This window comes from Nicotiana tabacum, chromosome 7, assembly GCF_000715075.1.
Source record: "Nicotiana tabacum cultivar K326 chromosome 7, ASM71507v2, whole genome shotgun sequence".
Lineage (NCBI taxonomy): Eukaryota > Viridiplantae > Streptophyta > Magnoliopsida > Solanales > Solanaceae > Nicotiana > Nicotiana tabacum.
Genome location: NC_134086.1, coordinates 16,484,891 through 16,556,979, shown reverse-complemented (window position 1 = coordinate 16,556,979; position 72,089 = coordinate 16,484,891). Strand labels below are relative to the sequence as shown.

The following is a 72,089-nucleotide window of genomic DNA, read 5'->3' as shown; positions in this document are numbered from 1 at the left end:
AAATATAAATAATTATCCAAAAATGTCACAAAATACTCAAAATGGCACACCAAGGAAAATCATTTTATTTTGAATTTTTCTGGGAGTAATTATCATATAGGGCAAAAATCACGTGCTTACGACACAACAATAACAACATATATACATTATTTTCCAGCCTTATATTACACCATTAAATACTACAAAACAGCCTAACACACTCCAATCTTTTTATACACAAAATGACCACCGTACTAGTGTCAAACGACTCGAAAATATTACGACGAACGACCAGCACAACACCCTACATCTATATGGTGTTTCTCCACACACTTCCTCCTCATAAACTCCACAAAACAGTAGTAAAATACGCAGCCCAACAGCAACACAAAAACAGTTCGCTACAAGTGAATAACTCGAATTTGTGGCTTCTGATCACCGTCCACTGAGTTCTTACAAGTATAGAAAGACTTACCATGTATTTACAGCAGAAAAAATGGATTAAAGAGAGCAGTAAACTTACCTTATTTGCTGGATAACTTAGCCCTTATCTTGGTTATTCAAACTCTAGGTTTTACTCCCAATTAGAACTTGAAAGGGAGAGAAAATCAATTAGGGTTTGTGGGTAATTTTTGGGAGAACGTTTGCAGGGGTTTAGGTCTGGTTATTTGTGATATATAATGAGGTTTATATTGCAGGAGATAATCCCTTAAATGGGCTCTTTGGCTGACCCGAAATTGCCTCTTTTTGGGCTCTCATTTAACCAAGTAGGTGACATACCTACTTGTCACCTAGCAGTCTGCGCAGTCTAGCAAAACTACATATATCTCTCTACTCAATGTCGTATTGATAAACGGTTTAATGTGTTGAAAACTAGACTCATATAGCTTCAATTTTATGGGTGGAACACCCCATAACTCTAAGTATATTGCGAGAAAATCACAGTTACATTTGAACTAAGTTTCAACACATTTGTGAATGTAACAACTTTTGTTCGACAACTCACTTGACTTCAAATCATAACACACGTCTATCATACGACTAAAATAAATCATAAAATAATCTCTTTATAATTATAAACAGCTATTCTCGCCCCAAAAGTACATGTTACAACATTCCCAACTTGTCGACTTTCGACGAAACTTATTTTCTTCAATTCATTTAGCTTCTAAGCCTTCAAACCCTCTTGGTACTTGGTATTCATGATATTAAATTTTTGTAACCTCCATTATAACATGATTAACTTACTTTATGTACTTTTAAAGTTGATCTCATTTTTGAGCTTACATCAATTGACTTACGAATACTCTCATGTACGAAAATATGGGGTATAACATCATTGCCCCATTTGGAACAATGCACCTGTTAGTCTCATACCCATAGGTCTTATGAATATTTTAATATTGTCCTTGCCATTTAGGCAACTGTTTTGTGTATGAATTCGAAAGCTAGGGCATTCCCCCCTTTAGGTCTCTTTTTCACACCACAACGACAAGGAATTCTTCAAATCTCATAGTTGTTGTGACCTTCTATCATGCAACTTGTATGTGTGCCTATGCGACTGAGCTACTAGCTTAAGTTACTGACTTAGCCTTTGCTCAGCACTGATTTTGAATCTCCGTATACTATGATGGATTGAGTTGACTTGTTTGAAGAGTTGCTTGGAAGGGATTAAGGACTCAATGGGTTTAAGGTATGTTTGTATTATGCATTTCATATCAGTAGCCCCCAGAGGCACTCAGATGTTACAGGTTGTATCTCCTTTGTCTCTTTTTACATTACTATTCTTATTTATGCTTTTCTGCCTGACATACTCGGTACTTTATTCGTACTAACGTCCCTTTTGCCTGGGACACTGCGTTTCATGCTCGCAGGTATCGATAGACAGGTTGACATTCCTCTTAGTAGGTTATCAGCTCAGCAGAAGGTGTTGGTGCACTCCACTTGCTCCGGAGTTGCCTATTTGGTTAGTATGATTTGGACATGTATTGATTGGTATGGCGGGGCCCTGTCCCGGCCTTTATGATGTGTACATACTCTTAGAGGCTTGTAGACAGATGTCATGTATATGAAAGATTGTTTGGCCTTGTCGGTCTATGTTAAGTGTACAAGTGTTCATTTTGGTCTTATAGGACTGTATGTTACATGTATAAGTTTGTATTACATGTTGGGTCATCCTATGTCAAGTATTCCCTTATGTTTTATTCTGGTTATATCATGACGTCCCTTCCGGTCCATTTACCCATGATGGTATGATAAGAAAGATATGTTACGTTGGTACTCGGGTGGGTAAGGCATCATGTACCCTTTGCGGCCCTCCGATTTGGGTCGTGACACGTTCGATATCCTAATAAAGTACAACATGAAGCTCAACCTCAAGAAATGCACTTTTGGAGTCGGCTCGGGCAAGTTCTTAGGCTTCATGGTGTCGAACAGGGGTATTGAGATAAACCCCAATAAAATCAAATCCATTGAGGAAATCACCGTAGTGAACAATGTGAAAGTTGTACAACGGCTGACCGGACGGATAGCTGCCCTAGGCCGATTTATCTCGAGGTCATCAGATTGGAGCCATCATTTCTTTTCCCTACTCAAGAAGAAGAACAACTTTGCATGGACTCAGGAGTGCCAACAAGCCTTGGAAGAATTAAAACGGTATCTCTCGAGCCCACCCCTGCTCCATACTCTGAAGGAGGATGAAACACTCTACTTGTATTTAGCCGTGTCCGAGGTAGCGGTAAGTGGTGTGTTGGTTTGAGAAGATCAAGGTACGCAATTTCCTGTCTATTATATGAGTCAGACCCTAGGAGATGCTGAAACCAGGTACCCACATTTGGAAAAGTTAGCTCTTGCATTAATAAGCGCATCTAGGAAATTAAAACCATATTTTCAATGCCATCCTATATGTGTATTGACTACGTACCCACTTCGAAGTGTCTTGCATAAACCCGAATCGGGCAGATTGGCCAAATGGGCCATCGAACTTGGAGGGTATGATATCGAATATTAGCCTCGAACGGCTATCAAGTCTCAAATTTTGGCAGACTTCGTGGCCGATTTCACGCCTGCCCTCGTACCCGAAGTAGAAAAGGAACTCTTGCTAAAAATGGGTATGTCATCAGGGGTATGGACCCTTTTCACAGATGGTGCCTCGAATGTGAAAGGATTTGGGCTCGGTATCATTTTAAAACCGCCCACGGGCAGTGTCATTAGGCAATCTATCAAAACTTCTAAATTGACTAACAATGAGGCCGAGATGAGGCCATAATTGCAGGTCTCGAACTAGCCAAAGGCCTTGAAGCAGAGGTCATCGAGGCAAAGTGTGATTCCATTTTGGTAGTAAATCAAGTAAATGGGAGCTTGGAGGTTCGAGATGATCGAAATGCAGAGGTACTTAGACAAACTTCAAGTGACATTGCACCACTTCAAGGAATGGACACTGGACCATATACCTCGAGAACAGAATAGCGAGGCCAATGCACTTGCAAATTTGGTGTCATCGATTGAAGAAGATGATATCGTCCCGGGGACTATCGTCCAACTATTGAGGTCGGTGTTCGAAGAAGGCCATGCAAAAATTAATTCAACAAGTTTAACGTGGGATTGGAGGAATAAGTACATCAACTACTTGAAGCATGGGAAGCCCCCCACGGACCCAAAAGAGTCGAGAAAACTTCGAGCCAAAGCAGCTCGATTCTCACTCGATTAAAATGGAATGTTATATAGAAGAACCTTCGATGGACCACTGGCAGTGTGCTTGGGTCCAGGGGACACCGATTATGTATTACGAGAAATCCACGAGGGAACTTGTGGGAACCATTCTGGTGCCGACTCTTTGGTTCGCAAGGTGATCAGAGCGTGGTATTATTGGGATAGCATGAAAAAGGATACCAAAGAGTTCGTTTGAAGGTGTGATAAATGCCAAATATTTGCACCGATGATCCATCAACCCAGTGAACAACTCCATTCAGTCCTATCCTCATGGTAATTTATGAAATGGGGGATGGACATCGTCGGCCCCCTACCAACGGCGCCAAGTAAAGCTAAATTTATTTTGTTTATGCCTGACTACTTCTCAAAATGGGTAGAAGCGCAAGCCTTCGAGAAGATAAGAGAAAAAGAAGTCATCGACTTCATATGGGACCACATCATATATTGGTTCGGGATACCTACCTAAATAGCATGTGACAATGGGAAACAATTCATCGGCAACAAAGTAACAAAATTCCTCGAGGACCATAAAATCAAAAGGATTCTATTAGCGCCTTACCACCTAAGTGCAAATGGTTAGGCCGAGTCCACAAACAAAACCATCATTCGAAATTAAAAAAAAGGTTAGATGATGCAAAGGGGAAATGGAGAGAATTATTGTCCGAGGTGCTATGGGCATATCGAACGACGTCAAAGTCGAGCATGGGGGAGACCCCGTTTTCTTTGGTATACGGGTACGAAGCATTGATCCCAGTCGAAGTTGGGGAACCAGCGTCAGGTTTCAGCATGCCATTGAGGACTCAAATCACGAAGCTATGAACACTTCTCTCGAACTACTAGATGAAAAACGTGAGGCCGTATTAATTCGAATGGCCGCGCAAAAACAAAGGATCGAAAGGTATTACAACAGAAGGATGAATCTTCCATATTTTGGAGTCGGGGACTTAGTCCTAAGGAAAGTCACTCTCAACACTCGAGACCCAAACGAAGGGAAACTAGGCCCCAATTGGGAAGGACCATACCATGTCCTCGAAGTCATAGGGAAAGGATCCTACAAACTTAACATAATGGAAGGCGAGCAACTACCAAACAATTGAAATGTGTCATTGCTCAAACGCTATTACTGCTAAGGTATGACCTTCTCCCCTTTTCTATTTGTATTTAAAACTTACTCCTTGCAGATGTTCGATTGGAAACATCGAGGCACCTTTCAGCTCGAAGACCTTGGGTTTTAAAGCATGCGTTGCACTCTTTTTCCCTTAGATCGGGTTTTATCCTAAATGGGTTTTACCGGCAAGGTTTCTAACGAGGCAACACCTATATGCTACCTAAGTAATATTCAACAAGTATTCAAGGCTTCTTTTCAATCAACCTCGAACACTGGGGGCATCACCCTCGGAGGACGCATTCTCGAAGAAAGCAATTCATGTCAAGGAGGGCCTCGATAGGGGAATGTTGTAATTGGTCAAACATTCAAATGAACTGTGTCCATGTAGAATAGTCGAGTCCCCACCGGCAAAATATGTACGCATGTATCAATTATTTGAAGAAGCATTCTTATTATATCAAAACACTTTGTGCCTCAAAGAAGTCTACTATTTCACATTTAACGGCTCAAGGGCCAAAACCTCGAATACACCCGAATACTCGGGAACTGTCATCGACAATCGACACATCGAGTCATCGAACACTCGAACTTATAAGACCTCAAAGAGACACACTCGAACTTATAAGATCTCAAAGAGGCACACTCGAGTTCTCAAGACCTCCAAGAGGCATCCCCTCGATATTAAGGCCAAGGACATCACACTCAGGGACTAAAGGCTATGCCATATAAAAGACTACGGTCAAAATAATGCGGCTCGGAGGCGTCTGACTTCCACCATAAAACTAAAAGGCCTTCAAATACTTCAAAAATCGGTTAAATCAGGCTACCCTCGGCAAAAGTAAATTATAAGGGGCTTCAATAAAATCAGCCCTCGAATAATGTGAAGACTTCGACAGTATCAGCCTTCAAAAAAAACTCAAGAGGCGATTAACGTTTCATATCAAATTACAAACGAGGTTCCAATCAATCGTACCTTCGAAAAAATCGAACGAATATGAATACAAAAAATACATGCTAAGGCATACCAAAATTTTCACTATGTCTTTAGCTAGAAAGAGGGAAAACATTATAGCCCTTTTAGATGCCGAATTGGCCCTACCTAAAGAGCCTAAGGGATAACCTAAAAGAGCCTAGGGGCCAACCTAAAAGAGCCTAAGGGCCAACCTACAGAGCCTAAGGGCCAATATTTAAAGAGCTTAAAGGCCGAAGCACACCATGCTCGAGACCTTACCCAGCTCGGACTCAAAAGTCCCGAGCTAAAACTTAACTCGAAGATCGAACCTTAAGTGGTAACCTATTGTCGATCGTTGATCAAAACAAAAAACCTGAGGGTCTACTCTACCCCGAATTTGAATCAACGCTCAGAGATTATAGCATCAAAAGTCAAGCAAACTCTGAAGAAAAATTGAAGGCAAGCGATCAAGGAAACTCCTTTCCTTTTTATATATACAAAAAGATATTACACATGAGTCCTACAAAGCGAAAAATTACAAAAAGATAGAAAAATTTCTACCTACACCACTGTCACTTCCCCAGGACCAGCCTCTTCCCCGGGGGTAGCTTCTTCGGCAACCTCCTCCTCTTCATCATCTTCGACATCATCATCATCGTCGGAGGAAAGTACAAATTTGGCATCAGCCTCATCTGCCTTATCTTGCTTTGTCTTCTCGGAAAATCGAAGCCCTTAGCATGGACCTCTTTGAGGGTCTCCCTCCGAGATCGGTGTCGGGCATAGTCATTGCTTCTTTTCTCTCGGTTGGAAGCCCCCCTCAACTCCATCTGAGCATCGGTAGCATCCTTCAAATAGATGGCCACCGTCCTGTCGGCCTTGGCTTGTATTTCTCTGGCTTCGGCCTTAACTTCCACAACTTCGGCCTTAGCCTTCGCAAGACCAGCCTCGAGCTTGGCTATTCTGCCATCCTGAACCAAGTTTCTCCCTTGAGCATTCCGAAGTTAAATGTCGAGGGCCGATACCTTCTCTAGTGCATCATTTGTAGCCACAACAAGGGTGTCCATCTCCGCCTTCCATTTATTGCACTTGGCTCGAACTTGATCTACCTCGCCCCGGAGCTGCCCAATTATATCTAGCTTTTGTTGCAGCTGAGACATTGAAGTATTAGCCTCCAAAAACGGGAGAGGTATCCCGTATTTTTTCATAACAGAGGTTACTTGCTTTTCTAACTCACTCTCGTATTCACGAGCTTTGGTCAACTCTGATTGCAGATGCTTCAGTTCTTCCTCCTTTTTGTCAAGGAGAAGCCTAAAGGTTTTCTCCTCATTCGAAGCTCTACGTAACTCGGCTTCACAATGATGTAATTCGGTCTTCAATTTGTCGAAGTCCTACACAAAGGAAAGGAATGATCGATTAGACAAAAAAAGAAAAGTATGGCATTGGAGAAATTGCAGTTCCACTAAAAACTTACAATTGAGCAAAGACGTTGAGCCTCCTCGAAGATTGAGCTCGCGTCCGCTGGGTCGGCCTCATCAACCCCAGCAAAGTAACCCTGGAAGGGATCATTTTCACTTGGGACTCTACCTAGCTCGGACATCTTCAAGTTCTGAGCATCCCTAATGGCATTCTCGGAGAAGGTCAGAAATGACGAGGAATAACCTACTGTCATGGCCTCGGGGAGATCACTCGAGGTGCTCTATTCAGGAAAAAGAGCTTCGAAGCCTGCTCCCTTTGGAGTATTTCCAGAAGTTTGAGAAGCAGTTACCACGTCAGGTGATGCAGGGCCTTCGTCCCCTTTTTCTTTTAAAGTTCCTTCCTCGAGGCTAGGGGCCCCGATATTAGAAGGCTTGATAGCCTCGGAAGATTTTCTAGTTTAAGTCACCAACATCAAACCCTCCATCTCATCACCATCATTGTCCATGGACTGGTGGACCGAGTCAATATCGACCTTGATAACGACGTTTTTCTTGCGCCTCCGAGCGGGCTCTGCTTGGCTTTGAGTGTGCTCGCTCTTCGAGGACCTTTTTCTCTTGTTATCCTCATTTGGCTTTGGAGCCGAAGATCCTACTTCCTCCCCGAGAGGGGGCGGCCTCATCTCGAAGAACTCACTAATACATGCGATAAAGGAATCAGGTCATATGAATAAAGACATTCTTAATAAGGAAAGAAACATTATGACGTGTACCATGGTGTTTTGCTTCCCACTTGCCCTTCGACAAGTCCCGCCACTTGAGTTTATTGTATGTTGAAGTAGCAGCTAGTTTGCGAACCTAGTCCTCGAGGTCGAGGATCGCATTAGGCATCCATGGAATCGCTGCAGAAAAGGGAAAGGAATAATTATGCGAAGTTTAGCAAAATTTATGGAAAAAAACTGAAGCAAAGAATTCCACTCACGTTTGAAGTTCCATTTCTTGGGGAACGGCAGGAACTCCTTAGGAACAACATCGACGGTCCTCACCCGGATGAACCGACTCATCCAACCTCGAGCTTTGCCTTCGTTGCTACTGGCGAAGAAGGACTTGGTTGATTGGCGTTGGAGTTTGATTAAACCTCGAAAATGTTAAGGTCGATATAATCGGATGCGGTGGCTGAGGGTGAACTCGAGCCCGACCTTTTCGATGAAGAACCTCATCATTATTACGATCCGCCAAAAAGACGGATGAATCTGGCCCAGGGTGACTTTATATCTTTGGCAGAATTCAAGCACGAGCAGGTCGAGGGGACCCAACATAAAGGGGTATGTATACACACTCAGGAACCCCTCTACGTAAGTTGTGATGTCCTCCTCACGAGAAGGTATTAGCAGAACGACCTTCTCTTCCCATTTACATGCTCTCCTCACAGCATCGAGGTGTTTTTTCTCAATTGACCTTATGTATCTCGATGCATGTTCTCGATGACTGGGAACGTCGGGAGGGTTCTCGACTATGAAGTCCTTTTTCAAGGAAAAATTGCTCGGTACGATCTCGTGAAGCGCCGACAGTTTACCACCGGCCAGACGGGAAGTAGAAGTGGAGTTTCCTTCTTTCTAAGGAACGAACTTGGAAGTTTTTGCCATCGGTTCTTTAGAAAAAGAAGGAAGAAATGAATAAACCGGCGAGGTTTTGAGCTAATATGATGGAGGAACTGGTGGTGAAAAGGAAACGTATAAAGAAAAATAGGTGTTGCAAGGTGGAAAAGTTCTTAATGAGAAGAGAAAACAAGTATATATAGAGGAAGGCGGCGATGGTTCATTAATATTAGTGGCCAACCGGCTCTGACGTGCATTTAATGCTTTTGGGAAAGAGAACCGATGGGACGCTTCGGTCATTTCAACGCTTATGTCATAAGAGTGATGCCATCATAAAGGACTTCGGAAATTCAAATTGCTTCATAGCATTTCATTCTAAGAAACGCGGGGACTATATGTATATGATCTAAATCGAAGAGCGCGATTTCGAAGACTTGATCATACCCCGAGATCGAGTTCGGAAGCTCGAAATAAGAAACGAGTCTAGCCGAGATGTGCGCGCCTCGAGAAGAAAATCAAAGACCCGTCATAATCTGCCTCGAGGACAGTACAATTTCGATGACACTCAAGAAAGAGCGGGAATTTCTCAAAGACACGTGGATCAAGGCATAAATTAAGGGATAAGATTTGTACGAAATAGTACGAGTCCGTACTAGGTTGTTATACAGTTGTACCAATCGAATTCTTTGTCATAATTGGCAATGTACCATATTAGGGTTTTCCCCTCCTATATAAAGGGGACCCCAATTATTTGTAATCGCATCTCATTCACTGCAATAAAACATTCTACTCTGCTTTTCTCGTTTATTGTGCTCCACAATTATTTTTCAGCTTTATTGTTTTTATTTTATTGTTCATACTTCATTTGCTCTTAACTCACCTCGAGGCCCCCGAGATAATCGAGCTCGAGGTCCCGTTGCTTAAACAACTCTGGTTTGGTTCATCAATTCTTCTTACTTAAATCTAATATTACTTGTATATTCACTAGTATTGGAATAAATCACATATCTTTAAAACTACAAATCACCTTTAATTGTTACTCATATTTTTCGAGGTAAACAAGGTTAAAGCTTTTCAGATAAAAATATGTGAAGTTCTTATTCTTATTAACCAGCTAGATATTTTAACCCAAAAGGAAGTTGGATAGTTAAATATATCCATGTCGTACTTGATCTTAATTTTAATCTTAACTTGAGTCATTATTTCTTGAATTCAGCACTTAATCCAAATTAGCTATCACTTTATCCAGTAAAAGTTTAAATTACAAGCATTTCAACCTTTAGATGTACAAAAATCCTATCTTACATTCGCAGTGGCGTAAGCAGAATTTATTATAAGCGGTGTCACATCTATATATATATAAAAGAGGGACAAAGAATGCTGACATAGCACCTTTTATAGACTAGGAAATGTATTTATCTAATTTCTTAGTTTTTTAGGTTTTTCTTCTACTTATGTGTTATATTAAAAAACCCAACAGACATGACTCCTCATTAAATATTATCCTTTTGTATCAGTTACAAACTTATCATTTCATATCAGTTACAAACCTTTATGTGCTATATTTAAAAAATTAAAAAACTGAAAACACATGACCCTTAGTTAAACATCATAATTCCATTTCAATTACAAACCTTTTCACCTATAATTGCTCCTATTCCAATCCTATAAATTCAACTTTGTTTCTAACTATTTTTGTTCGTAGCGGAAGTTCAACTATGACAAGGTGGAGTAATGCTTCTGTTTAATTAAGCTTCTATTTTCTTGTAACTATTTTAATTGGTGCTGGTTGTTCAACGTAGTTCTTTTTTCGTTTACATACTTCATTTGTATTAAAATTGGTCTGTTGTTACATTGTAATATCTAACAATCTTTATGAAAGAAATTATGTGTGTTATTATTTATGTTTCTCTAATTTCAGGATGATTCGAATTTTGAGAGTTACGCTAGCATCATTTGTGCCAACTTTGTAAGTGAATCCTCCCATTTCTATAATTTAAAGTCTCATTTAGTAATGATTCAGAAGTATATTAGATATAATTAACTTTTTTTCTTGATAATCTAAACAGTTGAACATGATGCAAAAACCTTTAATTCCATTAGATTGACGTGTAGTTACATTGTATGTAGTGTCTATCAATCTTTATGGAAGAAACAGGTTGTTATTTTCTTCTTTTTTTTAGGGTTATTTGTATTTTTTTGGTTTCATGATGTTTCAAATCTTGAGAATTGCATTAGCACCATTAGTATTATTTTTGTAAGTTAAAAATATGTACCTACTTAAATTAAAGAATATTATGTATATAAATATGTTTTCACACTTACACTATACACGGAAATAATGTAAAGAATTAATTATATGAAAAAGAAAAAAAATAATATTTTTATGAGATGTAGACAGTTTTCAAATAGAAAATTATGTAAAATTGTTATATCAAAGGAAACAATATTTTAGTAATTTTTTCCTCAAAATAAAATAAAGTGTTGAACGTATATTTGCAACTAAAGGTCTCAATTTTTTTTATTTATATACTTAAGTGATAGGAAAAGATGATTCTTTCATACTTTAACCAAGTGACTCATACATGATTATGTGATAATAAAATATTTTCTACAATTTGTTTAACCACATACACTTTTGATATTATGAATGTATAGGAAGTTTCAATTTTGATAATTCAGCTAAAGTTTTCAGTTCTCAAATATCTTTTACAATCGTGCGAAGCGCGATCAGTTTACTAGTTATAAAGAAGTAAACAAATGACCTTTTTACCGATGCGATACAATTTCTATCTAAAGTAGTAAAACTTTAAAAAAATTTAATTAAAAAGTAAAAGAGAGAAGGACCAAAAAGTAGGTTTGATCCATACATGATCTTCAAAATAAGAATGAGGATATAATAAAAATAAAATTCAAGGCAGGTTCGATCCCTCAACCTAGCCTAAAGAGTTGGGGCGCCTGACCAACTGACCAAAGAAAGGTTAATTTAAATGGTATCACTTATTACTATTTTTATTGTATCTTGTTTTCCAGATTATTTTATACATATAAATAGCAAAAAAATTTGACGAAGTGGTGTCACGTGACACGCTTGGACCTTAGGGCATCTGCCCTAACATTCGATAATTTCATTAGTTTGTTGCTCTATCGAAAATATTGATTGAATTACACAATCTGCTATGTATTTAGCTACATTTTGTATAGACAAATAGACCAGAACAAAATTTATATATAACTCTACTTAATTGTTGTTATTCCTTTATTCAGATCGTAGATGCTAAGAATCGGATTACAGACTTTATTTCACGATTTTCAGGTGGCGAAATCTTTTAGTTATTTTTGCCTAAATATTGTCTCTCAATCTTCATTTTCTCATTCTAAAGTTAATCTCCCTTCCTTAAGTTAAACCAAATAAAAGATTTTACGGAACATTTAAATCAAAATTAAAACTAGAATATAGCGCTATCTATCGTTAAAATGTAGTAAGACAAGAGGACGTAAGTATTAGATTTTCATGCAAACGTGACACAACATGACCCACAATTGTAGCAAAAAGTTTACAAGAGGACGTAAGTGTTAATGATGAAAGTATTTATGTCAAGGGATTAAGGAAAAGTCAATTATTACAGCTAACAAGTATGACGGGATGAGTAAGATCTCTTAACTATTAATCAAAGGTCTCATACTCGATCCATCGGAATGGAAAATTTTTTGATAGGAAGTTTTCTCCTTTAGTAAACTTTACGCGACACGAATTTGAATTAGTTGAATCAGTTGGTACCAATACCAAATGTATAAAGGCCATAAAAAATTAAAGATATTAACCTTTTTTTGGTAGTCAGTATCTTCAAGTCTCTCATGCAACTATGCCATCATCAAGTGAAATAGTAAAAGGAAAAGTTCTACTAATAAAAAACTTCATATTCCTTGCAACTCTCAACAAGTAAAGGTGTAATTAAAAGCTAAGACTCGTCTTCCCAACTGTATAAAAAGGTGAAAACCTAACCCAACTTTATATTTCTAGTCCAAACCTTTTTCTTTTGCCCAATCAAGTCATATTTCCACACTACACATAATCCATGTTTTTCAATGAATTTGGTGAAAAACATAGAAAGATATATAAAGGGGGACTAAATTAGTTATATTCCTTAACAAACATCAAGACAAACTGCATATTCTTTGATCCATTTTTAGATCACGTCAGCGGTGACGAAGTCAAAAACTTTATCTAGAGTATTCAAACTTGAAAGAAGTAAAAAGAAAATTCGATAAAAGATATTCAATATATGTTATATAGCATTAAAATCTAATATTTTACCTATATATACCGTGTAATTTTTCGATGAAGCGTGGTCACTTGACCACCCTTTAGAGCGTTACTTTTATCTATTGTACTAATTAACCTATTTTATTTCAACATTCAAATCTTACATTGTAAGAGAGTTACCTGTAAATATTTTCTGAATGACAAGATAATGTAAATAATTTGTTTTGCGACAATGTATATAACTTAATCTATAGCTGCCCCTAATAAACTCAGAGGAGCCAAAATTAAAGTAACGGATACCCAGAAATCAACAGAAAGGCTAAAATCAAAATTTATCTTTATGGCTAAAATCAACAGCAAATGCATCTTTATTTATTTCCATTTAATAAACTTAGGTAAAAATAATTATGGCACAACCACTATAAGTATCAACATCAACAGAAAGGATACCCAGAAAGCTAAAGTTAATCTCAAAGGGAAAAAAAAAAAAAAAAAAGAATGGCAGTGAATGCTGCTTCATCTTCAATCCGGAGATCTCAAGTTTGAGCCTTGAGTATGTAATCACATTTGTTAGAGAGCACATTACCCTTGCACGTCCAGCGCGAATTCAAATTCAATTGATCCCCAATGCAAATACCGGACACCAGCTGTAAAACTAAAAAAATGACATAATGTTAATTGAAGTATATATTTCACAACAGCAAAAAAAATGAACCTGCAATGATCCTTATAAGCTTTTGATGAGTAGTATATTGGTGAAAACTCTTGAGTTGAGGGGAATGAAGCCTGGTCCGAAATCACTCATGATCAAATGATCATCAACTCTGATCTACGATAGAAAATTCAGAATTTAGACGTTGTGAGTTCTGAAATGTATATCAAACTTTATTTATATTCTTTTTCGTACACATATATAAGATTCGACCCTGAAATATTGGCTTGGATCACTTTACAGAATGGTTTCGAACCAGACAGCATTCCCCTCAACAAAATCTAATTGGTTTTCCATTTTGCTTTGGTTTCTTGAGGAGAGGGAATAGGAATATTGGAATTGAGACAGAGAAAGAGAGTTTAATTTCTTTATTTTGGTTAGGGTAAGGGTCATGCATGATATATATATAGGGCCCTTAATATATACGTTGTCTTTTCATAAGTCATGACTTACTAATTTGACCTTTTACTTTTCTAGCAACTACACGTTTTATAATCATGGTTTTGACTGAAAATTGTGAAGGGAGCTTTATTAAAACAACAGCTAATTTGAACAAATTTTATCGGTAGGATTAAGTTTAGTTTTGGTTAGCGGAAGTTATGACCATTTTCCTCTTATAATTATAGGTTTTTTAAGTTTAGGCAAGAGGAATTAAAGATCATTTGCCTTCAGAATAAATTGGGATGAATCTCATAAATACAATCATCAAAAATAAAAATTTGGCAATTGTATATTATGTCTATCGTCGCAGATGTTGAAGTTGTTGTTACGAAAGATTATGTGTATTGGTGCATAAGTATTCTATATTCACGTAAAGTCCAAAGAAGAATCGTATCCCAAAGGTGTGATGTACATAATTTATTCTAATGTAAGCATTAATGACTATTCACCTCTTAATTACAATTAATAGAGTCCAAAACGGTATTTCTGAAGAAGTCAATAGAAGAGTTACTTGTGAAGCAATAAGCCGAGAGAAAATCAAGGCTTAGCCCTACCTAGTACCTACTCTGCCCACCCTACAAACCCCATGTTTTTAAACAGCCATAATAATTGAAATTGTGCCATAACTATAGTCTCTCTTCAATAATAACCGTCCAATCAAGAATCCTGTTCAAAATAAGTAAATTTTTTGGTGATTTTTACGCAAATTAAGAAATTCATCTTTTAATATTAATTAGCAATGAAATTGACCATATTAACAGTCTTAACACATACTCCAACATTAATTACTCCAAGGACAATGTAGGAAAAAAATAATTAATTCATTCTTGAAATCTGGAAAAATCACTTATTTTGGACCACAAAAAAAAACCAAAAAATCACTTATTTTGGACCGGAGGGAGTAATAAATACGGTGTCGGGTCAGCTTGCGAACATTTTGATTATTTCCGCGATTCACCTAATACATCTCACCCGCACAAGTACCGAGTAAATTTTTATGCCTACTACTTCTTTTCCCCCAACGAGTATAGGAGGCTAAGATAACAGAAATATTATACTAATTGATGCAAAAGCTTTAATTAATTAACTTTTTTTAATTGGTGTGCACAAATCTTAAAAGACAGATAATATGAACGCGAGAACAAGTGCAATCTTTTTTGTTTTTTTGTCCCCAGATAGAATGATTCCAAACTTAAATGAAAAGGCAAAAACAGGTTGGCTAATTAAAGCTTTTGCAGATCTAAGCCCAACAAAGAGTAAAGGAAAATATGAAGTGGGCATAAGAAGGTGAAAAAGTTGAGATGGCGAAAAGAAAAAAAAAAGAGGGTTTATCAATTGATGTTTTACTGTGTTCTCATGGTATTTACTGTTCTCAAAGGTAAGTTCACTTTAAAATCTTGAATATGACATTGTGCTTATTGGTATTCAATACTTAACTTCCTCTTACTCAGATAGTCCACGGGAGAGCTAAACTTTGGCCGGACCACAAAGGTCTATCATATGAAGTCTTACTCTACATTTCTGCAAGAGACTGTTTTCATGGCTCGAATCGTGATCTCCTAATCACGTGACAACAATTTTACCAATTACGCTAATGCCTTCCTCATTTAAGTTATTGTCTGAATTATTAACCTGTACATATCAATAATTTTTTTAAGATAAATGCAAGATTTGAACCAAAATTATGAGTTCGGCCGAACCTGTAAGCTAAACTCTATTTCCACTCCTCAGGCACTTATCCCACCCCTACCCCTACCTTGATCCCATTGATACGTCACCCAAACAAGGTTCATGAAATAAAGGGTAAAAAATGTGGTCCATAATAGAATGTATAGGGACAGTAATATTGACTATAAGATTGACATTAAACAGTAATTTTCTAATCATTTTCCAAGTCATGCTTTTCTTTTAGAAACTTATTGAACGATCACTTCACAAAAAATAATCACATGACTTGAGTGCTAAGCTCCAAACTTGGCTGCTAATTAAGAGAAATCAATCATAGCTAGTAAATAGACAATTTGACAGCTTTGATTGGAGCTACACCTAGCATGAAGCAATAATTCTTTTTTCCGTGGTTGGTAATTGTTTAGGCCGCACGATTTAGGGAATGAACATTTATCTCCTTGTATGATTTTGTGTAATTTTTATCTCATTAAATAAATTTTGAATTTAAGTGAGATCTAATATCTATTTTATTAATATGATATCAATAGTATTCATGAGCTAACTTTTTCGCATTTTGAATTAAATTTAAAGTCTGTTTTCAAGACATGATAAGTTTATCCGATGTTGGATCCTCGTATTATATTGCTCATGCAACAGATGTCTAATTGTGGGTGTGCATGTTAGACATCCCACATTGTGTCTTTTTTTGGTCTCCCATTTATGTTCGATACTCGTATTAGGGCCCGATTAAATTCGAATTTGTGACATAAAATCCCACATTGGGAGAAAAAACGTTTTCCAACAAAGGCGACTCGATACGAGACTCGAACCCAAAACCCTAATTAAAGATGAAGTACTTATCATCTACCACAATCCTGCTTGTTCATTACGGTGAATCATCCTATACATGGTATGACAAACAAGCGAGGGGCAAAAACTCTAGCAAAGAATGGTAACAACATACATCTCTACCTATCACAATGATTAATTAACTGGGAAAAAATGCACAACTAGATAATTAAAAAAAATAGAAATACTCTAGTTTAATTGTTAAGCATTGACCTTAATACTGAGTTTAAGACTTTTAGCACCATATCCTAAACCAGGAGGCTCTCGAGCATATGAAAACTCAGGAGTTGACACTCTAAAGTTAGAGCAGGTGTACCAATTTGACAAACCAATAATGAATGATTAGAAATTTTCATAGATTACACCCTGTTAGAATGGATTCTACATTCAACTCAAAGACATTAAGTAACATAGTTTAGAGCCAATTGAAGAACACAAATCCATATATTTATGTTTAGAGTCAACTTGTGAACAAATCCAATAGACTATGATTAAGAGTGTCAATAAATTCAAGATGTCAAAAGCAAACATAACTAAAAGTTTGGTCTTTTTGACTTGTGCTTTTGCTTCCACATACATATATTTCTAATTGAAAAGTCATCTTTGTGCAGATTATCAAAAGGAACACTTCAACAGAATGTGCTTTATGCTATATTTGCATCTTTCATTTTTCTTTACAAATTTTTCATAATTACTCTTTACCTGATTGATAAAAACAACAGATATGTACCACTAAAGAACATCTTAAAGCTTGCCTCTTACTTTGTACACCCATTCCATCCCCGTCGAACAAGCCTAGCTAGACTTTATATTTTGATTTATAACAGTATTTTCTCGCTAACTTCTGCTTGCTTTGACTATTCCACCGTATACCTACTATATCTCACCAGCACATGTACTGAGTAACTCTGTACATCAAAACTTAAACAGAAGAGAAGAGAACACTGATCATCTATCATTATTTGTCTCTTTTGGAACTTAAACCTTGATCTCTCATAGTTTTCATCCCACTTCATTGACCACTAGTCCACACTGAAGAGATATATAGATTGTACTAGGATCGCTAAGGCAGAACATTACATGCTACTATTCAAATTGCAATTTACAAGGACAAAGTGGTCATGATAGCCAGTTTCTTCAAAGATAAATTACACGAAAATGAGTCACTTTACACAAGTATGGAAATAACTTACAGAAATTTACACTTCATAAATAAACGCCACACAGATCACTGCAAAAAAGCTTTTGCAGTTTAAATAGCAGTCAAATGCACAACCCTTAACAGCAGTAACAAGAAGCAAAAGAAAAGTTCCTCCTCTTATTAAATTAGAAGACTCACAAAATGCTCAAGAATGAACAGTAATGTCCACATTCATTTCGTCATGTATCTTTCTCATATATGATTCATTTATCTCCTCTGCATGATTGGCCTCGTGGTTAAATTTGTACACGGCAGTACTGTTCTGAATATTTATACGATCTTTCCTATTTCTGGAATCAAAGGCAGCATTTTCGTTGTAAACTTCAAGACTATGGCGAGTTCCTCGATCATAAGCTCCTATCCCTTTGTCTAAACAAACTGAGTCACTGCAGCTCTTCCTTCTGCCCAACTTTGGTGATTTCGCACGTGTTGGCGGTGCCTGCAGTACAGAGCACTAAGAAATTAGAATTATAAGGTGGTTATTTTCCATAGACAACTAAGAATATCAACATTTGAGCGAGCAACCTTGTCTGCACTGTCACACACTCGTAAGGCCACTTACAACAACAGAAACGTTACACCGTAGATCAAACTTTTGGTGAACACTACAGCTAAAAACTACATATAATGTAAGCCATGATACCAGTGACGTTACTGCATTACCTTCTTCAATTCAGTCTTTGGTGGAGGTCCCTCATGGTAGAAGCTTGGCATTGGGCTTGCCTTAAACATCAAACTTTTCCTCAGTTGCTTTATAGCTGCTTCTCTCTCTTCCTAATTATTGAAGGTAAGAGGAAACAAAAGAAAAGAAATGTCATATTTGAAGTTGATTGTTAAGATATTCATTTACTCGGTTTTTGGTAGGATAATGCTCTTTTGTTTGTATTCCACATAACAAGTGATAGTGGTAGCAGCGATAAGATGCACCTTCGTCCTTGCCTCCCATTGAATTTTTTGGGCCTCCATAGCTTGATGTTTCTCCTCTAATTTTGAGTAGAACTGCAAAGAGAAAATCAATATAAGAACTAACCAAGATTTAAACATTTTACTTTTAAGAAAAAAATGAAAATTCCTTTCTCATTGTAGTTCTTGTTGTCATTTAAAAGGGGCTAAGTGAGAGGAACAACATTGTAGAAAGTAGAAATCTGAAACACGATAAAACATAGAACTAAATGAGCAGTTTTTGCAATTCAGTAAATCAACAGCTACCTCTTTCCTTTTCTCTGCACGTTCAGATAATCGGAATATAGGGGCTGACGCGGCAGTGGCCCTGGATTTTCTTGATGGTAGCATAGCACTTCTCATTGTGGATAAGTTATCAAATAGCAAAGCAGCATCATAAGACAAGGGAACATATTAGAAATAGCGCAAACCTTATTAACTTAAATCAGGTGGAGAAAGTGGATACCAAGAAGTAAGTGAGCATGAGTCTTCTTCATCAGAATGCTTCTTGTTATCAGGTTGTAGCGGCTTCCTAGTTGCAACTGGTGAGGACACCTGGACGGAAATACAATAGCCACGAAATCAGTTACTAACAGGCAGTTAGATCCATAGACTAATAGTGTAATCGTTAAGCATTAACATTTCTGAAACAGTAACAAATTTAGGAGGAAGCTCTCTCATCATAGGAAGCTAACCTGGTTTTGTTTCGTACTTGGGACTCGCGAATTATTGGCTTCAGGTGACTTATGCACAAAACTAACATTGTCTAGATCATTCCCAACAAGACGAGTTCCTTGGGACGCACGCTTCTCAGTTGCCAAAGCAAATGGCTGAGGAACTGTACACTTTGTTTTGCAGTTTCCAGCAGTAGATTTGACTGCCGATTTCACTGAGGCTTTTGACCTCTTATTATCATCTTTTAATTTTGGGACTTCAGATTTGTGCTCCTTTGTAGGCAATTCAATCTCACATTTTGAGCTACGTGTATATTGCTCCTTGGTACTTTCAACTTCACAAAGTTTGGATATCTCAACTGATACTTCAGCTGTGCATTCTTTCACTTCATACTCCTTTGTTTCAACACTCTCATTCAGGGTATCAGTTTCATGTTCCCCTATAATAAGCTTCGGCGACTGAACATCTTGATTACCGTCAATTATGTAACTTGAATCTGGAGACGCACCATCACAGTAACTTACACTACCATTTTGCTCCTTGTCCATACAGATATCAGTAACTTCCAGCTCCATCAATCTCTGAGATTAAGCAAAATAAATAAGAAAGCATTGAATAAACTGCGGGCTTCAAACATGGAAATATATCTATTTGATCCACCACATATTATTGATCATGTAATTTAGTTATTTGTCTACCAAGAAAATCTGCTTCCTCCTATACGTTTATGCTAAAAAAAAAATCTTGATCTATCTAATGTTTAAATCAATTTATGCACACTGATTACTGAATAAGCAAGTGCATGCACTAAACTGAAATTGGTCCTTTAGAAAATAACAATAGGAAACAGAGATCTAGCAAAGCACACTTTGAACTTTGCAGTTGGAGGCTTGAAGCTACATTTATCTTAGTTTGAACTTTGAAGCCACTAAATTGTGCACATAATGAATTTAAGATACCCATCTAACAAACACATAAGGCTTGCCGTCATAATTACCGATGGACGAAATCAAAAAGAAAAACCTCTGATGTACTTTATGTAATATTTGAACATTAATGTCCTTCCATCTGTATATTTTATAGTCAGGATAAAGACATTTCATCAAAATAAACCGAATTTCTCTAAGGACTATGTTATCCGTTGTTAAACTTGCTCAAGTCTTTAAATGAGGGAACACCCCAACCCCAAAATTACAGAATCTGAGCATTGAGCTGCTTTGGAGTATGAGAATCACCTCACGATAGCCAAATTAACCAGTCACAATCTCACAAAAGATTAGTCAACATCTTGTCTCTGTCATTGTGTGTTTGACACCAAATGATTTAATGTAGAGTTTTTTAACGAACATAGGGTGGTAATAATAGAGCCTTTGCAACAGCAAAATAAAGATGGAGACTACATGTAGTTTTAGGCAATATGAAAAGGTAATCCCGCAATCATGAAAAGGAAAAGAGGCAAAATCTTTTTGTTCCTCAACAATTAAATAAGCAAAAGGAACATAAAGATACCAGTACTAGTACTATAGCTCAAGAAAGGAAGGTCGATACCTCAAATGATAACACTAGAACCTTTTCCTCACACTAAGTTATCAAATCCATTTACATGTATGAATATCTACCTCAACTTATACGCAGAAAGCATCCATATATACCTATATATGCAAATAAGTACCCACAGACTCCTATACAGTAAGCAGGAAATCCAAGAATTCCAACGAGTCAACAGTTTGTGTCTGAACTTTATGGGATCGAGTTCGAAAATCTAGCACAGCTCATTTGATTTACTGAATTTGAAATCCTTCATAACTTATTTAGTGCATACACATATACAGGGTCTGAACTAAAGCTACTAGGTTTGGATGAACCTAATATTTCTACACTACATCTGCCCCTGTTTGTTAAGGAGGTTCTAGATAATAGTGATTGGAGGAAAGATGGAATCTTTTACATGTATTTCAATTGAAACAAGTACCTATTTCGAAGGTTGGAAAAACCTAGAAGCCCTTACAACAAGGGATATACATAAGGGATACAAGAACAAGAGCAACCATAATTTTCTTTTGAACATCAAGATTAAATAAATGATGCTAGCGGAGCTAACTTTTATCTTATAAATGCTAACTAATTACTCCCAGTGTCCCAAGATATTTCTCATATTTCACTTCCCAGAAGTCACACTTAGTAAGTTCACTAATATTTTCAAATGTGCTTTTTGTCACTTTGATACTAGATTATAGCTTCATTTTAGCTCAAAATTTTGATTAAGTTTATCTTCACTAAGCAAAAAAAATAGTAGAAGAAAAATGCCAAACTTGGGACCAAGGGAGTACCAACTAGAGCAGCCTAGTGCACTAAGATCCCGCTATGCGCGGGGAAGGGCGGACCACAAGGATCTATTATATGCAGCCTTACCCTGTTTCCACGGTTCGAACTCGTGACCTCCTGGTCACATGGTAGCAACTTTACCAGTTACACCAAAACTCTCATTCGAGGAGTACCAGCTAAAACATAGAAAAAACAAAATTACATGTATTGGTGTCATGTAAAACAAAACATTGTAAATTATCAGGAACCCCGTATCAGAATTTCACCTCTAAGTCAACCTCTAAACTCTGAATAATCCTATCTAATCAATGGAAAAAGTTATTCCAAGACTCCAGAACTTCATTTGATTCTCCAACTGAAATCTGGAGTCAGCTGAAAAATCACAATTATACCACATAACCCATTTCAAGACTCCACATTCCTTAGCTCCTTCCAAATACTTACACCTACCAAAACTATAGCTAAATCCTCAGTAAAGGCAGCCCGGTGCACTAAACTCCCAAACCCCCGCTATGTGCAGGGTCCGGAAAGGCCGAACCATAAAGGTCCATTATACGCGGCCTTAACTTACACAGTTCTACAATTGGCAGTTTCAAACCCCCTCCTGTTCACATAGAGAGGCAACTTTACTAGTAACGACAAAGCTACCCTCAATAAAACCTCAGTATTTATACTCAGAAGGACACATCCTTTAAAACCACATTTGCTTAAAGAAACACTGTTGAGACCCTATGTGGATCTCATCCCAGAATTTACATTGCATTAAAACCAAAATTCCCAATGCAAGTACCAATAACAACGAACTAAATGAACTCACAATAAATTTAAATTTTGGAGGAAGAAAGATTTACCAAAAATGTATCAAAAAGAACAAGAACATTAAACCCAGAAGAGAGATGTGAAATGTTTGAATTTTCTTGTAACTGACCTTTAGAAAAGATGTAGTACTTAATTTGTTTTTTTTTGGGTTTGGGTTTAGTTTGTTTGTGTGAGTTTGCGCCTTTATCCAGCGGTTCAGGGAGCGGTGTGTCACTATATGTAGATCGTCCCTGTTACTCATGTATTTATATGTCTCTGCTTCTCAACTTTCAACTCCAAATAATTTAATGGAAAAGAGAAAAAAAGGAAAAAGGAAACAAGAATAGATAAAATAATACCACTAGTAATAATAATGATAATAAGACCAAAAAAAAAAAGAGGATTTCAAGTATCAATAAGAAAAAAGAAAAATGAGGGAAATCTTTTTATTTGTTCCACTTTGTTCATAGGGACGGAGCCAAAAATTTCAATCTAATGGATTCTGAATTTTAAAATAACAACGTTAGTGTCTAAATTTAATACTTGTATATATTTAATAAATTTTTTAATATAAATACACTATTTGAGTAAAAACACTATTTGTTAGTAGTAAAATTCAGGATACTATCTAGTCCTTTAGGCAGAGAAAATGAAAAAAAAAAATATTCTCTTCTATGTGAGGGTTGAAAATGGTCCCTTAAATATATTCGTCAAATAATTAACACACTCTTATTATTAGATTCAACAGGATATTATGGGGAAAAAAATTAATCAGAAACACCAAGAAAATCAGTCAAATCCCAAAAATCACTACACCTCAATTTGAACCAAACACCAGAAATAGAAAAAATGTACAAACTACATATTTAATAGTTGCACTAAACTCCAGAAATAAACAAAAAATAGTTGAAACTGCAAAGCTACATCACCAAACGTGAGCTCATGTTAAATTCCTTTTATTTTCAAAACTTTCGTTGAATTTAATCAAAGGCTTGTTTAATATTTGATGAAGATCAAAAGTGCTATTTTTCACTAACTTATTAAATTAAAACTGCTTTAAAATATATTTAAGGGATAATTTTTGTCATTTTTCACTTAGGTGCATGCATTCATAGGTTGACTATGTGAAAAGTGGAAAAAGAAAAGAAAGAAATATGAAGACCATAATAAGGTAATAATGGCTAAGAGGCCAATGAAAATTGTCTTAACTCAGAGAGAGCTCAGGATTTCAAGTTTTTGGGTACACAATTTTAGTATTTAAATTACTTAATTCAAAATTTATAGTTTATACATATTTAATAAATTTTATAAAATAAATAGAGGATTTGGACAAATTCGATCAAACTTGTAAGCGAAGAGCTAGCTCCGCCCCTGCTTTTAGCTATAACAATAGCTAAATTTTAAAGTAGCTTGATAATTTGCATGCAACTTAATTATTAGGTATATGTTATCTTCTACCAGTAAATATATCCGATAATATTACCCGCTAAGACTTAATCAAATGCAAAAAATACCTAACAATTTTTTTTGTATATTTGCACCATGGTGGCTTATGGGTTTCTTTTCATTCTTTTTTAATTAAACAAAAAGATTATCTTGATAAACTCAAGTAGATTAGAGAAAAAATGCCTAAACTTGATGCTTTAACCATAAAGAGTTAAACAGTCAAGATGACGTTTATGTCTCAACTAAAACATGATTAGAGACAAAGAATTGTGCAATCAATTATTGCTTTGGTCCCATCTTTGATTACTATTTGCCAACCCTTTTGATAAAGCACTAAAACCTTTTTTAATATTTCAATTCCAACCACACTTTTTTTTTTAGTTTATTCTTATAATCTCTCTAGTTTGACCATAAAATTATTCTCCAAAATATAAAATTGATTTAGAATTTTTGGACCCATTATTGAACCTATTTCAAGCAACTAGACTGTCACTATGTTGTTGCATGTTTTTTTAAGAATAATAATCATTACCTAACTTATTATTTCCATGCATCTTCTTAAGAACACTTCCCTCTTTTTCTTTCACTTTGTTTTTCCCCTTTTTGTGGGTGGGGAATCAATGTTAGAATGAATTTATGTGCATAAACTTTGTCTCAATCCAATGTGTGTAACCAATCAATAATTGCATTTATGAAAATATGTTTATTTTATCTTTTTTCTTAATTTTGTGAGAACTCATGCATGTATCATGATATCTTTCAATAGGAAGAGAGACAAGATTGTGCATTCATGAATAAATAATTAATTTAAATAGGCGTCTATTAAGTCACTTAAATTAAAAATAGCCAGTTATAATATATGTATAATTCATGTACAATATGTGTATAATTATATATAACTAATATATTATGAATATCAGCTATGAAAAATAAATAGTAGAACTGACCCGCTATTTGTATAAAGATTTATATGTGTAATAATGTATAATTGTGTATAATCAATATTATACATATATATCTACCAACTATGAAAAATAAACAACGAATCCAGTCGATTATTTATGTAAAAATGCCTATGAAAATCTACCATACGCTCGAGAGAAAAAAAGATTCACCTTTTTCTTTTATCCCCCTCCAAAAAAAATTGTGGTGACAGATTAATTATACAGGAAGCTAACCGAATACTGAATGATAAACCAAAAAAAAAAAAAAGATTCACCGACAAGAATAATGTGTTAAGTGATTTGTTCTATTTACATATCCCAATCCTAAGTAAAACTATAAAACAAAAATAATCCTAAAGCTTCTTGGAGGTTAGTTTATCTAATTTAATTCTCCACTCAAAGCAAGGTGGCCCATGAAAATTCCAACATCCAACTAATTTACCATAATCTTCTTAATTAAGTTTAATATTTAGAACTTTAATCTAATAATGAAGTGGTTTATCAAAAGCATTCACCCTTATGCTCTCTTACGATGGATGTAATACCTAAATTTTGGTTTTTTTTTTTTTGGATAAAGAAGCCACCTAAAATCCAACACGTCTAATTATTTTATTTATTTGAATAATATTCCAAATTCTTTGAGGATAAAAGTTGATGTGTTGGTTGATATATGACATAAATCATACTATTATAGTATAGTGACTTGTGAACTTTTAGTGTCGCAATCATAGGAAGGTTAGGCTTAAAAGCAAACAAATGACAGATATGCAACAATTATCTTAGAATTATCTTATTTCTTGCTCACTAAATGACATGCGTCAACTAACTATAAATATAATAAAGTTATATTCTAGCTACCAAAAAATTAAAGAGGTACTAATTTTTAACTTTTTTATTGATTGTTTGGTCGATAATTAGAGCTGGAATTGATTCGTGTTGTTTTACGAATTTATTGGGATATAATTTCGGTAGAAAAATAAATAAATGATGGTAGTTCCACTATAATGCAAATGCATAAATTTCAAGAAAATTCTACCAAATACACAAAACTACACCTATATAATGTATATGTATACATACATGATACATGTGTGTTGTGTATGTCTAGAGCAAAATGGTACTACTACAACAACAATAATATACTCACAATATTTTTACAGTGTGGGGTCGGTGAAGGTAATATGTACACAATTCGTGTTCGTGCCTCGTGAAGATAGAGAGGCTATTTTCGACAGGTACTCAACTCAAGAAAAAAAGTAGTGAAACAACCATATTGAAAATAATGAAGACAAGAACAATAACAACAAAATAACACGCAGTAAGAAATTAAATCAAACCAAGGGAAAAAACATATAGTAGTCAGCTAGAGTATCGGAAGTGGGTTCGGTCGAATCCGGTAGTTTTGCTTCAAACCTTGTATTCCTCTTTAAAAATTCATTGAATATGTGTAAATTATTACTAATTTAGAACCCAATAACTTAAAACGATTAGAATCTCGAACCCATAAACTTGAAATCCTGGCTCCGCTAATAGAAATTGAATAGTAGCAAAATTGTACTGATAAATTGGGAAAATGAATTAAATAGATGATGCACTGCTTTCACATTTTAATATCTCTAATTATTTTACAAAGTGTTGGAGGGTTTTGGGCATTAGCGAGAGGGGAATATAATGACAGTTGATAGCTAGCAAATAATAATAGTGTAAATAGATTTATTTAGGAAAATGGATTAGTTTGAGCTCATAAGGTTGCATCTGTGATTTTGGTTAGCTGTTTAGGGTGATGTAACTACCCATTGTAATATTTAAAAACAGGGGAATATTATCACAATTGGTAGCCACCTAATACTCCACAAAATACATAAAACTTTTAGTAAAGAAAAAGTATCAGTCTGAGCTCATAGGTGCATTTGCAATTTTTTTTAATATTGTAAGGAATTTTTATATTAAAAAAAGATGTAAGGATATATCTATTGATTCTTTCTCCAAATTTATCTAAATGTAATTTCTTGTATACAATGTATAGGTACAATTTTAGAGAACAAAATTCTTCTTTTTATCCGTATTTGTGTTTCCTGTTTTCTTCACTGGCTAAACGTGACATAGTTCTAAAGTTTTTATACTGAAAATATTCTGAAGACAAATATACTTTTTTGTAATTTAATTTAAGATATTACTAAAAATTGGTATAAATTATGTATCATTTATGTATATATTAGTTTGTCTTTCAATATTAAAATACTAAATGTAATAAATTGTGTAACTTTATTTGGAAAAATATTGATTCTAATGAAATTAATTGCTAAATATAATTAAAACCCATAAAGTTGAAGAGTTTTATCGAAGCTATATCCCAAAGGTGTCATTTAGATTGTTAAAAGAAAAGTGACTTTAATTGTGTGGTAAGTGATATCAAATTTATTGAGTAAATTTCAATTCAACTATGATATATATTGGTAACTCCCAAAAATCAGAATAAGTTTGGTTATCAATAAATCATCTCGTGTGTATATATTAGTTTGTCTTTCAATGTTGAAATACTAAATGTAATAAATTGTATAACTTTAGATTGGTAGAAATTGATGTTGTTGTGGGAGGTACTTATGTAGAGATAAAAATAAAATATTTTTTATAATTTAAATTAAAGATATTAATAAATATATTTTTATTAATTAATACTCCACATAATATGATTTATTTTGAATCATATAATATTTTTATTTATTTATATCACCGACTATATATTGGGTTATAATATTTGAGTTTCTGTCAATAGTTTATGAATTTTAGCAGGATCACAATACTATCTGTATATTGTGCGGGTACTAAACCAGCCGATGATATAAATAAGTAAAAATATTATATATATAAAAATTTGGAGAAAGAATCAATAGATTTCCAACTATAACATTATAACCCGATATATAGTCGGTGATATAATAAATAAAAATATATAATTGGAAATTTGTTGATTCTTTCTCCAATTTTATCTAAATATAATTTCTTGTATACGATGTATACGTACAATTTTAGAGAACAAATTCTTCTTTTTATCTGTGTTTGTGCTGTTTTTTTTCACGGGCTAAACGTGACATAAGTTTAAAGCATTGAAAAAATCTGTTTATTATGGCTTCATGTTTTAATCAAATATCTTAAGACAATGAGTGAAGTAGCGCATAATTGTCATCTTAAGACAAGTGTACATATTATCTCATTGATCAGCTCTTTGGAGCTTACGGGTTTGACCCGTGAAAACAGCATTTTGCATAAATATGGGGTAAGGCTGCGTACAATAGACCCTTGTGGTCCGATCCTTTTTCGGACCCCGCACATAACGGGAGCTTAATGCACCGAGTTGCCCTCTGATCAGCTCTTTTGGCTAGAATTCTACTCGAATGGATGTGTACTACCTCTACTCATTTGGCTAAGAATTCTGTTAATAGAGACGAATCCAAGATTTGAACTTTATTGGTTGGGAATGTCACTAAACCTGTGACCATTTGAGTTACTGGCGAAAGTTATAGATCTCTTATCACATATATTGTTGGGATATATACTATTAACCATGAGTTTGGTTTAGATATAGTATTTATTATGAAATAATTGTTTATTCAGTTTTAATAAAGTTTTAAATAGATCATATAATAGTCTGTGTCCTTTGCTTATATAGTAGATGATTTAGTGTATAGAGTTTAGCTTATACACGGAAGATTAAATCATCGGTTCTTATAAGTATAAAGTTTGAGTTCACAATCTAATGGTGGAATTGGACAAACCATCAGGAATGATTGTAGCACAAGATTAAATATAATTAATCTTGATTATGGGAATGATTTAATTCCAACTTTTTGTGCTAGTACATTTTGTATGTATTGAACGGACCAGGTAGAGATAAGTATTTTATACTGACTTAATAAAATAAACTCTCTAGCCATTAAATGTACTTATACTCTTAATCTTGATAAGATTATTATTAGCTGTGTGTATTATTATTGTTTTGATTTATTAAAAGGCGAGATTCTTTCGTGGGTCAATATGCCTGGTAAATTGGATAATAATAATATACATTGGCGAAGTAATAGTTAGTTGATGGAATCCATGTCTCGGTTTAGAGATTGATGATATACCTTTATGAAAGCTTATAAGTTTGCATGTGTAAACCCGGCCGGTGGATTTTGTATCCGACACATGAAATAAGTTAAGCGAAAGTCTAAAGGAAATAATCAATAAATTAAATCGTCAGTAATTTAATTTACTTGATTAGTATCTGAATCTTAATATGGGGAGTTAAATAAGATTTAATGGATGAATTTCGAAATTGGATAAGGAGTGCAATTACGGATTTTTAGTGGAATAATTCGTAATTAATTATGGTAGATATTAATTTCGAAAATTAGAAATTAATTCCATAATTGAAGCCTTGTTAATTAAATTTTGTGGTCCCTACTGTGCCTAAATAATAGGAAATAAAGGAATCATTTTTCTGGTGGAAAAGAAAACCCAACAGGTTTTGGAAAAGGGTCTTAACCCTTAAAACTTGTGCTATAAATACATAAGGTTTTCCACCTAGAGGGATGAGTAGATGGTGGCTGAAATTTTCAGCCAAGTTTTCCTAAAAATTTCGCCCACACGAAATTGCTATTTTCGGGTATTATTTGGGTAACACAGTAGAAGACCGTGGAACGTTCGAGGATCACGATTGTGCGGGTGATGGAGATTCCATTGAGAAGTTATGGAACTGAAGGTTCACGTGGTAGAAGAGATATGTTCACGCTTCAAGAGGTAACCCGTGAAATCCCGTTTATGCTAGTTGTCTAAATTACATGTGATTTTGATACTGGGATTGCTTCCGCTGCATATAATAATCCATCAATTGGTATCAGAGCTCACTCACATCTAATTAGATAACTAAGTTTTTCATGAAACAAGAATATGGTGTTTATGTGCATTTTTTGAATTACATATATATGTGGTTTTCTGAAAAACTGCACTGCTGTTTTGTGAATTAACTGTGCATAATTTATGGATTATTCTTATAATCATGAGATATATGTTTTCTTATTGATATTTGATTGAGATTATCTGAATTTTTTGGGGTAAACCCTAGAAAAACGCAAAACTTGTTTTTGACCGAATAGCCGGAATTTTCGGAGGTCAGCGAACTTGACGGACTCCGATTGAGCTGATATTTGGTGGGTCCATCGAAAACGCCATGGTGAGAAAAACTCACTGCCTTGGCAGTGAATCATGGTATTTTTCGGCGTTTTGAGGTCGTTTGGACTGTATTTTGGACGTTTTTCTATTTTCTGGAAATTATTTCTTAATAATTTTAATTCTTTTTTAATTCAATGGTGTTGGGGATGACTCCCCATGGTCCCCATGATTAAATACTAGTCATATAATAGGTTTTACACATTGACTATTAGCAAATAAACGTGTTGTTGTATTAAATTCAATAATAGAGGTGTAAGATTTTATTGACTAGGTCTTACAAGGTATAATTCATATTGTGTAATGATATAATTATTTTGTAAGAAAGTAAAATTCTCTATTTGATATCCTGGATGACTAATGATTGGAGCGCTTGGCATGTTTGTGCATAAAAAATTTCTCAAATTTAAGTTTATATTTTCATGCCCTACGTGATTACTAGTTTGGATTTTCGATGAAGAATTTTGTTCTCTGATTGGAGGTTCTAATTAAGTGAAATATGACGGTATGTTGTATGAGTTTTATAATGTTGGTATGACTTTTAAGCTATGGTCTACCATAAAATAATTTTATGAGCTAAATATATATTCACTTGTAAATTGAGAATTTTATGAGTAATAAATAGTTACCACTGAAGTGGTTTGTTTATTTGAACTCATGAAAAATTCTTAGTAAATTTGTACATGTGAAATTATATCTATTCATGGATTGAGCATTATGATTAATAAGTAGGATCCACAAAATGGTCTATTTATTTGAGTCATTGAAATATGTTTAATATACCATGTGAAAATTATCCTTGAGAAATCTACATTAATGGTGGAGGTTCATAACTAGAAAAAGAGTATTTATCTTTGGGTACTAGTGAAACTAACTCCACCCATGAGAAGAGATATTGGGGTTTTCACTGAACGGGAGAAAATATAATATCTCAGGTTCTTATGTATTTAATAAAAGGATAATTTATTGCAAAAGGAGATATTATATATCCTAGAAATAGGAAGAAAATAATATATGCCTTCAGCTCATAGTGTAATTATAAGGAGAATGGAAATCAATATCATATTTATTTTAATTCATGAAACTACTTAAAACGGTTATTCTCCGAGTTTGGTTACAGGCTAGTGGTCATGAATTTGACGGACTCCGATTAACCTGAAACTTGGTGGGTTCATCGAAAACGATCTAGTGAAAAAAAACTCCTTGCTATGCAGTGAATCATGTTGTTTTTTTGGCATTTTGAGGTCGTTTAGATGGGTTTTCAAGCAGTTTATTAAATTAAATTTGTTATAAATATGAAAAATATTCTTTATATATCGGCTATATTTGTGTTAAATCTGAAACATGATGATTTAACTTGATATGATATATAGCAAGAATGCAAATCACATGGATTTAATCCTGACTACGCCAAAAAAAATAATTTATTCGAATTTGGTCTAGTTTTTGGCGATCATGAATTTCACGATCTCCGAATGACCTGAAATTCGGTAGGATCATTGGAAACGATCATATAAGAAGAACTCACTGCTATGCAGTGAATCACATCGTATTTTGACGATTTGGGATCGTTTAGGTGAGTTTTTTTGGAGGTTTGACGGATTAAAATGTGATTTACATACGAAAAGTCATTCTTTCTATCATTTTATATGTCTAATCCAGAACATGATAACACATGTTGATTTGACATGAATTGGTATATGATAAAAAAAATGTAGGTCATATTTTAAATTCTTAAAAAATGCTTAAAATGATAATTTTCCAAATTTGGTCGCAATTTTTGATTGATATGAAATTTGGTAGATTTATCAGAAATAGTCCAGTCAACAATAATCACCACTATACAGTGTGAAATATTAATATTAGTATTTTAAGACTGTTTAAATGGGTATTGAGCATTTTTTTTAATATGGAACTTAATCCTCAGAGAAAAGTTCGTGGTTGTGATAAAGTGGTGATGAGAATAAACCCCTATGGTCTTCATTTTTTTATTTATAGTGAGATAATAAATTTATGCGTTGACATTAGGTCTTCCTCCATATCGGATAAATTTATTATGAACTCACTGGCTATAGTTACTAGTTATTGATAACCAGTATTAACTCTTCATCTGAGCTTAAAGGGTTGAATCAATTTTGTAACTATAATACAATCATGATTAAGTGGTGATAGAAATATATTTCTATGGTCTTCCACTATTAATTTCAAGTGAGTAATAAATTTATGCGTTGACTTTAGGTCTTCCTCCATATCGGATAAATTTATTGTAAGCTCACTAGGTGAAATACAAGTAATTGATATCGTGTACTTACTCTCCATCTGAGTATACATGTTGGATCAATGAAACTAGAGCTATTAAAAATGATGTTCACTTGACTTAAATTAACAGTATACTCTCCATCTGAGTTGGGTCTGTTTTAATTATTGGAGTGAATAATCTGGCATTGCATATGTATGTTGCATGAGTAGTTCTTTCCCATCGAAATTGCTATTGAAGATGCATGACATATATGTGTAGTGTGTTTTAAAATTTTTGTATTAAAAAGTTATATACAATTGACTGAAAATAATAGTATGCTCTCCATCTGAGTTGGTTCTATTTATTTTTGGATTGTATAATTCTTGCATTATATAATATACTTTGCATGAATAATTCTTTTCCCATCGAAATTTATTATTCCAGATGCATGTATGTATATAAATATTAAATGCAGTCTGAATTTTACTATTCAGTGTTTTGACTTATTATGATCTATTTAATATTTTTATCTCAACTCCACAATAATTTTATGCAATTTGTCGTATTACTTGTTAAAATTTTCTTTTAGTGATAAGGCATTAATTTTAAGGATGCAATATATGTACTTTTGTTAGAAGGAATTTAATTCCGGTTTCTGGGCAAAATAAGAGATGGATATTTGTTTTATTTTTCGAATAACTCTTGAGTTATTGAGCTTAATAAACACTTTATCTCTTGTGGTACATGAATGCATGACCTTGTTATTATATATTGATGTCTCTCCTGAACAGAACAATATTAGTCTACCTCATAAGAGAATATGTTCTTCAGAATTGAGTAAAACTTATCTGTGCACTTTTATCTAAGTCATATTAATCTGGATAGGATTTCAAGTTGGTCAAGTATGGACCTTAAGGTTCATTGAAAGTAGAGGCACTACCAACTTGTGGATCCTGTTTGGAAGGAAATTTGACTAAAAGATGTTTCCCTTTAAAAGGAAATAAAACTAGTGATAAGCTAGAATGAATCCTTTCTGATTTGTATGGTTAAATGAACATACTCGTAAGAGATAGATTTTGAGTATTTTATGACGTTCATAAATGATTACTCAAAATATTAATATATTTATTTGATGCACTGTAAGTCTTAATGAATTAAGTAATTCAAGGTTTTTAAGACTTGAAATAGAGAAGCACCAAAGAAATATATTAAGTTACTACAATTTGATTGTAGTGGCGAGCATCTCTCTAAAGAGTTTTTTAGTTACATATCAGAATAGGGATTACATCTCAATTGACTACACCGTAAACTCTATAATAGAGTCGTGTAGTAGAAAGAAGAAATAAGTCTCTTTTGGATATGGATAGACTAATGACGTGTTATTCAGATTTGCTTTATTTATTTTTGGAATATTTCCTGGAAACTTCAAATTACATTCTGAATTTAGTTCCTTCTAAGCTAGTACCTGGGACATCTATAGAACTGTGGACTGAATGTAAGCTTGGTCTGTGGCATGTTCAGATATAGGATTATCCCGCATATGTGCTGAAAGGGAAAGCAGATATGTAAGTTGGAACTAAGGATGGATAGGTGCATGTGTAAGCACGTGATTTTTGACCCTCCCCGGGAATTTTTACGTTCTTAGCTTAAAATATTTAATTTAGGACTAATATAGCTATTTTGACTAATTTTACTTTATTTTCTCGCAAAAGAAAAATTACAAAAAATATATATATAAATTTTAGTTTATGTAGCTCTCATAAACTTGAAAAATACAAAAATTGTACTTTATTTTGGTATTTTATATAAATTTAAAAATTACAAAAAAAATATAGTTCTATTAATGTTTGCAGTCATTATAATTTTGAAAAATACAAAAAATATTACTTCATATTTTTGTCTTTATTAAAGACGAAAATTACAAAAAAATAGTTTTATTAATATTCTATAGTCATTTTAACTTTGAAAAATACAAAAAAAACATTACTTCATATTTTATCTTAATATTTAAAAAAAAACGAAAATTACAAAAATAGTTTTATTAATATTTTGTAGCTATTTTAAATCTTGAAAAAATATTTAAAAAATATATAGTTTTGTTTGAATACTAGTCTTATTTTTGGTAGTTATTTTGCTTACATAGGACTAGTTAAGCAACGTTTTCCTATTTCTCGGGTCCGGGCAAAAGAATAATATTCGGGTTCAAACTACCCGAATTTAGGCCTAATTTCGAACCTAGCCCATAATAAACCGTGTCCAGGACAAACGGGGAACCCCACCACGCGTGGGGGACACAAACCTTGAACCCCACCACGCGTGGGGCTCATTTTTCTGGGCATTGTGTATCAAATACACGGACAAAGGGCCAAAGCAGAGGACTGGGGAATTTTTTGGATATACTACTGTTCACTCATCTTCTTCCTAAAAAAGGAAGAAGACCTAAAACCCTAAAAACTCCATTCCCTACTGCCTCACGACCACCCGACCAACTCCCCCATCACCACCGTCCGACACCACCACAAACGATCCCCTCTCCGTCCCACGACCGTCAAAACCACCCTACTGTCCGAGCGCGACTCAACCATCACCACCATCAACGACCAAACAGCCCGTCCCTTCAAAACGCCATAACCACCACCCAAACGACCACCCTACTGTCCAAACGACCCCTCGCTCCCCAGCAGTGAATCGAACCAAGCGTCCTTCACTCCCTCGTCGTCCAAACACCACCACCCTACTGTCCTCCTAGCTAGCTCTGTTTTGTCCAGCTCCCCCTCTCGTCGTCCCTCCCGTCCTTCACTCCCTCATCCGAGTCGACAAATCAAACAACCAGTGAACACCATCGGAAAAACTAGTGGTTTCGCCATCGAACAGTAGCTGTGACTGCGTTGCTGCCTCGCGCCACCAGCTCCCTCCATAGCTGCTCCTCCCTCACATCCAAACGACCCCTTTGCTTCATATCCACGTACCAACTGCTGCATCAAAAAATATACAGCAGCCACCAACAATCTTGGGCGTTGACAGTTTTGGGGTCCAAGCTTTCCATCGAGGTCGTCTTTGGTTCGTCGAGGTGTTTGTCCGAGGTTTCGTCGTTGTTCCGCGTCCAGTGAGGTCTGGCTTGAATTCCATCGGGGTCGTGTTTGTCGTCCTGAGTTGGCCGAGGTTCAAAGGTTAGTAAACCTCAAGCATTAAATAAGGAGATATTATGTCAAAAGTTCAAAAATGCAATATAGAAATTGGTATGATAATTTTCTGCTTATGTTTTCACCATATGCGTTTTGTTCATTTGTGGTGTTATGTATTTTTGTTTATTTGATATCATTTAATTTAGTAGGGTTAGTTGTTCTATGACACAGTTTAACGTTAATTTGTTCGTCTTTTCCCTTGCTTAGTTCATTCGGACAAAACTAGCATTACTTGTTGTTATTACTTCCAAAACACTCATTTTGCTAGATTCCTTTTATTAAATTTGTAACGAGTTATGAGATTTCAGTTGTAAATAGGCTATAAGGTTTAGTATGGTTAAAGGCGTAAAAATGGCATCCTTTTTTTAAAAATATAAAAAAAATATAATAAAAAATAAAGAATAAATAATAATAAAATAAAAAAAATGAGACTAGCTTCGCTAAATAAAAATGTACAGATTGCGGAGCCCTCACAAAGTATATGTATTAAATACTTAGATTCCGGGACGGGCCGTTTAGCAAAATTCACGGCCCTACCCAATATAACAATGCGCTAGTTGCTTTAGGCGCGCCTTTAATAATGTTATCTCCCTAAATTCGGGTGCACATTTATGTGACCCAAATCCAAATCTCAACGAAATCGAAATGTGTCTCTAATCACGGGTACATTGACTGTGACGTGGTATAAGATGCATTCCCATGACGTTGCGAATTCCCTTTTTTAATAATGAATGAGACGAGCCTCGCCAAATAAAAATGCAAATTGCGGGGCCCTCAATGATTAGTCATAATAAATACCTAGAATTTGGGATGAACCGTTTAGTGAATTTCACTGCCTTCCCTAAAGATAATAACGCGTTAGCCTCTTTAGACGCGATTTAATTAATTTACTTTCTTAAGCTCGGGTGTGCATTTCATGCGACCCAAATCCAAATCTCAAAACATCAAATAAAATGCGTTCCGGATTGTGGGTGCATTTCATGTGACGCAGTCCAAAGACGTGTTTTAAGCGATGTTCACATTCCTAAAAAATAATGATAATAAAGCGGTAAAAGATAAAATTTGCACATGGTTCATAATTGTATTAAAAATCAGATAAATAAGCCGAATATAACAGTTGAGCGACCGTGCTAGAACCACGGAACTCGGGAATGCCTAACACCTTCTCCCGGGTTAACAGAATTCCTTATCCGGATTTCTGGTACGCAGACTGTAAGATAGAGTCATTCTTTTTCCTCGATTCGGGATTAAAATTGGTGACTTGGGACACCCTAAATCTCCCAAGTGGAGACTCTGAAATTAATAAACCAATCCCGTTTCGATTGTCCTTTAATTGGAAAAAACTCCCTGGTACCCCCTCGGGTGCGGAAAAAGGAGGTGTGACAGCATGTTTATCGAATATCCAAGAAAACGAATGAAGCTTTATTTTATTGTCCTAAAGAAAATAAGGCAATTGTTAAAACAAATGCATTTTTCTAGATAAGGACTGTTTAATAAAACATGTTCCTAGAAGTAAACTATTTTTACAGGAACTGGGCAAAGAAATAACTAGATGTTCAAGAACATCAAAACCCACACGTCAGAATTGACGTTCCATTGCATTTAAGTAGTGGGAGAACGTTAATAGACATAATATGCCTTTATCGAGTGGGAGTGATGTTTGAACATTGAACACTATAGTAAGAAGTCACTAATATTTCAATGTCGTGAGGTAACGAAGGTAATATTAGTGGTACTTCGTATTAGTGGGAGAAAGCTAAAGAAAATTATAGTTCGGTGTTCATTCTTGGGATAGTTTCGGTAACAGGATCTCTCAAGAGTTTAATACCAAACTAGATAATTACGACAAAGTACTACTGGACAAATATTGCATCAGATATAACTTGGCAAGATTCTTTAACAAAACCTTATTTGGTGAAGACTTTTAATAGTCATGTAAAAGAATGCCTGAGAAAGTTGTAGATGCATGGTTATGAGTCTAAGTGGGAGATTGTTGGGGCATATACTATTAACCATGCATTTGGATATAGTATATCTAATAATTATCATGGTTAAAAGTCTAAGTGGGAGATTGTTGGGATATATACTATTAACCATGAGTTTGGTTTAGATATAGTATTTATTATGAAATAATTGTTTATTCAGTTTTAATAAAGTTTTAAATAGATCATATAATAGTCTGTGTCCTTTGCTTATATAGTAGATGATTTAGTGTATAGAGTTTAGCTTATACACGGAAGATTAAATCATCGGTTCTTATAAGTATAAAGTTTGAGTTCACAATCTAATGGTGGAATTGGACAAACCATCAGGAATGATTGTAGCACAAGATTAAATATAATTAATCTTGATTATGGGAATGATTTAATTCCAACTTCTTGTGCTAGTACATTTTGTATGTATTGAACGGACCAGGTAGAGATAAGTATTTTATACTGACTTAATAAAATAAACTCTCTAGCCATTAAATGTACTTATACTCTTAATCTTGATATAATTATTATTAGCTGTGTGTATTATTATTGTTTTGATTTATTAAAAGGCGAGATTCTTTCGTGGGTCAATATGCCTGGTAAATTGGATAATAATAATATACATTGGCGAAGTAATAGTTAGTTGATGGAATCCATGTCTCGGTTTAGAGATTGATGATATACCTTTATGAAAGCTTATAAGTTTGCATGTGTAAACCCGGCCGGTGGATTTTGTATCCGACACATGAAATAAGTTAAGCGAAAGTCTAAAGGAAATAATCAATAAATTAAATCGTCAGTAATTTAATTTACTTGATTAGTATCTGAATCTTAATATGGGGAGTTAAATAAGATTTAATGGATGAATTTCGAAATTGGATAAGGAGTGCAATTACGGATTTTTAGTGGAATAATTCGTAATTAATTATGGTAGATATTAATTTCGAAAATTAGAAATTAATTCCATAATTGAAGCCTTGTTAATTAAATTTTGTGGTCCCTACTGTGCCTAAATAATAGGAAATAAAGGAATCATTTTTCTGGTGGAAAAGAAAACCCAACAGGTTTTGGAAAAGGGTCTTAACCCTTAAAACTTGTGCTATAAATACATAAGGTTTTCCACCTAGAGGGATGAGTAGATGGTGGCTGAAATTTTCAGCCAAGTTTTCCTAGAAATTTCGCCCACACGAAATTGCTATTTTCGGGTATTATTTGGGTAACACAGTAGAAGACCGTGGAACGTTCGAGGATCACGATTGTGCGGGTGATGAAGATTCCATTGAGAAGTTATGGAACTGAAGGCTCACGTGGTAGAAGAGATATGTTCACGCTTCAAGAGGTAACCCGTGAAATCCCGTTTATGCTAGTTGTCTAAATTACATGTGATTTTGATACTGGGATTGCTTCCGCTGAATATAATAATCCATCATATATAAGGTATGAGTCAAAGCTAACGGGTTCACCTGAACCCGTAGCTTCTATTGTGCATCCACCGCTGACGCTACACCTATGGAGAAGATTTGTAATTCTTGTAACTAGTTCATCTGTTGTAGTATTGACATAGGTTTCTCAGTTTTTTCACATCCTCCATCTTGTATAATACACCAGAAATTATGAATTTGACTACACAGCATTACTTGCTTTTAAATTATTTTTCTTCATAACTAACAATGGAAGCAATTGGTATGCTGCAGATGAAGTGAAATGATTTGTTAACAAAGCCAACTGCTGTAGAGAGAACAACAACATAGCCAATATAATCCCACAAGTGGGGTCTGGTGAGGATAGTGTGCACGCAGACCTTACCGGATGCCCTCGGCTCAAGGACAAAATGAAAAGGAGCAGTACCAATAAGCAGTAACAACATCGATCTAGAAACAACATCGATATAGTAAAATAACTGCTGTAGAGACATCGGAGGAAATTCACTATCTATAAATTACTTGTAGAAGTAAAAATACAGATGCCCTGAAGCATTAGGAAGTGTTTACTAAATTAAGGGATTATGAGAGAGATAACTTGGCAAGAGTTAGTGCTAGAACTTTTACCCCGTTCGCGATATCGTCAACAGATGAAAACTCTTCAGGCTTATGGCTATATCCTGCAAAATCAATAAGTAACAAAGCATAAATATCAATCCAATCCTCCTATGAAATTACTATGCTAGAACTTGCGCAGATGCTTCGTCTTTGTCCCTAATCCTCGTACTGCAATAGTTAATACATTGTGTAACTCTTTTATAATCATCCAGCATATATTCGTCTGAAACAGTTACCCTAGTGTCACAAATATCTTGTGTTCTAAAACGGAATATAGGTAACCTAACTTGAAGAGACTACGACCAACATCAACTACACAGAAAGAAAATGGAAAGAGATATAATGAACAGAGAGAAAATGGGAAAATACAACTAGCGGCAAAAGAAAGTGAGATGACATACCCTTGTAACAAGGAATGAATATCATGCCCATCGGGGATATTCTGCAAGCATTTCAGAATTACGTTTAGTAGAAAATCTCGGAAACGGCCTCTCTACCTTCTCAAGGTAGGGGTAAGGTTTGCGTACAGACTACTCTCCCCAGACCCCACTTGTGGGATTTCACTGGGTTTGTTGTTGTAGAAAATCTCGGTCAGATAGCATAAGGGACCTATGAACTTAAGAAGATAAGATGCATAAATAAATCGAATAAGGAGGTGTTCCCCCATCACTTACCTTGCCATAAACAGGGAGTCATGATAGGCTCGACTAATCATTCTCTTGTGAGTCAAATTCAGCTGTTGACATGCTAATTCTGTCGCCTTAGTGATTGACTCATCTGAAAGGGCAGGTGGATCTTGATTCACTATTTCAAATTCTGAGAGTATAACTTTGCGTTTCTTAGCAATGGCTAAAGCTGACTGATGGATTTTCTCAATTACAAGATTTCGACGGCTTTCATCAATGTCTCTTGTATCTGTTTCATCCAAAAGAACATGACTTTGTTATCAGATACAGCAAATAGAGACTATGCACTAGGATTTGGATAGAATGTATAGTATTATGTGAATATTTAAATCACGAAATGCTACTCTTTGTGATAAACTAGAGAAGAACTTGATTCGTGGAGAATAAAATACACTAATTTGACAGGAAGTATACCTATTTCAAGGTGTGCCATGCTCGGGATGCTGTTGATTGCTCCAGGATGCAGCTTCAGTATGCCTTTAAAAAAAAAAAATCATTAAATCTTATTGAGAGATTACAATAGTACTGAAGCGGAAGGTTTGACTATCTTCTAATTTGACACCATAATGCGCTGTTATTTTCACAACTCAAAGTTAAGGTCTAGGTTCATCAACATGCCTATTGTACTCATAAATGTTACTCACAATAATTAGTTGTTCCAAACTTTAATAAATCCCCAATTTCTCTGAGAGTTCCATTCTCAGATTTGCAGATTAAAGCATTTATCAGAGCACAAGGTAGTTGACCCTAAACCGGTGTCTTCTGGTATGAGGCGAAAAAATCGGCTTACCAACAGTTCCAACAGTGTCAATGGATCCTGATTCCAGTACATGTTTCTCCACAGCTAGAGCCAACTCTGCAGCAGCCAGTCCAGCATCGTTTCTGTTCCAAATTAGTTGCGGAGATCAATCAGCCATATACGGGAACACATTATTACCAGTAACATTGCACCAGAAAAGAATATATATATATGACTAATATTCCCTATTGCAATCAATTAAAAATCAGACAAAATGTTTTACGGCTCGAAGTCACAATGCAAGTCAGGCAATAGGGAGCTTACAACAAAGAAGACGGGTTTTCAAGAAGTATATGACAGGAAATGGTCAAATCTAGAATTTCTTTTAGTTTTCAAGCTTAGAGTAATGAGAAACACATAACTTAAGAAGAAGGCAAGCACGTATTTTTGACAGTCAATGCACTAACTGCCATAATGGATTCTTCATAAGCAGAAATTCTCATAGAATAAAGTTCTAAACTTTCTTAAGAAATTCCAAGCAAAAGCAACAGCATAAAACATGACACTGGTGGTAGTTATCTGTCTATCACAAAGTAGACAGGAAAACCATCTTAATAATTGTGAAGTACGAAACACATCTTTATTCATAATTAGAAAATGAAAGAGAAGTTGTCAGCAGGCAGAGAGATATGCGGAATCACGGAATAAGTTTGGCTCTTCAAAATGCAGTTACCTTTCTGGCATCAGTGCAGCTCCAGCATGGCCACCCTTGCCTTCAAATGTTACTTTGATGCTTGCCGGAGCAGCAATTGCAGTAACAACACCAATGGAAGTACCTGTAAATTGAAAGATAAACCAGCTTTATTATTGATATGAAACACATTAAAATCGGTCCTAGAATGGGATCATCAAGAATAGGATAACCATTTAAAAGCTGCGTACCTTCTTTTTCTAGAATGGGACCTTGCTCTATGTGCAACTCTACGAAAGCAGAATAGCTTCCTTTCTTGAGAAAGACTTCAGACAAATCCCCCTTAGCATTCTCGTAACCAGCAGACTTGGCAGCATCAGAAAAGGAAATATTCTGGCCGTCAACAGTCTTCTTCAGAAGTTCTGCGAGTTGTACACTTCCAGCTAGCAAACGGCTGCAAATATCATGACCATCAGAATCTCAACTGGATACGGGACATGCTCAGATAGATACTCCTATATTGCAATATAAGCAGTTAAAAACCAAATGGAACTGACTAACTATTGTATGCCGTTCATCAGAGAAACTGATTCCGTGAATTCATTTGCTTAAGCACTAAGGTGCTGGAGTAAGCGATCAAGCTCCTAACCTTCCGAGACAGCTGATCCCGAACCTCGTGGGCTCTTCTGAAGTGAACATAATCACATCCAATGACCTCTTAGGCTTGAAATCCGACCTGCGTAATTTTGATTTTAAATCAGCAAACAAAGGACAGAATTCTGCAGTCAAACAACGTAGCAGCCACATGCAAAGTGTATCTATAATTGTTGAGCTCTCTGAGTTCCATGACTCGGCCAATACCCTCTTTTAATTGCAAAAGAGTTTTTACAGTATAAATGGTCACAATCCTTTAAACTTTAGCCAATTCCTTCATACATAGTTAGCTTAAACTTGAATAAATATGTCGCATGTTTGAGAAGCATTCAATGAAGGAATAAGCAAAACCATCACAAAATCTGATACCAACACAACTTCAATAATATTTTTTTTCCAAAATGAAAGATTTTTCATTCCTTTTTCATTCAGTTTCAGTATTGTATGACTTAAAGATAGTTAATGAGACACACTTTTACACTTGCTTAAGCCTCTGTTATTTTCCCGTTAATGTAAATCTTGGTCATAAAGCATAACTAAAGCTGAGTGTTATCCTTACACGAGGGCATACAAACCCAATCAAACAAAAATCAATAAGGAGCATTCTGACAACAACCCTCCAAAAAGAAACATAATCATGAGTAACAAATAAGAGCAACTCAATTAAGCACAGGATTGCATTTTTGTGTTAAAGTTTTCATTTAACAAAGTTTAGACTTTCTAATACTCCAGAATTGTAATGCAAACAAAAACCAAAGTCATCTTAACGGAAGTTTATTTTATGTTTCGAAAACTTAATTCTTCCAAATGAAAATTTATTTATTTTTGCTAGAGAAATAAAAATCTAAGCTATATTATTGGATTTTCTTAAAACTAACTGAGTCTGACGGTAGACGGAGTTGTTAAAGTTGAACAGTCAGGATATTGTGCATACCGCTTTAACACATTAATGGCCTCTATTGCACCCAAAACACCAACCACGCCATCATACTTCCCGGAGTATGGTATAGCATCAACGTGAGAGCCAGTTAAAACAGGAGTGAGCTCGGGTTCATAGCCATTCCTGAGAACCACCAAATGAAAGTCATATTTGACATATCATAGACCCAACGCAAGCAGACATGGGTGCAAATAAATGTTCAAATCAGACTCATCTTTTAAATAGATCATATTACCTACATCAATGCTAGCCAGACTTTTAAAAATCTGTGCCAGTTTAATTGACATTTTTCACTTTTGGAAAATTAAAATGTAGATATTCAGAAAATCTCATGAAAAGTATTTCCTCGTATCAAATCGAAATAGAAATATTTCAAAAATTAGTTAAAGTTCGCCTAGTTTGAGTCTAGGAAACAGAAAATCAACATTCGGTATTTGAGTATTACGGAGATAAACAAGTGTCTTGCAACTTCTGCTTTACGATAAATGGAGAAAAGCATCATGATACACACTTACCACCGACCAAAAATGTTCCCGACGGCATCCTCTCTGACAGAGAGACCAGAAAGTTCCATCAAATTTTTAATATACCTGCATGACAAGGTAAGCAACAAGTAATCCAGATGTGTTTATCTTTTACTTTCTCAGAAGCAACAACAATGCTTCGAATATTGCTTTTTGTGAGATTGGTCAGCAATGAAATATGCATTCCATACGGATCTATGGGCAACAAGCTAGAAATCTTACAAGAGAACAATAGTTCAAAACTTGTTAAATCATCTAATCTCACTAGAATAAGTCAGAAACAAAACAAATTGATCACGCATCAAATTGGAACTTCAATCATAACACACAGAAGGAACCTATAGAATTTCACCAAACTGAAACCCAGCTACACTGCCTTAAAGACACCCCTTTTTATTCAGTTCATTACTGTATGAAATTCCTCTCTCTTGTCCACATAGCTGTCCTTCATTTTGGGTTCCCCTGTGTAACATTTACTTCCTTAAAAATGTCTTTTTTCTTCGGTAGACAAGCATAGACCATTTGTTGATCAGCATAAACCCAACACTCTTTCACTTTACCCTTCACAAAAGCTACAATTCCATTTTTTGTTCTCTAACTGAAGTTATCAGGATAAAAGGAGTCCTTTTCGTGGCAGTTTCATTTCAAACTTCTTTGACAGAATATGCTCTTTCTGTCAAGGAATATTGATATAAGAAACCGGGAGTACTGTCCAGAAAGTACATTTTGCATGTTACCAAGTCATACACCTGATTAATCCGTTCTTCTTCCGTGATTACTCAAATTAGAGGAAGAGAGCTTCAATGAAGGTACTGAAATGAGGACACCTGCTACTCCAAATTCAAGTCCGCATTTGCTCAACTTTTAGCTCAGTACAGTTTCTAAACTCCTAATCATAGCAAAAGCACAACTGATATAGGCTATATGCAATGTCAAATAAGTAAAAGATTATTATAAGCTGGTTATATACCTCCTTGCTAATACATCCTTCTCACTGTACAGGATCCTGGTGACCGACGGCGCAGGCGAATCCGAGAAAGTTGCTAGCTCATCTATCTAGAATGACACAAATAACAAACTATGATTAGATAAGATTATAAAAAACACTGCACTCAATATGATACCAATTGAAATAAGTTAGAGTAGCCTTCCTTACAAAAATCAGACTTCCCAAACGCATAATATATCCTCCAAAAAACTCCAGTTTATTCAAACACAATATCACAGAAATGACCTCCCATGTTTCACCAATAATCAATTAACAGTTCCATATGCGAGGAAAAAAGTGAACTTTATACGATTCCTTAATGCTTAGTAACATGAACATCATTACCAAAGTTTACCGCAACAACAATTATGCCTCACTGCCAAACAAGTCGTGGTCGGCTATATAAATCCTCACTGACCACGTTACTCTATTTAAACTCATCTCATGCCAATATTATGCAAATACAAATAAAAAGTATTAGAAGTTATGTATATTTTCTAGACCAACGCTTCCAGCAAACAAAACAAAATTTTACTCTTTTTCTTTCTTTTTATTTATTTATTATTCATTATTTTTTTAAGTTTGTTTTCAATAAAAAGGAAATTTAAACCCAATTCAGAGTTCACAAGAATTACATCTTCATAGGCTCTTGTCACTCAAGATTCAATTTTTATGACAAAATTCAAGAACACACAATAAACTGAACCAAAAAAAAAATTACTATACTGGGATTTACTAATTAAATTTACCTGTTTCTGTAGACTTTCAGAGTTGACAGAGAGTGAAGATAAGGAATTGGGATAGTTAGGTTCATGAATTGGGTACCCAGAAAAATCCTCCATTGTTTTGATGGTTATGTCTTCCTCATCTCTTTGAGCTGATATTGCTTGAAAATCAAAGATGAAGCATAGAGAAATAATGAAGATGAAAATAGAGAATCTCAAAGCCATCATTTTTTGAGTTCTTGATACTGTGATTGTACTGACTGCACAATTATCAATTATCATAATATATGCACTGTAGCGGCCAACTTTTTGGAGTCACGTGTGGTTTTTTGGTTAAGTAATAAATTATGAGAATCAAAGTGGATTTTCGCATAACAGGACAAAACAAGGTTAATGTATTTGTCACTGATCACAATCCTCCGCCTTGGAATAAGTAACGACAAAGATACCGTCAATATTCACTCGGTTGAAGACTTGAAGCACTCGTAATTGGCCACACAACGATTTTTTTTGGGCGTAGGCCTTATTTGATTCACTAATTAAGGTCTGGATCTTCATTATTCAAATTCCATTCATTAAAGCATTATTTGTTGTACTTAATAAATATCTGAATCTTAATGATTCAAATCTCAAATATTAAAAATATTTATTTATAAAGTTTGAATTTTAACTATTTAGATCTTAATTGTTTGTTTTTTTTTTACTTCACAACTTAATGGGTCTGAATAGGTGTATATGATTAATATCTATAACAGAGACTTAATTTCATTAAGATGCTATCATTCACATTCATTACTTAGGCCTCATTTGTTTTTTTAAGATTAAGACGTCTGAATCTGAATACACATATAAACATCAAGATGCATATTAAGATTAAAATGTCTGAATCTGAATGCACATCTGAATATATTAAGATGTGTATTAAAATCTGAATACTAAATAATTAAGATTATTTGACTTTTAACATCTGAATGTATAAAATTTATTTTTATTTGAAAATTAATAAACATAAAATTCAAATGAAATACTAACTAATCTAATATTCTATCAATAAAATATATAGTTTTTAAAAATATGATAGTTGTTGGTGGTGATGGCTAACGGGAGAATGTCGACTAGAGGCGGTGGTTGGTGGTAGTTTTGGTTGATGATGGTGGTTCATGCTAGTAGCTAGTAGTGATTGGTAATGATGGCGATTATGATTGAGGATGGTGGTGGTGATAGTTAATATTGCGGGTGGTGGTAGTAGTTAGACTGAGGAAGGTGGTGAGCAAGTGGTGGTAGGTTATAATGATGGTCAATGCCGGCTGTAGTTTTTGATGGTGATGGGGTGGTCAGTTGTGGTAGTTGAGGTGGATGAGTGTTGATTGTGGGTGAGAATGATGATGGTCGTAGTGGTAGGGATAGTGGGTGGTGATGGTCGATAATGGTAGCGACTATAATTGAGGATGATGGTGGTGGTGGTGGTAGTGATGGTGGTGGAGGTGGAGGTGGTGGTGGTGGTGGCAGTTAATAATGAATGTGTGATAGCATCCTAATGAAATTAAGTCTCTACTATAGATCTTAATCATACAGACCAATTCAGACCCATTAAGTAGTTGTGAATTTAAAAAAAACAAACAAACTTAATGATTAAGATCTGAATAATTAAGATTCAGATTTTAAAAACAAGCACACTTAATGTCTGAGATCTGAATGATTAAGATTCAGACCTCCATTAAGTGCAAACAAATGAGGCCTTAATACCTCCACCGCCTACCATTATCAACTACTACCACCACCACCACCATCATCCTCAACCATAGCCGCCGCCACAACCATCCTCAACCATAGCCGCCACCACTGCTACCACTCACCACCATCATCCTCAGCCATAACCATATACTCACCCATCTCAACTACCACAACCAACCACCCCATCACCATTAATAACCATAGCCGGCATTGTCCGCCATTATAAACTACCACTACCCATCATCACCTTCCTCAAATTCCATAAACTTTCGAACTCGTAAACTCTATAATTTTTAACCCCACAAACTTCCAAATACATAAACCTTTGAACTCATAACTTTGGACTTCGTAAAATTTCGAGCATGTAAATTGAAAACTGAATTTTTTTTTAAAAATGTCGCGGCGGGTTAAGGTGGGGGATGCTGCAGAAGTTTTGTTATAGAAAATTAAAAATACAAACAATAACAATAACAGCAACATATCCAGTATTATTCCACAAAATTAAAAATACAAAAAAAAAAATCGAGGAGGGGGTTAGCAGGGTGGGCGGTGACGGAAAAGAAAACAAAAACTGAAATCTGAAGAAGAAAAAAACATGTTTGGAGAGAGGGGGTGAGAGAGGTGGGGTAGGGAAGAGAATGGGGAGGGAGTTGGGGTTAGATGTGAGGGTATGTGGAGTTTTTGGAAAATGTTTTCCTAACTTTTTCTAGGGAAGTTATTTTCCTCCAATTTTAGAAAAATGTGATATCTAGGAAAATATTTTTCAAACTATTTTGTGCAACCAAACAATGAAAAATTGAAAAATATTTTTCGTCATACCAAACACACCCTAAGATATTATACATTCAAGACTTTTTGTAGGAACGATATTTCACTATTACTCCTATACTTTTACCACTCATCACCACTGCTATTGTTGTCCCCTACTATTGTAGATTATCACCACTCATTACCATCATCTAGCTACAACCATGTACCGTTGTCAAACATGAATATTAGTTGTCATTACCACTAGCCATCATTTACAACCATCACCGCCAACCACGATTACCAACACAATAACCAATCACCGTTGTCAACCACCGCTATTATCAGTCACCACCACCATCAAATACCATAGTTAACTTCTACTGTCATCTACCATCTACTACACATAATCACCATTATCAACTAACATCACCATCAACTACTACCTAGTTGGCACCCACGACCACCATGCTAGCCATCATCGCCACCAACCACCATATAATTTTAATTTTTTATTAATATAGTAGTAAATTAATTAGTACTATTTTATTTGAATTTATACTTATTAATTTTTAAATAAACAGAACATTTACACATTCAAATGTAGAGAGAACAAACAGTCTTAATTATTTAGTATTCGGATGTGTATTCAAATGTTTTATTCTTAATACACATTAATATTAAGATATGTATTCAGATTCAGACGTCTTAATCTTAATAAAAACAATTAAGGCCTAAGTAAATCCTGCTTCAATGCAATAGCTTGCAAACCATATTGAAGAAGTATATCGCGCTAAACAACCCCGTGCAATGCACGAAATAATATTTAATCAACAGTTCATTTTACATTTTTATCATTACCTAAGTTTGACGTGTTGACTTAACATATTATAAAGATGAAATAATCTCCTAATTTCACTTACAATGTGAATGAAAAATATTTTTATAATAAAGATCTTGTACCAATGACGAGGAGTAAACTACTATTTAAAAAAAATATAATTTTAAAGTAAATATTAATCATACAATAATATTGTTATTATTATTAATCAACACAATAATTATTTTATTATTAATTATTAAAATACTACATTATAGTTCTCACAAAATTAGTAAGTGTACCAAACGACTCATAAGGAAATAGGGGGAAGTGCACAAACAACCATTCTTAGGGTTGTTATTCAAGGATTAGTCAGTACTTATTTTGTCCTGAAAATTTAGAGGGTGTTTGGCTAAGCTTATTAGCTGGTCAAACTGGCTTATAAATACTTTTTGGCTTATCTACGCGTTTGGTAAAATTAAAACTGCTTATAAGACAAAAATAAGCCAAAAGCCATAAGTTGGTCTCCCCCAACTTATCAAATTTCAGCTTATAAGCACTTTAGGTTTGACCAAAATATTTACTATTCTATCCCTAAAATACTTCTTTTTAAAACAAAACTCTTCGTATACCCAGTTCTTTTGCTGGTTATTATTAATTTCAGCACTTTTATCCAAACATGTAAATGCTTATTTTTTAAATCAGCTTCAGCACTTAAAAGTGCTTTTCAACACCTAATGCTTATCAGCTACTCTAAATCAGCTAAGCCAAACGGGCTCTTAAACTAAAAATCATAATTTCAAGACAGTTCAAGAAAAATTAAACTGAAAAATTAAAATTCAAAATACATTGACTAATTCCTAAATAGCAGCCCTTTAAAGCGGCTATCTAGTGTAATTTCTACGAGGGTATAAATAGGAAGCAAAGTCCATTGGCATTGAGAGAACATTTATTGGGCCGAAAGAGCAGCCCATCAAAGTAAAATCTGGACCAAGTAAGCGGTGCAAAATCTGCTTAGGCCCAACAAATTCATATCCCCATTCGATCGTGCGTCAATCGATCGCCGATTTGTTCTTCGCCGAAGTCAATTGAATCGCCACCGATCTCCGCCGCCTGCAACAGCACTCTGGCTTAATTCAGCGGTAAGTTTCCTCTTTACCTCTATATCTCCTTCAGATAACTCAATTCTTAAGCGGAAAAATTGAAAGTGCATAATAAAATTGTGAATTGTGAAAACAGTTTATTCCAAATTTTAATTTTTCGACTTTAGTTTATCATCTCTTTCTCTCACCACTAAAAGAACTTAATCTCTATTTTGAATTAATTAGGAAAAATAGGAACTAATTAACGTACATAGGAGTATGAAATTTGGTGTTCTGAATTAGGTTGCGATGCTTTATTTATGCTAAGCCTCAAATTTGCTCTTTACATAGGTCTTTTCTTTATCGTACAAGTTGATTTGCTTTTTCAAATCCGGTTCCCATGTGTATTTGACTCCAAAAGGTTTATTTATTAAATCCAAAATTCTGTTTGTACGCATTACAGTGCTCTGTGAGTTTTCAGTTCTTGGAGTAGAAGCTTGCCCTGACACTACTGTCATTGATATAATCTGTCTATGAACCTAGTGCCATGATTGCCTTCATTGGCAAATTACATAACGTTTGCTTAGAGGTGAATTTAGGATTTAAGTTCTATGGGTTCAAACTTGAAGATTCTTAGCATTGAACCCATTGTAGTTTTAAAGTTATGGGTTCATACATGCAACATATTGTAATTGTAGTGAATTTGACACATAAAATTATGCTTCACGGTAGAAATACTGGATTCAACTGAACCCAATATCAATACATTGCATCCGCCTCTGTGTGTGCTGGTTATTGTATTCTGGTTGTAACCCCTCTAGCATTAACGTTTTGCTGTGTATATATTAGTAAAAGTTACTCTTATAATCTTTTGTAAGTTGCAATCGCTCAACTACTCTAATTTATTATATTTTGATCTTGATTTCCAGGATAGTGTTTAAGGAACAGCACGGTGCAAGGCATCCCGCGTTCACGATCCAGGATAGTGTTTGAAAAGGTAAAATTCTACGGAACTTGGTGTTAAGGTGACAAACAAAGAGCATGCTTTTGGGATTGAAGTTCGTACCACGCGAGCAAGTAGAAAAGGTGAGGCTACTGACATTTTGTCATCACACGGTAGAAGTCCATAATGATGAAGTAGCATGAATCGTATTGGTGTCAAGATAAATTCTGTTCTTTTTTGTGATTGTTGATGAATGTTTTTCTTGAAATTAGTGAACAAAAGTTTTCTTATTTGTTTGGGTGGATAATTTTTTAACCTTTTTCTTTTTGGGTTCTTTGGTCATGTATGAGAAAGTTACATGCCTCTGATGCTCCCGACTAATTTTGTGTTAGGCAAAGGATGAAAGCTTGGATGATTCTCGAAAACAGAGGAGGAAATCTGGTCATAAGAAGGAAAGGGAGAGAAAGAAAAAGAAAAAATTTCGTTCCACTAGTTCAGATGATGACGACCTTGAAAAAATAAGAGCGAGGTCAAAGAAAAAGAAATGGTATGCCTCAGATGACGATTTGTCCTTGTATTCAGATGGAAGTGGGAGTGAGAGTTCTTCTGATTATGAGAGAAAGAGCAGTAGTAGGAAGACAAGTAAGAAGAGAAGAGGCAAGGATGGAAAAAGTAAAGAAAGAAACAGAAGATCTTCATCTGAGTCTGAAAGTGAAAAAAGGAAGAGAAGTAAGAAAGATAGACATATTCGGAGTGAGGATGATGAACTGGAAGATAACTTGCTTGGTAAGCATAAATTAAGTTATTATCCACTTAATTTTAAATAGCCCTTTCCCCAAGATTAACTGATGGAGTAATTTATTGCGTTATTTTTCTTTGGTGGAATTTTAAGATAATGGCACTGGTGGATCTAAGTCGCGTAATGATCATGAACTTTTGAGAAGAGAAATAGGGTTGGATTGGATGCTGCGGCCAAAAGACAATGTGGATAAGATTCCTGAACCAGCATCCAACTGTTCAACTGAGGAGGCTCCAGCCGAAGAGGTATATTTTTAATTGATGTCATAACTTTGTGCGACTTTGAATACTAGTCTGTTTCCAATTTATCGTGTCTTATAGTGGGACAATATTGCGTGCTTGCTTACCAAGCCATACCCTCTGTTTTATATGTAGTTTGCTTTAATCAGTATGTTTATGTTAAGGATGCAAGAGCTAGAGCTAGTTGACATGTCATATATTGTTCACATTGAAAAAACTGTAATACTAGAGTTGCTTTTTCCCAGTCTTCCGCAATTCTTCCATTCGTTTGTTAATTGTATTAGGGAAATCTCCAGATTTACCCCTGTACTTTGCGAGAAGGTCTAGATTTACACTCTTTAGAAGTTTGGCTCAATTAAGCCCTTGCCGTTACACTTTTGGGCTAAATATACCCCTATTGACTAACAGATTTGCTTGAGATTATTTTGTGTCTTAATGCCCACGGATGGCCTTTTTAACCCACATCCATTTAACCCGAGCCATTTGACTCAGTTTAATATTAACTCCCAGTGGCACATGTTTTAGCCTACCACCATTGATGCTACTTAGTTTGTTCCCCCCCCCCCCCCTGGGAGCATTTCTAAGCTCCCTATATTTTCTCACCGGATCACGACTTGCTATTTGAACAAAATTCAATCTGATGTTCCATTTCACACTCATTCTCTTCTGCATCCAAATTAAAAATTTCTGATTCATTATCTTCATTTTCCACCACTGTGGAAAAGGGTGTCCATAAAAATTAAAAAGATTAAATCTTTTCCATTTATCAAAACCATACAGGTGAAATTTGAGGTGGGGTTTTTATTGGGTGTCCATAAATGTGAAAATATTGGATTTTTTTTTGGTTCTCTAAATTGGGTATGCAGGTAGCTACTGGAAAGTGAGAAAATCTGAACTTGGATAGGTTATTCTTGGATAAATACAGATAAAGAGATTTCTTGCTGGTCCTCTTGCCATTAGGAGATAAAAGATTATTGCTTTAAGAATGTAATATGCATAGAGCAACAAAAAATAGAATTATAGAGAAACTAAAGTAACAGTTATTGATAGCAATAGAAGCATACCTCAAGGAGCACGGAAGATTGTAAAGAGAAGCAGGAATGGCGGGAAAAGAGTGGTGAAAGTAGGGACCCACTGAAAACCCCATCTATGGAGGAAGGGGTATAAAGGGTTTGGTAATAGTGAGGAAGATGTTGGTAGGAGGGATGAAGAATTTGGGATAAAAGTTAAAAATTAAAATTAAGCCACATGGTAGTAGTTGGAGTTAATCAGATTGATTAGAGATTTATTAATTTAAACAAAGGTCTGTTAAGTCAATAGGGGTTTATTTAGCCCAAAAGTGTAACGACAAAGGGCTTAATCGAGCCAAACTTCTAACGGAGGGTAAATCTAGACTTTTTCGCAAAGTACAAGGATAATCTGAACCTTTTCCCTTGTATTTATGTCTTTATTCCAATGTATCACAAGATTTATTTTGAATGCATAGTGAGCGACTGTCTTGAATCTTTATTATTCTCTGTACTGCTGCTTATTCAATTCTTTGAGGGGATATGAAGCAAGGGTAATCTTGGCGCACTGCTTGATATTGTTATGTATTGGACCAGACTGACATCCGTATGTTTCTTGTTTTAGGTGATAAAAGTAAATCCCAGAGAACTGAACCCATATTTGAAGGATGGTGGAGGTGGTTATCCTGATGATTCAGAAGGAACAAATACTGGTGGTAGCCAACTTCTGTCTACTGCTGTTATTGGTGATGGAGGTGCAAGTTGGAGGCTCAAAGCCTTGAGACGAGCTCAAGAACAAGCAGATCGTGAAGGACGGAAGCTTGATGAGGTTGGCATTTCAGTGTTTGTCTTGCCCTTCTATTGCGGCCACTTTCTAACTTTTACAGTTACAGGTGGCAGCAGAACGCTGGGGCTCACTTGGTCAGCTTGCTGTTTCTGTGGCTTCTGGTAAAGCTGCACCTACCCGTGCTCATCTTCATGCTATCAACGATAGGAGGCGAGGGTTAATGGATGACAAAGAAGCTGTTGCAGACAAAAGAAATCAGACTTATGCTAGAAAGGTAAAGTCAGATGTGAGCCGGTGAATTTACTATTAGACGACAGTTAGTTGCTTTGTATTTCTGTGGTTTCTCTTTACAGTTTACGCTTGTACGTTTGTAATTTTAGTTCTTGATGGAGTGACATCTGAATATCAAGTTTTTATTAAATTAATTTTGGCTTTTTTTTAAAACAATTATGCAGTAGTCTCATTTCTAAGAATCTGTGCCTTGATCCTTTTAAATTCAGAAGGAAAATGGTGTAGTTTCCTTTACTAAGAGGAAACGACAATTTGGCTGTTTTTGTGCTATGTTTTATTGGTCTTGTCTCATAAACATGTGTTTGCAGGACGCATCCGCTGGTCATTCTAAAATGCGAATGCCCAACCCTAAAAATTCTTTATCATGGCGCAAAGAGAAAAATCAAAATATATCCAATGCTGATCCGGGGCTTATTGCCACTGCAATTTCTAGTGTAAATAAATTTTCCAACGACGGAAATTTTATGCGTGAATTTATGAATGAAAAGAGTGGTGATCCCAGTCGTGCTCGTGATTCTTCAAATCCAAGGTTTGGAGTCTCGGAATCAAAACCAGATTTACCAATATATGAGAAAACAAGTGAAGATAGAACAAATATCAAACCAGCCTTGACTGCAAATCAATTAGCTGCAAAAGTGATGCAGCTTCGCATGAGAGGGATGCACGATGAAGCAGAAAAACTTCTGGTGAGCAATAATTCATTCTCTTCTGTAGATTATTCAAATAGCACGACGGTTAGTCAAGACCATTTTATTTCAAGTAACATCACTGATATTTGATGTTGCAGGCCTTTTAAAACGCATCAGTAGTTTGTAACGGGTCATCTGCTTTGTCTATTGGTCGTAGGTTCCTAAATGATTCATCTTTCCTAGATCTTGTTCTCTTAGCTAGTATCGTTTTTATTCTAAATTGACAGTCAAGACCATGTGTGTTTCAAGTAACATCACTGATATTTGATGTTGCTGGCCTTTTAAAACGCACCAATAGTTTGTAATGTGTCATCTGCTTTATCTATTGGTCATAGGTGCCAAAAATGATTCATCTTTCCCAGATCTTATTTTCTTAGCTAGTATTGTTTTTATTCTAAATTGATAGCTAGATCAGTCTGTAAATTTCTTTCTTTGCCGCTTTCTCGAAACTAGTGACATTGTTAAAGCATCTCCATGTTGGGCAGCTTGCCGTTTCTTAAGCAAATTACTAGGGGGGGTTTATTATAAGACTTAATGACACTTAGTCTCGAGCGGACTGTGTAGGCTCCATGATTGTATTCAACTTATAGTGTATCACTTTCTTTTTCAGAAAGACGCAGAGGAGATGAAAATGAAACAAACTGCTAATGATGTATCGAGCAGACCACCAATTCATGGGAGCACAAGCAGGTATTTTATATCTGAATTGTCAGTTGTGGCTTTCTTGACTTGATGAATAGTTCTTTTTATCTTTTTGATCTCAATGCCTACCAGCATGCTGAATGTACTGGCTCTTATCCTTTATTTAGATATGTGATGCATGGCCTATCTGCTCGGCAAAATAAGAAAATGGAGGATGCTGATGTGCATCTTGCTCAGAAGATAGTGCAAAACAAACAATATAGTACGTACGGTCAGGCAGATGATGAGTATGATTATGATGATGGGCCGAGGAGAAAGTCCCGGAAAAAAGTAGGAATGGAGAATCAGAAATCTCTTGAGGTAGCTCATCATGCAAGGCGCGTTTTGACTCAGCAAGAGAGATGCCAATTCTGCTTTGAGAATCCAACAAGACCAAAGCACTTGGTGGTTGCCATTGCAAATTTCACTTACTTATCACTGCCAGTTTGGCAGCCGATTGTCCCAGGTCATTGCTGCATCTTGACAATGCAGGTGACTTTGAGCCCTTTTCTGGTCATATATCTGTAGGTTATCTTTTTCGTTCGTTCTTGTGTATAATTAAACAACTAATTGAATTTCGAAGAAATAATCTTTAGTGTGCTATCTTCTTGGGTAGAATGCCGTATTAGCAATATGGAGATCCATGTTCTTATTTGTCCGTGTTACTGCATTTCAAGAAATCATTTACATCAGAAGAAAATGTTTTCTGTTGTGGAAGATATGTGAGGACGTTGTTGCTGCCAAAATTCTTGTTATATCGCTATCTTTGCTCCCAATCCTCTGTTTTTTGTCATAATGACCTTTGCTTGCTCTCTGAACAGCATGAATCAGCTACAAGATCTTTGGATGATAATGTCTGGGAGGAGTTTAGGAATTTCAAGAAATGCCTCATAATGATGTTTGCAAAGCAGGAGAAGGATCTTATTTTTCTTGAGACTGTGATGGGTTTGGCCCGGCAAAAGCGGCATTGTTTGATCGAGTGCATTCCTATGCCCAAGGAAGTTGCGAAGCAGGGACCTCTGTACTTTAAGAAGGTTTGCAAAACCATCCTATAAGTTGGCCATTTTATTATTTTAGCTACTGTCTATCAAGTTTTGGTTTGGAATGAGTTGGGATTTCTCTGTTGGGATCTAGAAATTGCCTAGACTTCCTAATTGTGCTATGAAGGTGGTTTTGACAAAGCATCTGAAGATTACCAGTTGTCTTTTAGTCAATATGATTAGAAAGTGGTCGGAAACTGTGAAATATGAAATGTCGTTAGGATCAGTGCTAGTAAGTCCCACTTCTTGGTCTTTCTACTCTTAACAAGTCATAGGATGTACTAGGCTTATTTGGTGGAAGCTAATGTTCTCACAATTGCATCTCTTCTTTTTAGCTAAATGCTTATGTATCGATGCGAAAGAAAACATAGAACTGTCTCTTGGCTCTTAATAGTAGACCCTATGGATATTCAGAATCAAGCTTAGGATTTGTTTCTCGCTAAGAATGAAGATTGGCATAGCGTGCTAGAGATACTCGTGGTTACACTTCCATTCACGCTCATACTTGTGCTTTCCCTTTCTTCTATGCCCTATTTGTTGCTATGTCATTGTATTAGTGTTCTTTTCTACACTTGCTCCTAACAAATATTCACTGTAGGCGATTGATGAAGCAGAAGATGAATGGAGTCAACACAATGCTAAGAAGCTCATAGATACAAGTGTGAAAGGGTTGCGGTCCTCAATTCCAAAGGATTTTCCATACTTCCACGTTGAATTCGGCTTAAACAAGGGGTTCGTTCATGTAATTGACGATGAAACACAGTTCAATAGCAGCTTTGGCCTCAATGTGGTAAGAGGAATGTTGAAGTTGCCACCTGAAGACATGCATCAGCAGCGTCGGAAGCGTGAATCAGTGGAGACACAGAGACAAGCTGTTGCTAGTTTTATTCGAGATTGGCAGCCTTTTGACTGGACTAAACAGCTCGACTGACAACACATTAGATGTATGATATCTGTACTCTGGATATAAATTTGTTATCCACATGTCGGTGTAGATTGTGTTTGTAAAGGAGGTAGCGAGTGAGTAATCATACTCTCTGTATCAGTATTCTTGCGTGATTGTGACGCTAATAATTTGGTTTTAATCCTGGAAATGTAAATTCATCTGGAATTTTTTATCGTGGAAAGGAAATGGAAACGATATGATTAAAGCCTCGCAGAAGAGTAGCCATAGGAAATGACAGTAAGAGGGCCTATTGCATTGGAATTATCCCGGTCTTCTATGGAGCATTATCTAGTAATTGAAGGAGGTGGTTTTATGTCGAGGCAGAGCTAAGATTTCAAGCTTATGAGTTCGAGATTTTAGTTGTTAATCAATAATTTATACATATTTAATGAATTTCTTAAGATAAATATATGGTTTGAACCAAAGTTATTGTGTTTGGCCAAACCCGTTTCCGGCACTCTTGCTCCGCCCTGGTTCTAAGTATTTTTATCTATATAGGATAGGGTTAGTGTAGCTTTGGAACTTCAACTATTGGTAGGACACTTAATTAGTTATTAGAATTCCATGCAAATTGAAGTTGGACAGACGTAAGTTTTTAATGTTACAATTGTACCCAATAGGTATTTAGTTTTTTTGAAATAAATATTTTAATTTTAAAGGGCATAAAACTCATTCAATGTTTTAGTCATTCAATATTTAGCATGGAAGATATAGATTATCTGCACTAATTTATTTCCCCGTTTCCAAATATAATTAGGAAAAAATAATTCCTTTTCCAAATAGAAATAGAAAAGAAACAAAAAAACTATAAATATTTAGGTACAGTAAATAGCCCTCCTCACACAACAACTTACCACGTATGATAGCAGACATCGTAATGTCAAAGAAGAAAGTTCAAAAGAGGCTAGCCATTAAAGGTGAAACATCCATTGATGTTCCAACTGATACCATCTTTTTCATACTTACTAGGCTTCCAGTTAAATCTTTGTTACGTTTTAAATCTGTTTCTAAAGCATGGAATGCTATAATCTGTGACGATGAATTCACAAAAATTCACCATCATCAAACCAAAGCGTTAGGCCGCAAAAAGCTATTGGTACAAAGACCTACTGGTTATTTCAACTTTAGAGACCTCGAAAATCCTCAATTAATTTTGATGGAAAGACAATTATTTCCTCTAAAAAGGTTACAACAATGTGCTGAAATCATGTGCTCATGTGATGGTTTGGTACTTATTAAGGACCATAAGTCCTATAATGAGTATGTTTTGTGGAATCCATCTACCACAAAATATCGAGTTCTTGAATTATGTCCTTATTTGAACCTGGACAACGAATGCCCAAAAGCTTGTGGATTGTGCAATGATTCTAATCTTGACGACTACAAGGTTATTGTGATATGTAAATTGTTTTATGTTGTCTACTCTTTGAATAAGGGTTGTTGGACAAAGAAAACAAGTTTCCCTTGTCCACTTCTATCAGCTATTAGAAAGGTTGTGTATTTTGGTCTCTGAGTTGGGGATCAATCAGCGATTATGTAGATATTAGAACTTCTATAATTATATACTATGACGTGAAATCAGATGACGTGAAAAAACTTCCAATGCCAGAATTCGTGAGTGTGAAGGATATATTTGTTTTGACTAGTTTAAAAGGTTGTCTTAGTTTATATGGTGGCACATACTACAATGAAGGATTGGACATATGGATTATGGAACAAGATGGTTGGAAATTATTAATGAAAATTTACAACTTGCCCACAATTTGCATACCGTTTTTATGTAATATGAAGCTTTTGTGGTGCAGTGAAAATGGTGAAATTTTCTTCCATGGACAGTCGATGAATCAACTTGTCATCTATCATCCTAAACAGAAACAATTTGTTACTGTTTCATTACCTGATATGTCCAGAGATTTCAAGTCTCCCCTGCCGTCAATATGTTTGGACAGTTTCTATTTTCCAAAGGTCGAGGGGCGGAAGGGGGTTTAAAATCTTTGTAAGGTCATTGGTTCAATTTGCAGAAGGGGAGCCTTGGCTTAACTGGTAAAGTTGTTGTCATATGACCAGGAGGTCACGGGTTCAAGCCGTGGAAACAACCTATTGCAAATAAGGCTGCGTACGATAGACCCTTGTGATCCGTCCCTTCTCCGGATCCCGCGCATAGCTGAAGCTTAGTGCACCGAGCTGCCCTTTATTGGTTCAGTTTGCGCTGGCCTTTTATTTTGACCCCTTAGTGTTAATCATGCCTCCGCCACTGCTGTTAAGGGTGGTGTGAGCAAGAGAATTTATCAAATCAGCCAGCCAATATTGTTAAATTCTTAGCTGATTTATAAGGCTGCAAGTTGATCTTTCTACTTCTTGGTCTAAAAATTCACTCCTGTTATAAATATATTATATTATGGATGTTCATTTAGTACTCCGTTGTAAATAGCTTCCTGAAGAAGCTTATCCATATGTAGTAGCAGCTTACACAGCAGCTTGTAGTAGCAGCTTACAGAGCAGCTTCCTTTCTTCTATAAATAGAAGAGATTTCAGTTCATTATGTACATTAGTTTGAATTCGAATAATATATCAGTTTCTCTCTATACTTGTCTTTACTTTATAGTCTTTATTTTATAACACGTTATCAACACGAGACTCTGCCATCTCGAGCAAATATTTTGAGAATATCTGAGGTAAGAACTTTCTTTTCCTAAATAATGTCAAATCTTTCTAAACTTGAATTTGTAGCTCTGGATATATCGAGAAAAAGCTACATGTTTTGGGTGCTTGATGCTGAAATTCATCTTGATGCGATGAGTCTGGCAGACACCATCAAAGACACAAATCAGGCATCAAACCAAAATCGTGCCAAAGCAATGATATTCCTACGCCATCACCTTGATGAGGGCCTGAAAATGGAATATCTTACTGTTAAAGATCCAGTCATACTGTGGAATAATTTGAAATATAGATATGACCACCTGAAGATGGTCGTTCTTCCACAAGCACGATATGATTGGACTCATCTAAGGTTTAAATCTATCAGTGAGTATAATTCTGCTATGTTCAGAATTATTTCCCAATTGAAGTTATGTGGTGATAATATTGCTGATCATGATATGTTGGAGAAAACTTTCACCACTTTTCATGCCTCGAATATGCTCCTGCAGCAGCAATATCGAGAGATGAGATTTAAAAAGTATTCTGAACTTATCTAACATCTTCTTATAGCCGAGCAACACAATGGGCTATTAATGAAAAATCATGAAAGCCGACCTACTAGTTCTTGTCCATTCCCTGAAGTGAATGAGACGAACTTCCACCAGGCTAAACGTGGAAAAGGTCGTGGCCCCAGTCGTGGTCGGGAAAGAAACTCTAATCATGGTAATAATAATGCACCAAAGAACACTCCTCACCACCAGCAGTGGAAAAGGAAGGAACAAAAAGCATGAAGCGGTGCAAGCACCAAATGCAGAAAATGCATGCTATAGATGTGGAGAAAAAGGGCACTGGTCACGTACTTGTCGTACACCAAAGCACCTGTTGAGCTTTATCAAGCCTCCCTAAAGAAGACAGAGAAAAATGCTGAAGCAAATTTTATTTCTGAAGATAATTTAGACTTCATGCATTTGGATGTAACTGATTACCTTGGACTCCCAGAAGGAGAAACAAGTCATGTAATCAGTGGTAAATCTGTAGAAATGTAAATATTTTAATTCTTGTTATTTGTAATAGATAGTATGGTTATGTAATTGTTGTACATAAAGAAATATTATGATTTGATAATGATGTTTACTATAATATATCTTGTTTATGTCATTTTGAAGAATATGGATAACATTATTAGATCAACCTAAACTCTAGCAGAGTTTGCAAGAAATATACAACCACAAGAAGTGGTTATATTTCGTATATCTTCATTGTAATTATATTTTGTTAACTACCAGAAGTGGTATATGCCTATGATCACCAGAAGTGATAATTTAGGCTTTCTATGGTTACAATTGAAGATAAGCTACATAAATATTCTCTATATTAAATGCACGCCTCGATTTGCTCCTGAAGTAGTAAATATTTTAAAAGAAGTTGAGGCATCACAATTTGATGTGATTAATGCGTATTCAGATAATTATGTTCGATTTCCTGAAGGATGAGAACTTTTGATAATATTAATCCATTCCCTGAAGTGAATGTGACAATACTAATAAGTCGAGTAAATATGAACGCGCTCTTGGTGTGAATACATTACAATTCACCTCCAGAAGAGTTAATATAATTGAGAGAATATATACTCAGTATTTCGTATTTTAAATTTGCTCCTGAAAAAGTAACACAATTGAAATTGCCTCCTGAAGTGGAAAAATATTATGAAGAAGAGTTTTCGTGTGCTTAAACAATTGTTTTACATTGTTTATTTGATTGTGATTTTCTCTCATGACACCAGCAGTGTCTGAGCAATATTTGATAGTACAAAATGTATCAATAACTCCTGAAGAGCTAAATGTTTGCCTAAAGAATACATGACACCAGTAGTGCCAGATAAATATTAGATTGTGGATAATAAATTAAGGCTCTCGAAGAGCTTATATACAAATATGTCATTCATATTATATGATTATGGTCAAAACATATGTTGTAGTAAACCTGAAGTTTACTAATACAAATGACTATCATATTGAGACTACAAATGATTGGAAGATTGATAATCTTCATGTTTCCACAATCATAGGGGGTAAAATAATATGTATGTGAGAAGTTACCTGCCTTATTCTTTAATTTGTACTATATCATGTATCACAGTAAACCAGAAGTTTACTAAAGCAAAAGTTTATGCCATAGTAAACCAGAAGTTAACTAAGAAATAACACATGACATGATAAACTTGAAGTTTTCATTTGCCATTTTTAAATGAGCTATTTGAGAATTCAGATAAGCATATACTAAAGAACTAGAAGATTCTTCAGGAATTCTCATGTGTTGCTTGTTCTCATAATGAATTGATTATACCAGCTAAAGTTGGGACTAAGACCCCTGATTCTGAAATATATAAAAGGTGAATATGGGCCCGTTCACCTATCATGTGAACCACTTATAGATGCATATATGAGATGGTTACATGTGTAATTATTGTCAACCTGCAGTTTGGCATTTGGAATTGCTTTTCTCGATTAAGAGCATAATTTTCAGATTATGAAATCAAGACAGTTCATCTTGATAATGCTGGTTTATATCCAAGCTGGTTTAGCATTGAATACCTCCTATTAATGTCTAAACCATTGCTTATGAGAACAAAGCTTCATGTGTTGGTCTAAGATTTTCTAAATTGCATATAGCAGCACTTGTATGCATCAGATCAACAATATATGATAAGTCCTCCCTTCACAATTGGTTTAGGATCAGAAACCAAATATTTTTACTATCTTTTGTTGCGTGGTATATGATTAATTTCTCTACCATAATACACAAAGATATGTTTCCCAAAGATGATTGGGGATATATGTTAGTTTTTCTAACATTTGGGGGATGGAATAAGCAGTTGAAAAATATGCTATATGAATCGAATTATCATGATCCTCACTTAGAAGATAATTCAAGTCGAATGTCAGAAGCATTTGCTGATCTAAAATTAAATATCATATTTCAGCTGCAAATGCTTCTATTAAAATTAAAGTCCCTGAAGGATAGAGTTTACTGTACACATGAAGCGTGGTAGACCAATCGGTTTCAAAGGTAACAATCCTTGAAAAATAGTAGGAGCTAATGATCAAAATGATCATAATGAGGAGGAAATATGCTCTAGAAGAGCCCACGACATAACATTTCATGAAACTCCCGAAAAAGTAGTACCTAAAAATAAAGAAAGTGATGATATCTCCACAAGTTATGTCGCTTCGGAACTGACACAAAATGATCGTCGACAATATATTTAATACAATATAGTGCACAATATTATAAACGATTGTGAGGATCGGACTAGCAGTCCAGACACTTGAAGATGTCGTACCATTTAGATACAAGTCTTAACCTATATGACTTATTTGGCTAAATCTATATGAAGATCCTTGAAGGATTGAAAATGCCCGAAGCATATAATTCAAAGTCTTGAGAAATGTACTCGATCAAATTATAAAGATCTTTGTACGGTTTAAAGCAATCTGTGCGCGTGTGGTATAATCGCCTCAGTAAATATTTGCTGAAAGAAAGTTACATAAATTATGTTATTTGTCCATGTATTTTTATAAAGAAAATGTCATCAAAATTTGTTACACTTACTATTTATGTTGGTGACATAAATCTTATTGGAGCTCCGGAAGAGCTCCAAGAGGGTCTTAAAAATACTTTTACATGGACAAAGTATACCCATTAAGTACACCAATGAATATTCAATCACTTGAAGTGAATACAGATCTGTTCCAACCTCTAGAAGAGGATGAGGAGCTCCTTGGTCCTGAAATACTCTATCTCGGTGTAGATGGTGCACTTATTTATCTTGCTAATGCTAACAAAAGTGGTGCAGATCATATTGGTAATGCAGGTTATTTATCCGATACCCATAAAGTTCGATTTCAAACCGGCAAGCAGGGAATGCATATGATTGAGATCAGTGATTCATTCGAGAAACATGTGGGTTGGAATGTAATAAAAGACCCACAATATTATACAGAGACAATGTTTCATGCATAGCACTATTAAAGAGAGGATTTATAAAAGGAGATAGAACGAAGCACATTTCACCAAAATTATTCTACACACACGATCTTCAGAAAAGTGGTGACATTCATGTGCAACAAATCCGTTCAAGTAATAATCCAGCAGATTTATTCACTAAATCTTTGCCAACTTCAACTTTTGAGAAGATGGTATACAAGATTGGAATGCGGAGACTGAAATATTTGAAACAAGGTTTTCATCAGGGGGAATAAAATACGCGATGCACTCTTTTTCCCTTACTAAGGTTTTTTCCCATGGGGTTTTCCTTATAAGGTTTTTAATGAGGCACCTAACAATGTGTACTACTAAATATGTGTACTCTTTTTCCTTCATTAGAATTTTTTTTCCCACGTGGTTTTTCCTAGTAAGGTTTTAATGAGACACATTATCTTGTAATGAACATCCAAGGGGGAGTGTTATAAATATATTATATTATGGATGTTTATTTAGTACTCCATTGTAAATAAGCTTCCTAAAGAAGCTTATCCATATGGGACTCCACCGTAAATATGTTTATCTATTTAGTACTATATTGGAAATAAGCTTCCTGAAGAAGCTTATCACTTCGGTACCCGATTATGGATAAACATTACCCCCAGTAGAAGTTTATCCATACCGGGTATAATAAGCTTATCTTTTCAGTACCCGATTATGGATAAACATTACCCCCGGTAGAAGATTATCCATACCGGATATAATAAGCTTATCCATTCAGTACTCCGTTATGGATAAATATTGCTCTCAGTAGGAGATTATCCATATCTAATACAGCAGCAGCTTACACAACAGCTTACACAGCAGCTTATTGTAGCTTACACTGCAGCTTGTACTAGCAGCTTACACAACAACTTGTAGTAGCAGCTTACAGAGCAGCTTCCTTTCTTCTGTAAATAGAAGAGATTTCAGTTCATTATGTACATCAGTTTGAATTCGAATAATATATCAGTTTCTCTCTATACTTGTCTTTACTTTATAGTCTTTATTTCATAACAATTTGCTCTTTTTTCTCGGGTATTATTTTTCATTCTACATTGGTCCAGTTTTTGAATGGAATATAAAACTCTATGCAGTACATCTTTATCAGAATCTTTCTCAGATTTTCTCGTTTCATTTTTCTCTTAGTTTGATACTGAATCTCTTTCTCATACGTAGGTGACTTTTTATTCATCATTGATATTATTGGGTTCAATTAATTTAAAGTCACTTCTAACAATATGGTATATAGCACGAATTTTTTGTTTTTTTCAAAATAGGACTTACCTATTGAGTTATAACAGATTAACTTACATCGACGTTGTAAAAAAATTATTAAATTTGCCATTGTATATAACTTAAATTTATTTATCATTATGGCAGAAGTAGATGCTAATGGTTTTAATACAATAAAAATTAAGCTCTTTCGGGTTAGTGAAACTCTAGCTAGATGATTTTGATCTATAATACTAGTGTTCAACTATATATAAGTTGTACCTGATATTGTAATTAAGGTAAATCAATATGATAACTAAATAATGATATGTTTTATGTAATTTTAGATAATCGAAATACCACTTCAAATTCAAAAAATACATAAAAAATCTTGACATATGAATTTGAAAAAACAAAAATATGATTGACGCATTATTTCAATAACACATAATAAGAAAGTGATACAATTTATTATTTTAAAGTAAATAAAAATGATTGCACTTTATAGTTCTATTTAAATATTATATCCCATGAGAGGATCTCAAATATTTCCAGACATCTTTTAAACAAAATTCTATATAAAGTCTTAAGAGTATATATAAAAAATTATATATTTATATGTCGGTTTGGTTCGAGTACTTTTACTCAATACCAAACCAAATCTAGTCTTTGATTTTTCGGTTCGATTTGTACACCCCTACTTCTAATTGGTTGCATGCAAAATGCAAAGTATATCAAATAAAATTAATGACTTGGTTGAATATTATATACGGGCGAAATCGGGAAGTCCGATTCACGATCATTATGTCCTTTCCTTAGCTTCACCTCAAAAAGGCCTCGAAGGCCCGGGGTGCAGTTCGAGGTTTCGACCTCGAGGGTCCTTCATACCCAACCTCGGTGCAGCACGAGTCGATGGTTATCATGAATAAACGAGAAGTTCCCTAGGCACGCGGTCCGAACTGACAACACCTACAAGAATAGTACTAGTCTGTACCAGCTACTTTACTTTGTAATAAATACACATGTACTATGTTGGGATTCCCTCCTCTTATATAAAAGGGACCTTTACTTTTTTTGCACATACGATAACACATAATACCACTCACAACATTCAATACAAGAACATTCTCTCTGATCTCTAACTTAAACATATTCTCTTAATTTTACTACTTACATTTATTGCTTACATTTGTTGTATTCTATTTATTGTTCTTCATTTATTGCTCATTATTGACCATAAAGAGCCTTCATCAAAGCTCTCAATACTGTTAGTCCTTCATCAGCTATCCATAGCTCAGTCTCGAGCTCGACCTCGAGGCTCCGTATACCGAAGCTCGAGGCTTCGATTCTCAGCCGCTCGGTTTGCTAAATGCACAATTTTCAAGTTCTTATCTTATTTTTTATCTCATACTTAGCATCTACTACCTAACAACTAGCAAAAAAGGATCACGTAAACAGTTTAGCGCCCACCGTGGGACTAAAAATAATAGTGATTGTTTTCTTGCTGGTTTACTACATAACGTAAGTTGTCTTTCACACTTTTTCTTGTCCAAGGATCTTTGATTTCAGGTTAAAATATCTAACTCAGCGAACGTACATGAAAACAACGGTTTTGAGAACCATGGAGAGAACGTTGTAGCTGTTCTAGGTACTAGTGTACTACCACCAAACTCTGAGAGTACGCCAAAGCCGATCCCCGTGGGTACTGTCTCACACAATGCCCAACACGTTGACGCACCCCCATTAACGGGAATACGCGCCAAGAAAGTCAACAAGAAAATTGGGAAAATCCCACCCGGGGAGAAAGAAAGACGGACAAGGGAAGTAGAGTGGGAAAACCTCAGCACGTCATTCATATGATCATCGGGGGGACCGACATTCCCAAGGACCCGTGATCAAACGGGTGAAAGTGTCCACTGCAACGAAAGGGTTAATTCATGGCCGCATGCCCGAAGACATCCTTGCGTTCAGCGAGGAAGATTTTGAGACCTTGACTCAACCACATAACGATGCACTGATAATTTCTTTTCTCTTGAATAACGTTCAAATTAAACGTGTACTCGTGGATCCAAGTAGCTCGGCCAACGTGATCAGGTCAAAGGTAGTAGAACAACTCGGGATGCTCGATCAGATCGTGCCTACCTCCCGAGTCCTCAACGGCTTCAACATGGCCGATGAAGCTACGAAGGGGGAGATTACCCTCCCGGTCAATGTGTCCGAGGCAGTTCAGGACGCCAAATTCCATGTCATTAATGGTGACATAAGGTACAACACATTGCTTGGGAGGCCGTAAATACACAACATGGGGGCAGTACCGTCAACTCTGCATCAGATGATGAAGTTTCCAACAAAGGACAGTATAAAAACAGTATATGGAGAACAATATGTAGCGAAAGAAATGTTTGCGGTCCACTAGGAAACGTCAGATTCCATACACTCTACATCGGAAGAGCCGGGATACAAACATACCCCCGAAGATAAAGAAGAAGATTTCCTCGCTCCTCGAACTTTCATTGCCCCTGAAGAGTCGGACGCAACAAAGTCGACTATTGAAGAACTAGAGCAAGTTGTTCTGGTCGAACATCTCCCAGATCGGAACGTATATCTAGTAACGGGGCTAACCCCCGAATTGAGGAGAAAACTCATTCAATTTCTTATTAATAACATCGATTGTTTCACTTGGTCTCACTTAGATATGACAGGGATCCCATCGGAAATAACCACCCATAGACTAAGTGTCAACCCAGATTCAAATCGGTGAAGCAAAAAAGAAGACCCCAGTCCGAAGTAAAAAATGCATTCTTCAAGGACGAGGTAACAAAACTCCTCAAAATAGGGTCTATTAGGGAGATAAAGTATCCCGAATGGCTGGCCAATGTGGTGATAGTTCCCAAAAAAGGAAATAAGTTAAGAATGTGCATAGATTATAAAGACTTAAATAAAGCGTGCCCCAAGGATTCATTCCCATTGCCTAACATCGACCGTTTGATCGATGCCACGGCCGGTCATCATACCCTAACTTTTCTCGATGCCTACTCGGGGTATAATCAAATTCAGATGAACCTCGGGGACAGGAAAAAGACTTCGTTCATCACAAAGTACGGCACATACTGTTACAATGTCATGCCCTTTGGGCTGAAAAATGCGGGTGCCACATACCAGCGCCTAGTTAATAAAATGTTCGAACATCAAATAGGAAAATCCATGGAGGTTTATATTGATAACACGCTAGTTATGTCCCTACGCGTAGAGGACCATTTGACTCATTTGCAGGAGACATTCGACATCCTCAGAAGCTACAACATGAAATTCAATCCGGAGAAATATGCCTTCGGAGTGGGTTCGGGCAAATTCCTAGGCTTCATGGTGTCAAATGGGGGAATCGAGATCAACCCCGACAAAATCAAGGCCATCGAAGAAATCACAGTGGTAAACAATGTGAAGGCCGTACAACGACTGACGGGGCGGATAGCAGCCTTGGGCCGATTCATATTGAGGTCATCATACATGAGTCATCATTTCTTCTTCTTACTCAAAAAGAAAAACAACTTCGAATGGACTCCGGAATGCCAACGCGCCTTGGAGGAGTTAAAGCGATATTTGGGGGAGTTGATAACTAGGAATTATGATGCATTTTACACTCCTTCATGCTCAAGTTTTGATTAGAAATGTGTACAAAATAGTCCCAAAGGCTCACAAGTTGTGCTTTATTGCAGGTTTGATCAACAAGGTGACAAGATGTCAAAAACCAGCTCAAAAATAAGTGAAACTTGAACAAGTACCAAGACAAGATAAAGCTCAGTCAAACAGGGCCAATGCGGCCGCACACCATTCTGTGCGGTTTGCACAAGTGAAGTTCAGAGAGGGTAATTTTCAAGCCAACAGGCAATGCGGCTGCAAGGGGTTTTGTGCGGTCCACATTGGGTTTATTGCGGCCACACTCGATTTAGTGTGGTCTGCAGAGCCAAGGTTCAGAGAGGTGGTGTTTTGGAGGTTGAAGCTCAATGCGATCCGCGGTCTTTTTTGTGCGAACCGCAATGGAAGCCACCACGGCCGCACTCGATTTCGTGTGGTCCGCATTGCCCAAGTTCAGAGAGCTGATTATTCAAGCCTAGACCTTAGTGTCACCGCACTCGATGTTGTGCAGTCCGCACTAGCCCCGCAGGGGTATTTTTGTCCAGGATTTTCAGCCTAGTATAAATATATTCTTTTCCTATTTTTAGGTCATCAGATAGTTTGTACTGAGAGTTGCGCTCGTGACTTCATTCCTTTTAGATATTTCGAGTAATTGTAGCTTGATTTCAACATTGAATCTTCAAGTTTAATTTAGCAATTAATTATTATGGGTTTTTCTTCATCCATTTCTTTGTTTTCTTCTCTAATTATGAGTAGCTAGACCCATAAGCTAGAGTTGTGGCTCAAACCTAGTGTGAGTAATTGTTGGGTCTTTTGTTTTGATGTTTGATTGTCTATGAGTGTTTGATATAACAGAAGTAGAGAAACAAACTGGTACTCAGATCAAAATTGTAAGATCTGATAGGGGTGGAGAATATTATGGTAAGTGTTACAACCCATATCCACATGTGTTAGTTCATGCCATATATTAGTTAACATAAATCCAAGAAGGAATTATCTTTGAGATGATAAGAAGTCAATCCTATTGGTCTTAAGTGATACAAGAGTGTATAAGGGTGATTAACAAATATTAGAAGTTAAATGAATCAAGGATGTTGTAACTCGTATTTTTAGGTAAATCTAGCGGTGCTTAATACACTCAAGAGGTCATGTATTAAGGTATTTTAATCATATAATATCCGTATCATAAGTCTTGAAGTCAAACGAGTTATGAAACAAAAGTCGACAAAAGTTGTCTCAACTTAGGTTCATAATGTTACTTAAATATTAGGTCAAATGTTTCTAATCTTTTCTCCTAATTTACAAGGAATTAGGGGGTGATCTATCAACAAAATTAAAGATCTATGAGTCTAGTTTCCAACAAATTAAACCTTTCATCAATACGATCTCGGAGTAGAGAGATATTTGCATTTTCGCGAGACTGCGCCAAGCACCTCTCTATGGGGTCCACTAAGGCGGTTTAAGATATTTGGACCTATATAGGATGCCTCCAACCCGTTTTAAGTCATTTCTTCTCACTATTTTCAGACCATAGAACCCTAGGAACATCCTCTCAAGGTTCTCTCAAGATTCAAGACCCAAAAAGGGCAAACAACACAAATCAAGTGTCGGGAATTCCGTGGCGCTAGTAAGCTCTTGTTCTTCTTGTTGTTGCTCATTTTTGTGTCGTTCCAGCTCGTGTGGGAGGTTGTTTTAAAGGGTTTATGTTCTGTAAATACTCCCTCATGTTCTTAATATCAATCCTAGGTGATTTCAAGCCTTCTAAAGTGATTCTAGTGCCGAAAAACACTAATTGATCGCTAGTTTCGCTTTTTTGTTGTTGTGGCAGCATTGGAGGGATATTTCATGGAAATTTAAGGTAAAATTGGAGTTGTTATTTCTGTATAAAGGTAAAGAACCTCTTACTCTATATGTATTTAAGATTATCCAATTTGCGGCTAAGCCATTGAAGCTAGAACTTGTGAAATATATATCGAGAGGCTTGGTAGTAATGTTATTGTTTTGTGGACTGTTTTGCGTTGCTGTTGAGCTGCGTATTTTACTACTATTTTGTGGAGTTTTGGAGGAGGAAGGATGTGTAGAAACACCATTTATATGTAGGGTTGTGGGATGATAGTTATTCGTAACATTTCCGGGTCGTTTGACACGACTACGGTGGTCGTCGTATGTATGGAGTGATTAGGCTGTGCGTGGACTATTTTGGGAGGCTCAATATGTTTATTATTGATGTTGTTTGGGCTGTTTGGTGACTGTTTTGAATGGTGTGAAGTAATATATATAGGGGAGGTGCTGTCCGTTTCATCGTAAAATAGGTTGTGGTCGATACATAATAGTTATGCCGCTTAACTTATAACGATAGTATCGTTTCTCTTATTGTAGACTAAGGAGTTTTGACAATTGCATAGCTTGAGATTGGGGCAGTATATACAAGGTATGTGAGGCTATCCCTTTCCTTCTTTTGCACGACTCCGATTGTACATAATGTAATGAACGAGCTTCCAAAGATACTCTACTCTTAGAAGCTAGCAGTACTTACATTGTTTCCCCTCTTATGGAACGATTGATGTTAGTGTTGCTTCTCTTATTATTATGTTATCAATGTTGTTGGTACTTCCTGATTCTTATAAGGTTCATAGTGAAGAGTTAGTCCTAATAACGTATACAGAGGATACCGACCTTACGTCACTCCGAAAGGTTTAGAATGTGATTCCATGAGTCGAGCATGTATTATATATATGTATCTATTTTACTCTACCGAGCCACGCTATAGTTGGCCGGGTACAACACCTATTGTGCAACCACTGATCAGTTGGGTTTTACCGAGCTTCACGTGGCCGGGTATGATTCTACCGAGCCTTATGATGGCCGGGTACGTTTTTACCGAGCCTATTATGGCCGGGTACGATATGATGATGATGATGCCCACAGAGGCGAATGTTTTAAAGGTTTATGTATTTATACATATGTATCATGCATTTCATGTCAGTAGCCCTCAAAGGTACTAAGATGTTACAGGTTGTATATTCTCTATCCTTGCTTACATTACTGATCGTATTTATGGTTCCCTGCCTTACATACTCAGTACTTTATTCGTACTGACGTCCTTTTATTTGTGGACGCTGCATGTCGTGCTGCAGGTCCTGAT

At 35.6% G+C, this 72,089-nt stretch overlaps 4 protein-coding genes across 5 annotated transcripts; 2 read left to right on the top strand and 2 right to left on the bottom strand.

Annotated features, from left to right (window-relative positions):
• Positions 1-17,805: 17,805 nt before the first annotated feature.
• Positions 17,806-22,925, bottom strand: LOC107768961 (protein WVD2-like 3). 2 transcript variants are annotated; one of them, XM_016588141.2, is made up of 7 exons: positions 22,769-22,925; positions 19,536-20,096; positions 19,307-19,395; positions 19,108-19,195; positions 18,826-18,897; positions 18,562-18,672; positions 17,806-18,337 (listed from the first exon to the last, which is right to left on the bottom strand). In XM_016588141.2, exons 1-7 carry the CDS (start codon positions 22,898-22,900, stop codon positions 18,044-18,046), a joined length of 1,347 nt encoding a protein of 448 aa, XP_016443627.1. In that variant the 5' UTR covers positions 22,901-22,925; the 3' UTR covers positions 17,806-18,043. The 2 variants fall into 2 exon arrangements, with proteins under 2 accessions (XP_016443627.1, XP_075113077.1); XM_075256976.1 differs by having other exon boundaries at positions 22,692-22,825.
• Positions 22,926-39,550: 16,625 nt separating this feature from the next.
• Positions 39,551-45,942, bottom strand: LOC107818658 (ureidoglycolate hydrolase-like). The gene is made up of 12 exons (XM_016644701.2): positions 45,647-45,942; positions 44,880-44,965; positions 43,901-43,975; positions 43,380-43,508; positions 42,441-42,527; positions 42,043-42,245; positions 41,834-41,936; positions 41,152-41,243; positions 40,776-40,838; positions 40,350-40,590; positions 40,077-40,117; positions 39,551-39,737 (listed from the first exon to the last, which is right to left on the bottom strand). Exons 1-12 carry the CDS (start codon positions 45,902-45,904, stop codon positions 39,640-39,642), a joined length of 1,476 nt encoding a protein of 491 aa, XP_016500187.1. The 5' UTR covers positions 45,905-45,942; the 3' UTR covers positions 39,551-39,639.
• Positions 45,943-49,866: 3,924 nt separating this feature from the next.
• On the top strand, positions 49,867-57,640 carry LOC107818659 (uncharacterized). Its single transcript, XM_016644702.2, has 11 exons — positions 49,867-50,065; positions 50,935-51,091; positions 51,341-51,734; positions 51,841-51,992; positions 53,619-53,822; positions 53,887-54,054; positions 54,380-54,757; positions 55,371-55,450; positions 55,570-55,933; positions 56,263-56,475; positions 57,080-57,640. Exons 2-11 carry the CDS (start codon positions 51,047-51,049, stop codon positions 57,410-57,412), a joined length of 2,331 nt encoding a protein of 776 aa, XP_016500188.1. The 5' UTR covers positions 49,867-50,065; positions 50,935-51,046; the 3' UTR covers positions 57,413-57,640.
• Positions 57,641-58,304: 664 nt separating this feature from the next.
• LOC107818657 (F-box/kelch-repeat protein At3g23880-like) lies at positions 58,305-58,940 on the top strand. The gene has a single exon (XM_016644700.1). It carries the CDS (start codon positions 58,305-58,307, stop codon positions 58,938-58,940), a length of 636 nt encoding a protein of 211 aa, XP_016500186.1.
• The last annotated feature ends 13,149 nt before the right edge of the window (positions 58,941-72,089 follow it).

Excerpts from the sequence above, each read along its gene's own strand:
- LOC107768961 (XM_016588141.2), bottom strand. The coding sequence starts at position 22,900 with ATGAGTAACAGGGACGATCTACATATAGTGACACACCGCTCCCTGAAC. Across the intron at positions 19,196-19,306 it reads TCATGCTCACTTACTTCTTG|TGCTATGCTACCATCAAGAA; the intron begins GTATCCACTTTC and ends CACAATGAGAAG. Across the intron at positions 18,898-19,107 it reads GTGCAGAGAAAAGGAAAGAG|TTCTACTCAAAATTAGAGGA; the intron begins GTAGCTGTTGAT and ends TTCTCTTTGCAG.
- LOC107818658 (XM_016644701.2), bottom strand. The coding sequence starts at position 45,904 with ATGATAATTGATAATTGTGCAGTCAGTACAATCACAGTATCAAGAACT. Across the intron at positions 43,509-43,900 it reads GGGAACATTTTTGGTCGGTG|GAATGGCTATGAACCCGAGC; the intron begins GTAAGTGTGTAT and ends GGTGGTTCTCAG. Across the intron at positions 42,528-43,379 it reads GCCATTAATGTGTTAAAGCG|GTCGGATTTCAAGCCTAAGA; the intron begins GTATGCACAATA and ends AAAATTACGCAG.
- LOC107818659 (XM_016644702.2), top strand. The coding sequence starts at position 51,047 with ATGCTTTTGGGATTGAAGTTCGTACCACGCGAGCAAGTAGAAAAG. Across the intron at positions 55,451-55,569 it reads ATTCATGGGAGCACAAGCAG|ATATGTGATGCATGGCCTAT; the intron begins GTATTTTATATC and ends TCCTTTATTTAG. Across the intron at positions 55,934-56,262 it reads GCTGCATCTTGACAATGCAG|CATGAATCAGCTACAAGATC; the intron begins GTGACTTTGAGC and ends CTCTCTGAACAG.
- LOC107818657 (XM_016644700.1), top strand. The coding sequence starts at position 58,305 with ATGTCAAAGAAGAAAGTTCAAAAGAGGCTAGCCATTAAAGGTGAAACA.